At 40.5% G+C, this 72,089-nt stretch overlaps 4 protein-coding genes and 1 pseudogene across 4 annotated transcripts in view; 3 read left to right on the plus strand and 2 right to left on the minus strand.

Annotated features, from left to right (window-relative positions):
• Positions 1-17,031: 17,031 nt before the first annotated feature.
• LOC122044192 lies at positions 17,032-19,437 on the minus strand. The gene is made up of 3 exons (XM_042604725.1): positions 17,464-19,437; positions 17,316-17,381; positions 17,032-17,211 (listed from the first exon to the last, which is right to left on the minus strand). The coding sequence occupies exons 1-3, from the start codon at positions 19,435-19,437 to the stop codon at positions 17,032-17,034; spliced, it is 2,220 nt and encodes a 739-aa protein (XP_042460659.1).
• Positions 19,438-20,051: 614 nt separating this feature from the next.
• Positions 20,052-21,568, plus strand: LOC121988318 (annotated as a pseudogene).
• A 13,267-nt stretch (positions 21,569-34,835) lies between these two features.
• Positions 34,836-36,620, minus strand: LOC122044202 (zinc finger MYM-type protein 1-like). Its single transcript, XM_042604734.1, has one exon. It carries the CDS (start codon positions 36,618-36,620, stop codon positions 34,836-34,838), a length of 1,785 nt encoding a protein of 594 aa, XP_042460668.1.
• Positions 36,621-44,552: 7,932 nt separating this feature from the next.
• Positions 44,553-46,113, plus strand: LOC122016452 (phenylcoumaran benzylic ether reductase Pyrc5-like). The gene is made up of 5 exons (XM_042573787.1): positions 44,553-44,825; positions 44,949-45,086; positions 45,163-45,400; positions 45,488-45,691; positions 45,788-46,113. The coding sequence occupies exons 1-5, from the start codon at positions 44,637-44,639 to the stop codon at positions 45,952-45,954; spliced, it is 936 nt and encodes a 311-aa protein (XP_042429721.1). The 5' UTR covers positions 44,553-44,636; the 3' UTR covers positions 45,955-46,113.
• Positions 46,114-71,900: 25,787 nt separating this feature from the next.
• LOC121988334 (phenylcoumaran benzylic ether reductase Pyrc5-like) overlaps positions 71,901-72,089 on the plus strand; it is a 1,522-nt gene continuing 1,333 nt past the window's right edge. The window contains exon 1 of the mRNA XM_042541717.1: positions 71,901-72,089. This exon is cut by the window's right edge and continues 81 nt beyond it. Within this exon, the coding sequence (XP_042397651.1) occupies positions 71,982-72,089 (108 nt within the window). The 5' untranslated portion in view covers positions 71,901-71,981.

Consider the following 72,089-nt stretch of genomic DNA (forward strand, 5'->3'; position numbering starts at 1 on the left):
CTTCTTAGCTATCAGGATATCCTACTCCATGGAACAGCTAGCACAGTTGTATCTCAAGGAGATCATTAGACTACATGGAGTCCCACGAACCATTATATCAGACAGAGACAGTAGGTTCATATCACACTTCTGGGAGTGTGTACAGTCAGCTTTGGGCACGAAGTTAAAGTTCAGCACAGCTTTCCATCCTCAGACAGATGGACAGACGGAGCGGGTAAATTAGGTACTTGAAGATATGCTCCGAGCATGTGCCCTAGATTTCAAAGGAAGTTGGTGCAAATATCTGAGTTTAGCAGAATTTGCATACAACAACAGCTATCAGGCCACTATCGGTATGGAACCTTACGAGGCTCTCTACGGGCGGAGGTGTAGATCTCCAATCTGCTGGTATGAGAGTGGTGAACAGAAAGAACTAGAGCAGATACCACAGCAGCTATACAGCAGATCCGCCAGAGGATAGAGACAGCTCAGAGTCGCCAGAAAAGCTATGCTGATACACGGCGCAGACCTTTAGAGTTCTCAGTTGGGGATTCAGTGTTCCTCAGAGTAGCTCCCATGAAGGGAGTAATGCGTTTTGGGAAAAAGGACAAACTAAGTCCCAGATATGTGGGACCATACCTTATCAGCAGAAGAGTGGGCAAGGTAGCATATGAGCTAGAGCTACCCCAGGAAATGTCAGCTGTCCACAATATATTTCATGTCTCTATGCTGAAGAAGCATATCCCAAATGCCACCCAGGTGATTGAGCCCCAGTCGGTACAAATCCGCGAAGACCTCAGCTATGACAGTCGGCCTATTCAGATAATAGACCAAGCAGTTAAGAAATTGCGGAACAAGGAAGTACCATTAGTCAAAGTTATTTGGCACAGTCACACAGCAGAAGAGGCAACTTGGGAGACAGAAGCCAGTATGAGACAGAAGTACCCAGAGTTATTCTAAGTTCGAGGATGAACTTTTTATAAGGTATGGGGGATTGTAACGCCCAAAAATTCTCAAAATTATTTTAGAAGTATTCTACGATTTTTCTAGAATTTTAGGATATTTTTATGGAATTTTTAGAGCAGCGGAAGTAGCAAAAACAAATAGAACCGTAAAATAGCCTACGTGGGAATTGAACCCGAGACCTATTGGGTCCTACGACTTATAGCGGACTCTAGTAACCAAGTGAACCCAGAAGGGCCGTGCTGAAAAGAAAGGGGATTAACTAAATTTATATTAGAGTTGGGCGAAATTACCCACTTAATATAAAAAGGGAGGAAATAAGTGAAGAGTTATTTTAACGTAACTTTTCTCATCCTCACCCTAACCTCACGCCGCCCCCTCCCTCCTCTTTCTCTCTCAGCGCACCAAGCCCCAAGGGCTAGGGTTTCATCCCAAAGGCTCTAGGAGCATCTTCCGGCGACGACTCCGACACGAGGACGCTCCCCTCCGCGAGAGGAACGCGTGGACGCGAGAAGATCGTCTCCTCCGGAGATCTAGCGATTAGAATCGTAAGAAAATCCGAACAGGAGGTAAGAAACCCCTCACCTGCAGTATAAGTAGCTTTCGTATGAATTTAAGCTTCGGTTTAGTAGTATGTAGACTTTCGGCACAAAGGATGCGAGCTAGCGCATACCAAGTGTTCGAATAAATTGTTAGAGCAGTTAAAATGTACTTTAGGCATTTTATTAGCTTAGATAAATGCAATAGAAGCATTTTCAAAGTTTATTTAGTCTTGCTATAGCTCTTATAGGACTAGATGTCCAATGGGTGGGCTCCCACAGTCGCCTCTAGGTTCAGACAACCTAGTTCTAGGTTCAGATAACCTAGAAAGAGCAAGACAAGTAATAATTAGCTATGTTCAGTATTTTATTTTCTCAGTGGCACTGTACTGGATTAGATATCCATTGGGTTGGGTTCCCATAGTCGTCCCTAGGTTCAGCTAACCTAGTAACCCTACTAGATTCAGAATTTGCAACCCCGGGTTTAGTTAGGGATGCGCGCACAGCAAGTACAGTTGCCGGACCCAAACATCAACATGATTATGTATTTTAATCTATTATAAATATAGTTTTCAAACATCACAAAATAGTTATGTGAATTCAGTTCAGCTTTAGCAATCAGATTAGTATTAGCTTAGCTCAGTTTTATATCAGTGTAACTTTCTGTTAATACAACATGATAGTTTGTTATTAGCTTTATTGCCATGATCAGTTTTGCTTCTATACGTTGTATGTCATGCCATGCTTAGCATATTCAGTATGTATTTCAAATAACATGTTTTAAAAACATAAATTGCATCGTATGCATGTTTTGTGAGGTAGATGGTTTCTTACTAAGCGTAAAGCTTACAGATACTCTTTCCTTATACTGCAGATAAAGGTAAAGGAAAGATGGACTAGTGGAGGCTGAAGGACAATGCGATGAAGATGTGTGTGGATGGAACTTGGAATAAAGACCTTGGAGAAACTAGAAATACATCTGAAACTTTAACATTTTATTGAGTTGATACTTTCTTTATTTTCAGTTATTTTGATGTTATGAATCATGAAAAACCTGTTCAGATTATTAGTGTTCATGCTTAGAATGTCAGTTAGTGTCATTAGGATGTTTCTCAGTCATTATTGGAGTTGTTGTATGTGATTTGGCATGAGTTAGTGCTGAAATCAGACCTTAGGCACGAAATCAGAAACCCCAATCGATCAGCTGATCGATTGGGGGCTTCCCAATCGATCGGTTGATCGACTGGGCCACTTGTTTCGCGAACAGTAGGCCTCTGGATTGATCAGCCGATCGATCCAGCAAATTCTGTCGCGAACAGAAGGCCATGGGATCGATCACTGGATCGATTGGCTAGTCTGGATCGATCAGCCGATCGATCCAGAATATTGCCCCGAGCACAGTAGCGTGCCGGATCGATCACTGATCGATCCAACCTGAGACCCGCATACAGTAGCCTGCTGAATCGATCCCTGGATCGATTCGACCATTCCAATCGATCTGTGGATCGATTGGGAGGGCTGAAAACAGCCGGGAAACCTCTAGTTCAGCTCCTTGACCATGAGGGATGTAAATTACATTATGAATAGCTTAGATGACACCCCCTAGCATGTATAGAACAAGGAATGACAATAGTTTAGCAAAATTTTGATTCGTACAGCTTCCGCACTTAGACTTAATGATGGTCATGGAGTAGTTAGCACAGCATAATGTGACGGTCCGACCTTACAGATTATTTAGTAGAAGGCGGGTCGTTACAAGGAAAGTGAACGAAGTGGGTGACCGTCCATTCACCCCTCTAGCTGGTGATTAAGACCCTTATAATTGGCATCATAGAGAGGAGCACTCTTGATGGACTAACCGTCGAAAGGAACAAGCACTAGAGGAATAAGGCAACAATTTTTAGAAATAATCCGATACCAACAAGTGGTATCACAATGGAATCGGAAGGAGCACTAGGATGGGACATTCGAATTCCACCTCCATACGAGTGCGAAGACTTCGAGTATTAGAGGAAGAACTTGGAGATATGGTTCCAAATGGGTTGGAACCATTGGATAGCTTTGGAGGAACCTTTTGAAGCTTCAACGGAAAAGAAGGGAAAGCGTCTTCGACCATAGTATTGTACCAAGGAGCAAAGGGAACAATCGGAGGCAAACACGGAGGCAATAAAAGTTTTGATAAATTTATTGCCTCCTAATGTGTTATCTTGTGTAGGTGAGTACAAGAATTAAGTTTAGGAGTCACCTCTTTTTTTTTTGAGTGAAGGACACCTACTCTTATAGAGTCCCAGTTTACCACACTCAAAACGCGGGTTGGCGGGGACGCTGGGGGCGAGCGTATTCACCTTTTGCCATCTTGTGTAGGTGAGTACAAGTGTACTTATGAGCTATGGAGCAAAGTGATTGTTCTTCATGAAAATCCTACACAAATCCAACAAGTAGAGGAGCTCAAGGAGAAGAGCTTATTGTTCCAAGAGGAGGAGAAAGACCAATCGGATGTTGGAACATGCTCAACATTTGAAGAGGAGGAAGAAGTGGAATCATCCACATCTTCAAGGAAAGAAGTGGAATCATCCACATCTTCAAGGGAGGAAGAAGAAGTCTTAGAAGCGCAACTCTCAACTACTTCTATCGAGAAGAACGAGAAGAACCACATCAAATGTTTTAAGTGTGGTAAAATGGGACTCTACAAGAGTAGGTGTCCTTCACTCAAAAAAGAAAAAGAGGTAACTCTTAAACTTAATTCAATTAATTTAGAATTTATATTGAGTTGTAGGAAGAAGAAGGAGAAGATGCACATAGTATGCTTCACGTGTGGTGAGCGGAGACACTACTACACAAAATGTCCAAGGAAGAGAGTGATCAAGCGGATGAAGCAATAGAGAAAGTGGAAGAAGTCATATGGATGCTCTTGTCAAGGGGAGCTCTAATGGTAAGTAGAAAGGTAAACCCTAACTTGAATTTTAATTCGAATGTTAATTCAAGTTCTAGGGATATACATCCTAGAAATAAAAATGTTGTTTATTTGGCCATGAATAATTATAATTTTAGATATAACGATAGGAATATGGTTAACATGATTGATAACCCTAGGAAATCAAATTCAAAAGTTAGACCTAATAAAAAATAACCCACTTTGCCTAATGAGAGGAAGGTGGTAGAAAATCTAGGTATTAATCCCAAGAAGGGGAGACACGTGCCTAGGTAGGTGAGTAGGTTTAGGAATGCCCATGGTGGACAAGTCGATTATAGGGTTAGAAACCTATAATTGGAAAATCAAGCATTGAGGGAAAAGATTGATAAGGTAGAAAAAGTCTTAGATAGATTCATTGTTAGATCTAAATGACTTGATAAAATTTTAGGTAGTCAAAAATCCAAAAATGATAGATCGGGTTTGAGATACTGATCATCATCCCCTAAAGCTAAAGAAAGGACACATGCAATGATTGCATGTGTTAATGACAAGGGAGAAATCTCCAAGGTCAAAGAAAAGATATATGCAAGGGTTGCTTATAATTATGGCAAGGAGAAGAAATCTAAGAATAAGTCAACCAAGGATAAATCATCCAAGGTTAAAGACAAGGAGAAATTAACCAAAGACAATGTGTCTATGGTTAAGAGAGTAAAGTGGTTAGGTTAATTGTCACCCGAGGTGCATCATAATGGTCTAGCCATAATATATAAGTTACCTAGGAAGGTGGTTAGGGTTAAGAGCTCTAAGGGGAGCTCAAAGAGTCAATTTGGGACTCAGAGTCAATGGATCTCAAATGGACCTTGCTTGGGATTCTAGATGAGTTATAAAATGTGTTAAAGGGTTTAAAAATTGACTTGAGTCCCTAACCTAATTGGTTGGCATAATTGAGATGAGCTTCATGCATGAACATATGAAATGAGGTTCATATTGCATGAAAATTGGTTTTAAATGTATAGATGTCATATAAACTAATGCTAGGGATGTATTATGGTTTAGTATGTTCATGCATGAACATATGAAATGAGGTTCATATTGCATGAAAATTGGTTTTTTATGTATAGATGTCATATAAACTAATGCTAGGGATGTATTATGGTTTAGTATGTGCAGATACATCAAGATAAAGCTAAAACTAGAACTTTAGGTCAAAGTTCAATTAACTATTTAGATAATTTTGAATTTTATATTTATCTTGAGATCCATGATGAATTAAGTTTTAATTCTATTTTTTCCCAATAGACAATAGTAAAACAAACTTCTACACCAAATTTGAAAATTTTGAAGGTCTATAGAATTTCTGGTGTATTTTTAAAATTAGGTTCAGAAATACATTTGGGATTGAAATTGTGTACCAGTCGAATGCTATCAGAAATTAGTCGACTGGTAATACTGTTTATGAAAAACATAATATTTCTGTGAGTTTGATTCGATGAAGAGTAGTCGACTGGGGACTAGGGCAGTCTACTGAGACAGTCTGAAACTGTCTTTTAGCAATAAGAAAAAACCAAGATGATGATATACATGTATGCAATCATATGAGGGATTAATACATGATAATTATGGTTATTAGAAGTATAAGAGTCCAATAATTGAGATATTGTTGGAGTTCTTTTTGAAGTATGATAAAGGGGGAGAAGTTTAGTTTTAAGTGAGAAACATAAATACCTTTGTAAGGAATCCTATCTCAAGGGAGAGCTTATCTAAAGGAGGAGCGAAGGATTAGGTTCTATTGTATATGCATGAGTAGATTGCATATTTATTTATATATGTTTTGTTGCTATATTGTTTCCCTAACTTAAACGGTTTCCAAACATCAAAAAGGAGAAGATGTGGGAGCAATCGGTGTACCCTTATGTTTTGATGTTTGGGTAAAGAGTTTAAGTTAGAGTTTGCATCTATATTTGATATGAGCTATTAAGTGTGCAGGTAACAAGTGTAAGGAAAGACAAAGTGAGATCTTGGCAAAGATGAAGTCCAAGCATGAGAGTCTTGGCGGTATAAGTCCAAGCTTGAGGCTTGGCCGTGTAAGTCTAATGTGACTTGACAAGGTGAAGTTTCGGGAGCGAGGAGCTTCTTGGCAAGGATGAAGACTTGGAGGTAAGGAGCCTCTTGTCAAAGGAAGACCCGACAACAAGGACAAGGCCAAAGAAATCTCTTGAAGGTAAGGCGTGAAGGATGGGGAAGCATCCGAGAGATGCAAAGCTGATGGAGGAGACTAGAAGGCAAGGTCAAGATTGTGCGGGCGAGGATGAGTGCATGAGTGATTGTACTTGGGGGGTAAAATCCTGAATTAGGATTTACCAGTCGACTAATATGTCTCAATCGACTCGTGAGTGAGAACTAACAAACTCGGAATGGAATTCCAGGGTTTGCTGGTTACCAGTCGCCTGGTGTGGTTACCAGTGGTTACCAATCAACTAGTAAAGTTATTAGTCAACTAGTCCATTCGAGTGGGTAGTCGACTGGGAGCGAACAGAATGCTTCTGTTCGCTCAGCCTATGAAGACCAGTCGACTAATCCATGGTGAGCAATTGACTGGAATTGAGCTATTAGGTTGTAATGCTTAATTCTACAGAGGTTAGTTGATTGGTAAATATGGCAGTCGACTAGTAGTGGAAATATAGCTTGGATGTTTCCTCCCAAGCTCTATATAATGGAATTCGGATTGGCTAGCTTGGGCGACAAAATTAGAGGTATTTAATGTAGGACCGTTGCGGCCGGCTAGGAGGGAGTTGGATATCCTGCAAACACAAAAAGACAAACCCTCCTCGAACTCTTTAAGCTAACACTTGTATATATAAGGTAAGTCGATAAATTAAAAGCATAAAGAAAAAAAGAGGCACAAACTATTTACTTGGTTACAACCGATGTGGTTGTTAATCCAAGGAAGATCAAGCTCACTAAAAATCTCCTTCGGGCGGAGAAGCCTCGTATAGCAATGAAGCGCAGAAAACAGAAGCTTAACTTTAAACTAAAGCGCACAAGCGTTGGAATTACAAGTAATGAGTTCGTTAAAAAGCTTCTGGATCAAGGCTATATTTATAGCCTTGGTCGGGGCGCCTGGAAGGGTTCCGGGCGCCCTGGGGGGATAAAACTTATCCCCCCAATGTTCAGATCGAGATAAATCTCGATCTGGTCAACTTTACTGGTCTGGGCGCCCGAAAGGGTTCCGGGCGCCCCGGATGGGTCCGGGCACCCCGGTCAGCTCCGGGCGCCTCGGACCCCGAAAGTCAACAGAGTTGACTTTTTCGTCCGGGACCTCTGCTCCGTTTCAGTCCCGCCTCGGTCCGGGTCTTCTGCTCCGGATCCGCTTACTTGGGTGATCTTTGCCATCCGGAATAAGGCTCACCCGAACCCAACTTCCGGTCTTCTCGAGTAGCCTTCCGCTCCGGCTTCTCGTCCCTCGGAATCACCGCGTGTTTCCTTCTCGTCCACCAGCGCACTTATTCGTAGTCTTCATCCCTCGGTCGCACCCCGTGGCGACCTTCTCGCTAGCTGCGTCTCTTGCTCCCTGAGCAATCTTCCGCTCCGGCTTTCGTCCCTCGGATCCACGGTACGCTTCCTTCACGTCCACCAGGGTACTCTTCCGCAGCACCTCGTCCCTCGGACGCACTGATAACCATGATTTTGACTATATTATCTTGATTCATAATGCATGTTTTAATGATATTTTCATAGCTTAATCTCACATTTTACATCATATCTCAATATTGCATTTGATTTTGGACCTAATTGCAAATTAGCTAATTTTCATGGTATTTGGTGCTAATATTTGATTCTTATTTTGTAGGCATCAAAAGGGTCATGGACCCGATCAAATCAGACCACATTTGGGCTCGATTCTAGGGCTAAACGAGGTGATCAAGCTATGGATTGATTTGGACCATCCGTTGAAGATCGGAGAGATCTGGGCCATCCATTGAAGATCTGGTCCATACGACCTAAGGGAGAGTAGATCTGGACCATAGATGAAGATCAATACCCTTGGATAGGATTTTAGGCAATCTTTCACCGTTGATTTATCTCAGAAGCATCTCAGCCGTCCGATCAAAATTGAGGAGGTTTAAAAACCCGTGTAAGAAGCTACAGTAGCTCGGACTCGGCGTTTTCACGACTACAGTGCCTTCGTCTTCCTTCTTCCGCGACGCCGAGCTTCTCGTTCCTCAATTCCAGATCCGAGAGCGAGCTTCTTCATCGGCGGCGATTGTGAGCTGATGGCGTCCATCTCCCGAGATCAGTGAGTGCCAGAGGGAGGTTTCTCTGGTGTTATTTTGGATTTGTTCACTGCCGTGATTCTGAAAGAGGGAGGTTTCTCAATAAGCGATCTTCGCATCCACCAGAGCTTCGAGGGAGGTTTCTTGGAGTTTCTGATCATCTTTCCGATCGTCATTCCATAGCAAGACTGGCTCGATCTGATCAATCGGATTGGTTTGCAAACCACAGATTCATCCTCTGTTCTTCGGCTGTTTGGGGTTGCCAGATGATTACGAGTTTGAGGGGAGGTTTCCAAAGACTATGAGCGATCCTTGGTGATAGCTGTAAGCTTGTACATTGCTCGTTGGGTGTTGAGGGGAGGTTTCCGATTCACCTCTGTTTCACAGCAGATTGTGGAGGTTTGAGCTTGGATTCGGATGAGGAATGTTTAGGTTTTGTTTTTCTTTATCTTGTCTTTGAATTGTGTTCAAACTTTGCTCAGATCTTCAGATCTGATACCTACCTTTGCAATTTCAATTTTTGTTTAAGCTTTTGTATTTCTGATTTCAAATTCTTGCTTTCAAACCCCAAATCTTAGATCTAATTTCTAATTAATTTAGTAATACGGATACTAACTGTTTGTAGGATTTTGTGATTTAGTTAGCAAATTAATCTTTGTGACTATGATCTTGTCTAAGAGTAGGATGCTTAATTTGATGTTTAGATTACTACCTTTGTTCAATGCTTTTGGGACTGAATTCTTGAGCTTGACTGATGAAATGGTTGTAATTGAGAATTGTCTGTAGTTTGGTTTATTAAATGGGGTCAAAGCTTTGAGTTTAATTTTTACTGTAATGGTTAGTTGAAGAAATTGATTCCATGATGCTTGATAGATGAGAATGCTTAATTAACTTTATTGAAGTGAGAAATCAATGTGAATTAATTCTAGAACACTCACACACTTACTAGTTAACCTTGAAAAAATACGACTTGGGACTCCTTACTACACGTGTTGTTTTAATTTCAATGAGTTTCAATCTTTATTAATTTGGAGCACCTTGTGATATGCAAAAAGGCCGACACCACGCACCGCGTGCCGTCCTTCTCGCTAGCTGCGTCTTCCGCTCGAGTACCTGTGCTCCTAAGTTCCTGCACACTTAGACACAAGGTTAGAAACAACGCAGGACCTAACTTAACTTGTTGATCCACTACAACAAAAACCTTCATAGACATCGGTTTTCCACCGGTGTCTATTTCATTTTCGACCAATGTCTATGAAGCCGATGTTAAAAGTCTGCCATTTTAGACATCGGGTTAAAACCGGTGTAGTATCACTTAACGACACCGATTTTACAGCAGTGGAAAATCGATGTAATATTAGTTAATAACACCGGTTTTACAGCGGTGGAAAACCGATGTAATATGTATATTTTTTCACAAATTTGATTTCCGAAACCATGAAAAACCGACAATAACAAAAAAAAATACACAAATATTCACAAATTATACAAATATTCTTCATTCAATAATATCCATAAAATACACAAATATTAACAAATTATATAAATAATCTTCTTAGAACAATATCCATAAAATACCCAAACATTCTTTTTATATCAAAAGCTAGCTAATAGATATACTATCCCTAACCATTAATGGATACCCCACGGAGCAGTAGGCCTCACTTCCTGTCCAGATCCAACATTCAATCCTTTCCCTAGGTCCCATAGCATAGTTCAGTGGTCGGCTCTGAAGTCCTCAGTGGTAGAAGTCCGACCCCATTCTCCTTTTCTCGTTCTCTCCTCCCTTTTCCCAGTCATCCCTCTTCCCTGTCATCTGTGCAATTAGTTTGTAAATTCAAATAACCATAACACGAGAAAAATATACATATTCAATGACATTCAATAAAATATATAATATAGTTAAACAAAGTGAAGACCTTGACAAAATTAAGACTCCAATGGTTTAGTCATGCATATTGCATAGAGTTCAATTGAGGAGTAAGAACTAAGAACCATATAGCTGACCAAATAGTTAGCAAAAATATGGGTTCATTGATGTTGATAATATATTTCTCTGTCCTATTTACTAATAACCACCTGATATGGGTTCATTAAAAAATTTTGTTATATTTTGTCAAAATTAGAATCAACTAGCTATAGACTGAAAGTGAGCCTAAGCAGAATCAGAATCATAAACTTGCTGAACAATCTTGGGCATCCTACAATAGATTATCCAAAAGTTGCAGAACAAAGTTGTAAAAAGTAGTAAAAGATTTGCAACTCTTATTCGATGCATAACAACAATTTTGATTTTGACACACGAGGCATTAACACCTGTTTTAACTTGACGCTATCTACTTGATAAAGTCAAGCAAAGACATTTACCTTCACTTCGATCCTTGAATCCTCGAATAATACATGCAAGACTCCAAGGCCTTCCACCAGAGCATGCTTTTGCTCCACCTTTTAATATGCCATTGTGTTGCTTCAGTCTGAGAATATGTCATCTTTTGTCAAACAATGGGAAGGGTTTCACTTACATATGCACGAATCTATATATTCATCAACAACATCTTCTTGCCAGATGAATCTAATGAAGGTAAAGGCACACAAATAATACAAAAAAAAAATTCTTCTGAGTGTGTGTTTCAGATTTAGAAAATATTTCAGTGGCATGTAAGTCAGAAATCAGTACTTAACAAATTAGAAAAGCAATCATCTTTAGAGATTTGTCAAGGACACATTTAACTAGCACCTTATCTGGACATAATATAGGCATTGGACATGTAATCAAAACCCCATCTATTTCGATAAGAACAAAATAAATTAAGGAAATGTATACAAGCGGGAAGTTCTCAACATTCCACAAGAAAAATCCATGATCATATTTGTTAGACTTCAAATCCGAGGCCAAAAGCTTGCACAAGGTCATTAAAGACTCACGCAAGGTCATTCAGGCTTGACAAATACAACCCGGTATTCAAGAATGGCAGCTATATAAGGAGTAGATGCACCTGTCTCATTTTCATCCTGAAGTAACTTATCCAACTCCGGCCAAAGAAGCTCCCTCCTGAAAGTACAGTTGATATTTCATATTCCACACAGGAGTAATGAGATAATGATGGGCAAAAGAGAAAAAAAATAGAAAACTAAAAAATAGCAGTAGCCGACATTGAAATTTGGATGGCATGCATAAAAGTTTGCTGATACTACATACCATGCAGAGAAGTCATCCTCAATACCCTGATCATCATCTCCCAACCCCACTTGGACAATGTGCTTGGCGCCTATGCAGAGGAAAAAAAATATAGAAGAATATCCAAGTACGAATGATGCTTAAATTCATTAAACACATCTACAAACTTGCACATGACTACTACATTACAGTTGTATGTATGAAACTCACAGATAACATGTCTACTCAACTGTTCATATTGACAATTTCATATTGCTGATTAAAATGTTCATATTGCTGATTGCCCAAACTAAACACACCAAATTGAAGAGTTTCCAACCAGGTTCCTCTTTCTTTCCCCTATAAAAACTAATAATCAGCAATCGATCAAGGCAAAAGGATTATTGGTAGAATAGATTAACTAAATGTGCATGTTTCCAGAACCTCTGTAAACCATTTGTAGAACCAGGCAGCATTATCAGTAGGCTCACCATCTCCATACCTAAAGAAAACAAAGGGATCAGCTCGAACTTTGAGGAAACTGATCGTTTATAAAAAACAAAAAATTCCTGGCTTTCAACTTATGTAGCCAAGAAGAACAAAGCCAAGCTCTCCTTTTTCAGGTTCTCCTCGTACTCATCATCCTCAGTAGCATATTCGTCCTATAATTGAGGAAACTAACTACAGATCAGTCAATTAATCAGTAGTATTTCCAATGATCTGAAACAGAAGGAAGATAATCTTACGATATCCATGACTTTAAATATGGCATTAGGGTACCGTGCTTTTGGCTCCTCAGCCAGCGCCTAGAAGGGGGGAAAATCTAAGATCATGGGAGAAAAATTCAAAAAATGAACTACTCGGATAAAAACCCTAACCTTCGCGAACCCCTCAGCCGTCCTGGTCTGCGTCCCGAAGAAGACGGTGACCTTCTTCTTCCCTTGGTCCTCCTTTGTATCCATCTGGGTCTTCACCACTAGCGGCTTCGGCGGCTCGACGGGCTTCCTTCCGCTCGATCACCAGATGAAGAAGATTGCCACGCAACCGACAAGCACGACGATGACTATGCTCAGGACGACGATCAGCAGTCGGTTCTCCACGAACGCATCCCCGGTGCTGGAATCGAGCCCATATCCGTCGGAGAGGGAGGCGACGACGACCGACAAGAGATCAAGGGACGACGCCTTCTCGGAACCTATCTGCATCTTGGCGGATCGAGCGGTGAATCGGAAGCACAGATCTCCGATCTATGTTTCTGTCTGCTTCGAATTGGGAGAATGAAGGAGGTCGAGATTGGGTCGGCGATGGGAGGGGAGGAGAAGGTAGAGGCAGAGAAGGTGAGTCGCCTGAAGACGGCTCTCTCTCTCTGCCTCCCGTGGACGGCAGCATATAGGGTTAGGTTAGAGGGAAGAGTTGAAAATTTTAGCTAAGTATTGGTGGGAAAATTATCATAGACATCGGATTTTAAAAACCGATGTTAAAATCGGTGTCTATTAACGAAAAAACGGGCGCTCATAGACATCGCCTAAAAAACCGATGTCTATGAGCGAAAATCTGCGCTCATAGACACCGGTTTTTGGAAAAACCGGTGTAAAATACTCAAAGTCATCGGTTTTTGCTTAAAACCGTTGTTGTTCCACTGATGTCTATGAAGGTTTTTGTTGTAGTGATCACACCAAAATAACCTTGGAGTTCCAACAATCTCTCCCTTTTTGGTGTGATCAACCCAAGTTAAGCTAGGGTCAAAACTAGACATAAAATTAAAACAAGTTATTGCAATAATGTACAACAAGATAGAAAAAATTAAATTTTGAAAATTTTCAATTCATTCAATTTTCAATTTCTATCTCCCTTAGACTTATACTTTCCCTTCTCCCCCTTTGATCACAATAAAAATGGGGTTAAAAAAAATAATCTAAGGGTTTGACATTTAGAAAAATTATAGAAATCTATTTCAATGATTTTCCGAGAAAACATATTTCCAAGTTAAGGAAAAAAATTTCTAAGTCAAAGAATAACTTTTGAAAAATTTCTAAGTTTTCACCATAAAAAAATCTTTCTAAGTCCAAAAATTTATGCAAGAAAATTTAAAAAAATTGATAACATTAAAAAAAATTTCTATGCATTTATTTATTTATTCTAATACTTATATCAGAAAGTTTTAAATTTTCATTTTAATTTATCATAATTTCTTAACTTTGAAACAAGAAAATTTGAACATGTAGAAATTTGTAACAATTGTAACATGTCATTTTCTATTGTATTTTGAATTCCTAATTCGCAAAAATATTTTGATAGTATAAATTCTAACTTAATAAAAAATTTCGCCAATACTTCTGATTTGCAAACTTCGTTTGACAAAAAATTTTGTAATTTGCAAAAGTATTTTGACAACATAAATTTGCAAGAATCTGTGGATAATAAATTTTCTAGTCCGAAAAACTCTTTTGATATTATCTCTAATTTGCAAGCTTTGTTCGAAAAAGTATTTCTTAATTTGCAAGATTCTTTCGTCAAAACATTTTGAGGTTCGAAAAACTCTTTCGATAATATTTCTAGTTTGCAAGAATCTTTCTTCAAAACATTTTGTAATTCAAAAAATTCTTTAGATGATTCAAATTCTGGTTCGCAAATATCTTCAAGCAATTTTTTGATTGATTGAACTAATTGATCAGAGGTTCGAGTCCATACCTTACTTACCTCGTCGGCCGTTGGTTCTCCCCCTGTTGAATTACTTTCTTCCGAAGATTCTCCCCTTTCATTGATCTCGGGATGTACTTCGGCTGTTGGGGTTGTCTCGGTAATTTCTTCCATCTCGGATTCTGATGAGGGCTCGATGTATATTGAGGGGACGACTTCAATCGGTTCTTCGTAGAGTTTTAAGAACTTTTTCCAAAGTTCTTTTGAGTTGTTGTATTCGCCAATTCTTTTGAGATCTTCATTTGGTATCACGGTTAGGAGATGAAATTTTGCCCGTCTGTTTGCCATCGATTCGTTACGTTGCTTTTTGTTCCAGAGACGTAGATCGAGTCTTTTTCCGTTCATGTTCTTCGGTTCTTCATAACCAGATTTTAAAATTAAAGAAATACCAAGGTCTGAGTTAAGGTATACCTCTATTTGTTTCTTTCATGAAGAAAACTCCCCCTCAAATGCTGGTGGATATTCGCTAGCTCCGGCCATCGTTTTGTTGCTTCAGACGGCGGTTAGTCCTTCTGAGGCGTCTCGGCTCTAATACCACTTGTAGGACCGTTGCGGCCGGCTAGGAGGGAGTTGGATATCCTGCAAATATAAAAAGACAAACCCTCCTCGAACTCTTTAAGCTAACACTTGTATATATAAGGTAAGCCGATAAATTAAAAGCATAAAGAAAAAACGAGGCACAAACTATTTACTTGGTTACAACCGATGTGGTTGTTAATCCAAGGAAGATCAAGCTCACTAAAAATCTCCTTCGGGCGGAGAAGGCTCGTACAGCAATGAAGCGCAGAAAACAGAAGCTTAACTCTAAACTAAAGCGCACAAGCTTTGGAATTACAAGTAATGAGTTCGTTGAAAAGCTTCTGGACCAAGGCTATATTTATAGCCTTGGTCGGGACGCCTGAAAAAGTTCCGGGTGCCCTGGGGGGATAAAACTTATTCCCCAACGTTCAGATCGAGATAAATCTCGATCTGGTCAACTTTACTGGTCTGGGTGCCCCGGTCAGCTCCGAGCGCCCCGGACCCCGAAAGTCAACAGAGTTGACTTTTTCGTCCGGGACCTCTGCTCCGTTTCAGTCCCGCCTGGGTCCGGGTCTTCTGCTCCGGATCCGTTTACTTGGGTGATCTCTGCCATCCGGAATAGGGCTCACCCGAACCCAACTTCCGGTCTTCTCGAGCAGCCTTCCGCTACGGCTTCTTGTCCCTCGGAATCGCCGCGTGTTTCCTTCTCGTCCACCAGCGTAGATATCGTCCACCAGCGTACTTATCTGCAGTCTTCGTCCCTTGGTCGCACCCCGTGCCGACCTTCTCGCTAGCTGCGTCTCTTGCTCCCCGAGCAATTTTCCGCTCCGACTTTCGTCCCTCGGATCCACGATACGCTTCCTTCTCGTCCACCGGCGTACTCTTCCGCAGCACCTCGTCCCTCGGACGCGCCGCGTGCAGTCCTTTTCGCTAGCTGCGTCTTCCGCTCGAGTACCTGTGCTCCTAAGTTCCTGCACACTTAGACACAAGGTTAGAAACAACGCAGAACCTAACTTAACTTGTTGATTACACTAAAACAACCTTGGGGTTCCAACAGTTAACACCTAATAGAATCTCCAAAGCTTAAAGCAATCGAAAAGTTCTTGATCAAGTTTGTGTGAGGTTTCTTCACCAACAAGGAGGATTAAGCTACTCGAAGTTTTGGGGACTAATCCACCAACGAATTGAGAGATCGTTCACCTTACAGACAGCTATGGAATAAAAGGATCATCTTCGAACCATATAAATAAATCTGTTAGGATTTATTTTCTTTCTTCTTATCTCTAGGATTAACTTTCATATTTAATTGTATATATTTCCACTATGTTAATAACTATAGAAAATGGACGAAGTAGATGATCATCTATTCACTCCCTTTAACCTATGATCAAAACTCTAACAGCAGATTCCACCCTTTTACTATCAAATTGGGCATACATGTAAGAAAAGCATTCTTTTCATTAGTACAATAGGTTTAAACTTATCCATTGAATATGTAATGAAATTTTTTTTAAGGAAATATTCAGATACATAAATTCATGACCAATCATATCACTTTTTGTATCTCTATTACTTTTATGGGGAAAATTCCCGGTTTAGTCCCAAATCATTTGATTGTTTCCCGGTTCAGTCCCTGATCTTATTTGTGACCCGATTTAGTCCCATTTCTTTTTTATTTTTTACCCATTTGATCTTTCCGTCAACTAATAGTTAAAATTAACGGAACAATCGAATCAATCCAAAAAAAAAGCACATCAAACTTAGTTTGCTGATGAAGAAAATAAATATGCTGATGAAGAAAATACATGAAGTATCGAATTTTAATCCTCCCACAAAACACATCAAGCTTAGTTCTCACACTTGTTTTTCCAAGTAGGCACAATTCCACTGAAACCTCCAAAAAATCTAACATAAACTAATATGAAAATTGAAACTGGATACATAACAAAATCACATCTTCTTGATGGAATATCACTTCCAACAAAATCACTTCTTCTTAAAAGATTCCTGAGAAGAATTAGACTTGACCATGGGATTTGCTGGCAAAGACGATGACTGTTCAACTCTACCTCGAACACCAGCAGAAGCTTGCAATCGTGAGACTGTTGTAAAGCTGACACCGTCTTTAAAAAAAGCAGGTGTATGAATATTCAATGATTGGTTAACCTATAACAATATAAACAAAACAATTATATTACATCAACCATATCATTTGAGAATACATTGGACTAGTATAAGTAATATTAAATTAAAATTTTTTAAAAACTTACATTTATCAAAGATATTGAACCTGAATTCCCTTCAATATTAACTCCAACTTGCCGTGCTCTTTTCACCTACATATAAGTACACAGAACCAAAGATTTCTTAAAGAAGGCAAAATAAAAATACAATAAAATAAGTTTTCATTTTTGGTACCTGTAGTTTTTCTTTTCTAGTTGGATCCAAATTATTATTTGGTAAAATAGCACTTTGTTGTGTCATGGGCTCTTGTTGTACAGCTTCTTGGTGTTGGACATTTTCAGTCCGGTTACAAGTCCTTTTGTTGTGTCCTGATCCACCGCATAATTTGCATTTTGTAAATTTTTTTACACCTCTCAACTTATTTTCAGAAGGGGGTGGTTCATCTGGTTCCCTTCTTCGCAATTTTGCAGGTCTTCCAACTTTTTCTTTGTATACTGGGGGTAGTGGGGGCGTCAAATCACATTGAGGCCACAAGTCTGGTCCATTGATAGGCATTATTCGTGCTGCATAACATCTTTTATATGTCTCTACCAAGTAATAAGGATGGACATATGCCTCTGGATCATCTTTTTTGCACCAAATGGCGCATACAACGTGCTTGCAAGGAATGCCTGTCAAATCATATTTCCTACAACTACAAGACCTGCTCAACAGATCAACCGAATGTTGATCACGTCTATCATCTGACCTTGTTATCTGGTAGTGCATTTCATCTGATTTCATGGGGGAATACCTAATAGCCTCCACATAGATCTTTTCTAGCACATCTCTGATCTTTGAACAAATTCGACCTTTCCATTTCTCAGCCCTCTCTCTATTTTTTTGAAATCTGCCCATCAAAAGATTTCGTATTATCTCAAACATCTCAATTATTGGCTTCTCCCTAGCATCTAATATAAAGCTGTTAAAACTTTCGCACATGTTGTTCAACAAGATGTCTGATTTAGAAGTGGTGCTGAAATATGCCTTACACCACTGGCTTTCAGGTTTGTTCACCAACCATCCATATGCTTTTGCATCAATGTCTTTTAACTCAGCCATGTGCACTTGAAACTCTTCAATTCTTGTTGCCTTTGCTGCAGCCCAAAAGGCGATCTTAATCGCTACACTCTTGAATCCATCACGTTTCATATTGCTCTCTAAATGTCTCACACAAAATCTATGTTCAACATCAGGAAACAATGATTCAAGTGCAGGAATCAAACCTTTTTGCTTATCTGACATAAATGCCCAGGTATGTGGATCATTGCTAATACCAATGTCTTCATCTAAGAGGCGAAGAAACCATGTCCAACTATCTTTTGTTTCACGCTCAACCATTGCGTAACATATTGGAAATATATTATTATTTGGATCTAGCCCCACGGCCGATAACAATTGCCCACCATGTTCTACCTTTAAGAAGCATCCATCAACACCAATGATACGCCGACAAGCATTCTTAAATCCTTGCTTACACGCTGAAAAACAAACATATAATCTCTGAAACCTTGGACCTTCATCATCCTCCGTCAACTTCAAAACTATAGTAGCCCCAACGTCAGATCTTTTCAATTCAACACAATACTTCCTTATTTGCTGAAATTGCTCCTCGACAGAACCTTGCACCAATTTCAGCGCCTTTCTCTTAGCCATGTAGGCAGTCTTCCTCGAAAAATCTGATTGCAGGATGGTAGAAATCTCTTCCCTAAACTCCAAGTGTCCCAATTTAGGATTTGTGCTGAATTTTTTAGCAAAAGTTTTTCCCAACCATGTTGAGTTGACACACTTGTTTTTAAAATCCCGAACACAATGACTGTGACATCCATCAAAATTTCTTACTTGCCAACAGTTATCATTAGTCATCTTCGCAACATGGATCATCCAACAGCAATTATCATCATTGCACTTAGCCCAAAGCCGAATATTATCATTTTTTACAAACTTCACAGGTCTTCCTTGTCTAATGCAATGACTTTCAATTGTGAATTTTGCTTCTTTTTTTGAGTTAAAAACTAAACCAAGCTTCAACTCTAGGTTTTCAAAATCCTTCTTTGGATCAAACAATGGATAATTTTTAACTTCATCCTCATCAAAATCATGAAGACTGTTTAAACCATCACTGTCTGCACAAATATCCGCTTCACTTTCATCCTCACGGACAACCATTTTTCCTTTCATAGAGTCTATATCATTGCTAGCATAAAAATAAATAAATAACTCATTTGCTGGATTGAGATATTGAAGAATGAGATATTGAAAAGTCATTCATAAAAAAATAAATAAATAAACAAACAAAAAAACTAACATAAACATAAAAGTCACTCATTTGCTGCTTTCAGTTTTTCCAATTCTCATTCTCGTGAAATTTTCAAGTTTCTCATGAATATAAATCCTAAAGATTGAAAAATCAAATTGAAAACAAACGAGTAGAGAATAAAAGTCTTACCTTGGGCTTGTGGAGGAGTGTGGAGGAGGATTGCTAGATTGAGGTGATGAATTGAAGGGAGGCGTGAGCAGATCTTGGATGGTAAGAGGCAGCGCCGAAGATGACGATTTGAGGAGGAGGATCAATTTCTCTAAAGAGGCATTAGGGTTTTTAGTCTGGGCTTTAACTATTAGTTGACGGAAAGATCAAATGGGTAAAAAATAAAAAAGAAATGGGACTAAATCAGGTCACAAATAAGATCAGGGACTGAACCGGGAAATAACCAAATGATTTGGGATTAAACCGGGAATTTTCCCACTTTTATGTGTCTGCCCCTTAAATTTTTTTCCTTATTCATCTCATTTTTCTTCGATGTATTCCTTTCTTTTAGCTCATTCTTTCCAAACATCCCAAATAATGCGCAAGTCTTCCACGAGGAGAAAGCTCCAGCGGACCACGAGAAGAAGAGATCGATCGAACGAGGGATGGCATCGAAGAGCAAGATTCTAGTGATCGGCGCCACTGGATACATCGGCAAGCACATCGTTCTCGCCAGCGCCCGCGAAGGCCACCCCACCTTCGCCCTCGTCCGTGCCGCCGCTGGCGCCGACCGGCCCCCTGCCAAGGCCAAGCTCCTCCAGGACTTCCAGGCCGCCGGCGTCACTCTTCTCCACGTATCATTTTCATTGCTCTGCAATTTTACACAATTTTAGTTTAAAAAAACTTCAATTTGTTGTTGCCCTAACTTTCAATTTCTCTCCTTTGAATCCTTCTTTTTTTGTGAAATTAAAAGGGGGATCTGTACGACCACGCGAGCCTGGTGAGCGCCATCAAGCAAGTCGACGTCGTTATCTCCACCGTCGGCTTTTTGCAATTGAAGGATCAAACCAAGATCATCGACGCCATCAAAGATTCCGGCGCCAACATCAAAGTATGTGATCTTCCTCCCACAAATTCCAATCTAGCCGCCCAACTAATGCACTATCTCGAAACCAATTGTTGAATTTGCAGAGGTTTTTACCTTCCGAGTTCGGCAACGACGCCGATCGAGTGAACGCCCTAGAGCCGTCCAAGTCAACTTTCGATATCAAGGTACAGATCCGCAGGGCCATAGAGGCTTCAGGGATCCCTTACACTTACGTCTCCAGCAATTGCTTCTCTGGGTACTTCCTCGCAACCCTCGGTCAGGCTGGAGTTACCGGTCTTCCTACCGACAAAGTCGTCATTTTGGGTGATGGGAACGTCAAAGGTAACTCGTCAATCTAATTCAAATGTAAAATCATTATTATTTCAGTATTTAATTGTGATTTTCTATTTTATTTTTTCCCCCAATTCAACAGCTGTGTTTGTCGACGAAGATGACATCGGAGCATACACTGTGAAAGCAGTGGACGATCCCAGAACCTTGAACAAAGTTCTGTATCTGAGATCGCCGGGCAACGTCCTATCTCACAACGAGCTCGTTTCTCTTTGGGAAAAGAAAGTCGGCAAGACCTTCGAGCGGGTCTATGTTCCTGAAGAAGAAGTTCTCAAGAAGATCCAAGGTTCTACTTTGTTTTTTCTTTCTCTCTCTCTTCTTTTTGCCTTGTAATTTAATTGAATATTGTTCAATTGTTATTATTCCTTTTGTCATTCAGAATCTCCTGTCCCACTGAACAAGTTTTATGCAAACTGCTCACTCGATCTACATCAACGGAGATCAAACCAACTTCGAGATCGAGCCATCATTCGGCGTGGAGGCTTCGGAACTCTACCCCGACGTCAAATATACTTGTGTGGATGAATACCTGAATCGTTTTCTGTAAGAGCATGTAGAACATTGTCACTTTTCAGTACTTGTGGCTGCCAATAAATCATATGTTTGTAGTAAAAGATAATTAGTTCGTGCCAGTGTCTCTCATAATCCGTATAATTTGAATTATACGAAGAAAGATAAATGTTAATTTATAATTAACTGTCAACTTTTATGCTTTGTTTACTCAGGAGGAAGGAAATAAAAATTATGAAAAAATTTTCATCATGAAAAACTCTCTGTTTATGTCATAAACAAAAAGGATTATGTTCCTTTCTTTTATTTACTTCGGGAAAAGAAGAGAAATCCTTTTCTTTTATTTTGTTTACCAAATGGATTGACAGACTTATAAATCCTTTCATGGCTAATTTTTTCATAATTTTTGCTTCCACCCAAATCAGGCGGAAAGCAATTCCCTTCTGCCATAATGTGCATATCTATTTCTTACTATCACTACTGATAATACAAGATGGTAATAGGCGGCTACACTCGATGTCCTTATCCTACCGACGACCCTGTAAGGGCGTTGCATGCGGTTAGGGAGGAGATGGGCTAGTGAGCATGAGCCACCTCGGAGGTTGCTCTAGGGGTCAGCGACCCACAGAAGGCGAGCGACCTAGGAGATCACTTCCGGGCTTGGCGGCCCCCAAGGGCGAGTGACCTTGGAGGTTGCTCGCGAGATGGAGGCCCCCCGAGGGCGAGTGACCTCAGAGGTCGCTCACGGGGCTAGTGGTCCTCTTGAGGGCGAGCGGGAGTGAGCGACCGCAAGTCCAGTGGCCTTGCGAAGGCACGGGGATGGCGACCTTGTACGGGCGAGCGCGAGCGTGGGCGAGCGAGGGCGAGGGTGAGCACGAGCAAGGGCAAGGGCAAGGGCGAGCGCGAGCGAGGGTGAGGGCGAGCGGGCAAGCAAGGTCAGCACTCTATGAGGATGAGTGCAAGCGAGGAGCGAGCATGAGCGAGGGCGAACGAGCGAGGCCAGAGGCCCTGTGAGGACGTGCGTGCTAGGTTGGTGGCCCTGTGAGGGTAAGGGCGAGTGTGATCATGCAAGGCTGGCGGCCTTGCGAGGTCGAGCATGGGCGAGGACAAGGGTGAGCGTGAGGAAACTCGTGATTCTCTGTTTTTTTTCCCATATCTTTCCCTTCTTTCCCTTCTTCCAAAGGTAGATCCGCTACCTTAGCGGCTCCCCTAGTGCCGGCCCCACGGATATGGAGGGAGGTTCGTGCAGGTACTTAATGTGGAAGAAGAGGAAGAGAGAAAGAGATCGGGCGGAGCAACGAGATAAAAACACACAAAAGGAGTAAATAGGAGAAAGGAGAAGAATAAGAGTTATCGTGGTTCAACAGCGTGCCTACTCCATAAAAACGACCAAAGTTTTATTCAAATTCTCTCTACATAAGAGAATTCAAATTCTCTCTACATAAGAGAATACATTCAATGATCCTTGTGATTATATAATAGGTTTACAATGATCCCTATAAATAGTGCATAAACCCCAGACTCGGTAAAATCATAACCGAATTTTATTACGAAAAATCTTAATAGATTTTTCTTCCATGACATCCATCGCATTAACCTTCATCCAAATATGAGTCACTCGTCAACAATCTCCACCTTGGCGAATATTCACCCCTTCTAAGAACACGAGTATTTTAGCAAAACTCCACTTAAATCTCTGGGTCTGGGCTTCCTTCCTCTAACATCTAGAGATATGGATCAAGTTCAAGCAATGCTTGAAATTCTCTGAGGTCACTAGCTATGTCAGCATGTCTGCAGTATTGTTTGTAGTGTGAAAATTCTCAAGTTGAATTTCCCCGGAAGCATTCAACTCTCTGATCTTGTGAAACCTCACATCAATATGCTTGGTTTTTGTATGATACAACTGATTTTTTGCCAAATAGATAGCACTCTGGCTGTCACATAATAACTTGACTCCACCTTTCTTAACTCTCAGTTCTCTGACCAACCCTGTAAGCCATAAAGTTTCCTTCACTGTTTTAGCTGCTGCCATGTACTCCGACTCCGTAGTAGACAATGCAACAATAGATTGTATCAAAGATTTCCAATAGATAGGTCCTCCTATCACAGTGAACACGTATCATATAGTAGACCTCCTGTCATCTAAATCTCTTGCATAATCTGCATCTACGTCCCCAACAATTGAAGGATCTTCTGATTGTCTACTGAATATTATGTCATAATCAGCTGTATTTCTCAAATATATGAAAATTCACTTCACTGCATTCCAATGTGGTTGACTAGGATTTGAGAGAAACTTGCTCACCATACTAACTGCTTACACCAAATCTGGTCTCATGCAAACCATAGCATACATCAGACAACCAACTGCATTGGCATAAGGAACCTTTGACATCTCTTGGATCTTGTCATCTGTCTTTGGACATTGTGTATTGGATAACTTAAAGTGATGCGCCAGGGGTGTGCCCACCTACTTTGCATTATTCATGTTGAACCTATCCAACACCTTCTTCACATAGCTACATTGAGACAACCATAATCTCCCTACAACCCTATCCCTATGAATCTCCATCCCAAGAACCTTCTTGCCTCTTCTAAATCTTTCATGTCAAATTCCTTACTCAGTAGCCTCTTTAATTTATCGACCTATTTCATCTTCTTTGCAACAATGAGCATGTCATCTACATATAGTAGTAAGAAAACCAGTGATTCATCTTTAAGACTCTTCACATATATGCAGCAATCATACTCACATCTCTTATATCCATTTTGAATCATGTATGAATCAAAATATTTGTATCATTGCCTAGAAGATTATTTTAATCCAAAGAGTGATTTCTTCAACTTCCAAACCAACCGCTCTTGTCTGGGCTGACTAACTCCCTTGAGTTGTGACATAAAAATCTGCTCCTCTAAATTTCCATAAAGAAATGTCGTCTTTACATCATTTTGCTCCAGCTGCAAATCGTGATGTGCCACTAAAGCCAACACCGCTCTAATTGAAGTATGTCTTACTACTAGAGAGAAAATTTCCTCATAGTCAATCCCCCTTTCTCTGTAAATACCCTTTTGCTACCAACTGAGCCTTGAACTTCACTTCTCCCTCTGACATTGCTTCTTTCTTCTTGAATATCCACTTGCACCCTATAGCTTTCTTTCCTTCAGGAAGTTCCACTAGATCCCACGTTTGGTTCTTATGCAACGACTTCATCTCCTCTACCATAGCACCCGTCCACTTGTCCTTTTCAAAGTTGTGTATCGTCTCCTGAAAAGATGTAGGGTCTCCGCTACTTGTAATAAGTGCATAAGATATCAAGTCTTTGAGTCCGTATCTGATGTTTTACGACTCGTCTTGTTCTACCATCAGCTATAGTGCGATACTCCGTGTGCTATGAGATAGAATTATCGGAGTCATGAGTCTCTAGCTCCATTTGCACAATATCTTTCTCCGTGTTGCTCTATGGTATTTTTTGTCTTCTTCTTGAGTATGCTGTAGCATAGCCTTCTCATCAAACATCATATCTCTACTAATCACCTCCTTGTTTGCCTTAGGATTCCAAAACTTAAAGCCTTAAACTCTTTTTTGATACCCTAGAAAAATGCACCGCTTTAACTTCACATCCAACTTTGATCTTTCCTCACTAGATATGTGCATATATGCTGGAGATCTACAAACTCGAAGATGAGAGTAATCTACTTGATTCCCTGTCCATGCTTCCTCTGATACTTTGCCATCTAGTGAGGAATTCTTTGTTGAGGTGTAATAAGTGCATGAGAGTAAACTCCTTGGTGATCTATTAATGAGATAACATACCATGTTAACTACTTCCACCCAGAAATTCTTTGCTATCCTTGCATTCAGCTTGAGATATCTTGCCTTCTCAATGATTGTTCTGTTCAACCTTTCGACCATCCCATTCTGCTGAGGTGTCTTACAAATCGAGAAATGTCTCATTATCCCATGATGCTCATAAATTTCCTGAAACTTTGAATATGTGTACTCAGTTTCATTGTCTGACTTAAGACATTTGATATTCCTTCTAGTCTTGTTCTCCACTTCAATTTTCTACAATTTAAACTTTGTAAAAGTTTCCGACTTGTGACATATAAAGTATATCTAGACCTTTCGTGAGTAATCATCAGTAAAACTTACAAACTACAAGTGCCCTCCACGTGATGCTACACTGGCTGGTTCCTAGAGATATGTACGTAGTCTAGAATCCCTTCTATCTTGTTTGTTGCCATCTTGAATTACACTTTGCTCTATTTCCCAAGAATACAGAATTTTCAGAATTCAAATTTGTACATCTTGACACCCTTCAACAAATCTCTCTTGTGAAGTTCTAGCATCCCACGTTCACCCATATGCCCTAGCCGCATATGCCACAAGATAGTACTATCTAATTCAGACTCCACTGAGATGACTCCACCTATAATTGTAGTCTCTATCAACTTATAGATGTTCCCTGCTAACTTTTGTCCTTTCATTACCATTATAGCTCTCTTGCTAACTTTTATCACTCCGCTCACTGATTTGTAACTACAACTAATATCATCTAGTGTGCCTAGTGAGATCAAGTTCTTCCTTAGCTCTGATATATATCTGACATACATAGGGTTTTGATCACACTATCAAACATCTTGATTCTGACATTCCTTATGCCGATAATTTTACATGACGTAACGTTTCCCATCAACACTGAACTAGAATTCACTGCCCTACAGGTGTTAAACCAATCCTTGTTAGGAGTCATGTGATATGAACAAGCAGAGTCTAAAATCCATGCATCTGTCAGCTGCTCCGAACTTGACATAACTGATAGCATATCTCAATCACTGCTCTCTGAATTTTCCTCTTCAGCTATATTTGTAAACTTTATCGAACTAACTTTGTTCTCTGCAACATGTTTCTTTATCTCTGGGCAATCTCTCTTAATATGACCTTTGCCTCCACATTTGTAGCACGTGATCACCTTCTTTCTTCTTGACTTAGAACGAGTCTTGTTGTTGTTACCCGATCCATGTCGAGATTTGCTCCTACCATGCTCTTGGTTGCCATTTACCACAAGTCCTTTTCTCTGAGAAACTTCATCGTTTATTTTTTTTTCTTTGGCAAAAACCTAGCAATACACCTATAATCTCCTCCAATTTAAGAATTTCCTTACCCCACATCAAAGTAGTGACTAAATTCTCATACGTAAGAGATGAAGGTAGAGAATTCAACAACATCAGTGTCATGTCTTCATCTTCGATCTTCACATTAACCCACTTCAGATCACTCATAATCTGGTTGAATACATTGATGTGCTAGCTCAGATTGGTTCCTTCTATCATCTTCAGCTTGAATAATTTTTGCTTGAGATACGGTTTATTTATCAATGACTTTGACATGTGCCGACTTTCCAGCTTTCGCCAAACTACCACCGGTGACTTCATCCATGACATGGTATATCACATCATCCGTATGACAAAGCCTAATTGTTGCTACTGCCTTCGCTTGAAGTTCTTCCTAATATGATCTCTCCATGCTTTCTGATTTCCTTTCCCCTAACGCCTTCACCATGCCTTGTTACACCAACATGTCCTTAACCCTTCTTTGCCATAATTCGAAGTTTTTGGTTTCGTCAAACTTCTCAACCTCTAATGCCGAAAAAGAGGAAGAGGGAAAGAGATTGCGCAAAGCAACAAGATAAAGACACACAAAAGGAGCAAGCACAAGGAAGGAGAAGAAGAAGAGAAAGAAGAAGAGTTATCATGGTTTGATAACATGTCTACTCTACAAAAACAGCCAAAGTTTTATTAGAATTCTTTCTACACATGAGAATGACATTTAATGATTCTTGTGATTGTATAATAGGTTTACAATAATCCCTATAAATAGTGCATAAACCCCAGACCCGGTAAAATCGTAACAGAATTTTGTTATGAAAAATTACAACAAAATTCTGTTAAGAAAAATTATAACAGAATTCTATTATATAAAAATCGTAACAGAATTTTATTGTGAAAAATCTTAACAGATGTTTTTTTCCATGACATCCATCACATTGACCTTCAATCTAATATGAGTCACCCGTTAATAGAATGAAAGCAGTCGAGTATCCTATCAATTTGTCGTGACCACCAGTGCTTGGTGGAAATCACGGTTAACCATTGTATCCGGGGAAACAGACGACCTGAGAATACCTCAAAACACAACCGGAAGTGGAGCAAATCTGTTTCAAGGAAATTGCGTCCATCATAGGCATCGATCCGCTCTGCCTGCTCACCTGCTTTGGCAGCTCGACCGCTCGACCCGCTTAGCTACTCTGCCACTTGGCCACTCTACTTCTCTATCCGCTCGACCGCTCTACCACTCGACTACTCAACCTCTCTACCCACTAGGCCGTTCTACAGTATACACTCAATACTTAACAAAAATTGCACTTAATACTTAACAAAAAATCAACCCCGTTAATAATATGAGATTGACATTCAAATTGATTTTAACGTTAATATATACTATCTTTTTTAAAAGCATGTTACATGCTATTATACATTAACATCTACTCATTTATCTTTATTTTTTTATATTAAAATTTTTTTAATATAAAATCTGTTAGTTACACATATTGAACGTTTATTGTAACACTAGTTGAATGTTATAAAATGATTTTACCTCATCCATTAGATCATCAACGACATCAATAAGAGTGGAGACACACACAAAAAACAAACACAAAACTTTGAGGTATTTTATCCGAACATGTAATAACTTTTGAATAATTAAAAAATATAAATAATAACAAAAGCCCCCTTTGAACAATTTTGTCAAAAAAAAAAAAAAAAAAAAAGCAAATTTGGAAAGTGCATTCTAGGCCTTTGTTTTTGCATAAGTGCACCATTTGGTCAACAAACGGCTCGATGCTTTGCCGGCGCCGTAATTAACCGGCTACGAATGGGGACACGTTCAGTCACCGGCTTTGATTTCGTCCAGGTCCATTCAACAACTCCGTTCCATCTTCAATCACCGGCCCCACACAATGATTATTAAAGATAAATTTCCGTTTACTAGGGAATTTTATTTATTTTCACAATTACCCCTTATAATTCATTATTATCATTTCACCTGATAATTTTTGTTAATTTCCATCTTCCTTATCAGAAAATGTTAACAGTGATATTTGATTCTGTCCGAGAATTGAGATAATAGATGTTAGGAGACGTGTCACTCTTGTTGACCGTTGGTGGACTCCGAGCTAAAGGATCCTGCAATCACAACAGCGTCAGTGCCGAGCCAGGGAGGGGTTCCCGGCGATGGTCCTCCGACGTTCAAGTCAGTCTCCGGTGATGTGTAGGCAAGGAAGTGGAGAAGCAGAGTAACAGTGTAGCTATAGTGAAGATTATGCATACTTCCGTTGAAGCTTGCGGCCTTTTATATAGGGGTCTGAAGATACGCGTGCATACCCCTCGAGGCGTGTGTGCACGCCCCTCGAGGCGCGCGTGCTTCCCAAAGCTTACCTTAAAAAGACATGTCAGGAAAGCGTCTTTGACACCATACCTCAATGACCTGAGCATATCTTTGATATGACAGTGGAAGCTTCTGTCGTACGATCTTCTGTCTGACCATGCCGCCAACCATGTCGTCTATCAGTGGCACGGGTTCCCACAAGGATATTGGCTGATCCTCCTTTTGTCTGTTAGTGGGCCGAGCAGGCTGACCGCTCGGCCAACCCTCAACCGTCCTGGTGGTCTGGCCCTTGGGCCGAGCGGAGTGGTCGCTCGGCCGACATTCCACTGTCCGAGCTCCGTTATTGTGCCGAGCTATATCTGAGTGTGCCTGCTTAGCTGTGATCCCGTTTCGTCGGTTCTAAGGTTCGATTTAAGTCCGAGCGAGTTGGCCGTCCGACGTATGTCTCGTTGGCACACGATTTTTTGAGCGTCGGAAGCTCGGTATGCGACCGAGCTGTGATAATCTCGGGTTGATATCGGCTTGGCTATCCTTCACCTCGGTCGGGCAAGCGGGTTGTCCGACCGGCCAGCGATACGGGGGCGTTGACCACCTAGACTTTGACTTCCACCGTGGCAACGTCTCTCTGAGTAAGCCCTTATCACCGGATCACATGCCTCCCCCTCAAGTCTAGTCGAAGAAGGGTGCAAGTCCGACTGATTGGACAAAAAGAAGCATAGAGATCGGCTGACCGATCAACCATCATACTGGTAGGACTCCGATCAGTTCGCCAAAGAGTGTCGGCCGACCCTGAGGCCAATCCTTGTAGCCGATCGATGCTCCGAGTATTTGCACTTGGGATTTCTTCGTCAGTGTCTTCGGACGTGTGCGGTCAATGTCGACATCACCTGAATCTTCTCGGAATTCATGCAAATTGCTCCCGTTAAGGCGGAACACGCGCCCATTAAATGCGAACCAGTGGGGGAATGCCACGGGTCACTGCCGCAGTCGCCGCACGCCCGAAGCGACAAGTTCTGACGCGACGTCTGGCGGTTTGAATTCGACAGCTATGGCTGTAAACAAGCCGAGCCGAGCCGAGCTTTGGGGTGTTCAAGCTTGTTTGATAAGATAACCGAGCCGAGCCGAGCCGAGCCGAGCTTAAAATGAACCAAGCTTTTGAAATGAGTGTTCAAGCTTGGCTTGGTTTATTTTTTATGAGCTTGAGCTTTTTTGAAGCTTGGCTTGAGCTTGGTTCGTTTAGATGTTATCAAGCTCTCAATTCAAGCTTGGCTTAAGCTTGGTTCGAGCTTGGCTTGAGCTTGGTTTGAGCTTGGTTCGTTTAGATGTTATCAAGTTCTCAATTCAAGCTTGTTTGATTGTTTGAAACTTTTAATTGTTTGATTGGTTATTAAGATTGATAATTTAAATTTATTTATTTATTTTATTGTTTATTTAACATATTGAAAAATAATTTATTAATAAATATTGTTCGTCAACATTGTTCACGAACGTTGTTCACGAACGTTAACGAGCAGAACACATATGTGTTCAAGCTTGTTTGTTTAGCTTAACGAGCTGTTCAAGCTTGTTTGTTTAATTAATTTAATGTATATTGAACGAACATAAACAAGCTCTTACCAAGCCAAACACCAAACTTGTTCACGAACGTTTGGTTCATTTACAACCCTATCGACGGCTGGATCTGCGTCTTGGGTATTACGTCGTAGATCCAACGGTTCTGTTTGGCCGAGCCGCAGGCTTATAACCCCGCAGAACCCCTTCTCCCTTACCTTTACATTCTGCTCTTTCTGCTCCAGCGATTCCCCGTCTTCTTCTGCAGCAGCCTTCTCTATTCTTTCTGTAAGCTCTCTTCGATCTTTTACGATTCTTTTGGATCTTTGCCTTTCCTGTGCTCGTTGTGCTTTCTGTCCATCTTTGTTCCTGTCGAAGCCCTATCTTCTTGTTTATCCGGTCATGGCTAGCTCTTCTTAGCCATCTGACCCCGCTCTTGGTCTCTGGTACATTACCATGGAGACCAGATTTGATGCAGGTGACGCTAAGAGCCTTAGGAATGTCTTCGGCATCCCCTTTGATCATGATATAATCTTGGTCTCCTCGTCCGATCGGCCAAATAACCTGCCGACCGGCACTATCTGTCTTTTCCGAGACCAATTTGTGGTCGGTCTTCGATTCCTGATCCACCCCTTCATCATCGAAGTTTGTAACTATTTTCGTGTTCTCCTTCCGCAACTCGTACAAAACTCTTTCCGTTTGCTGTGCGGCATCGTAGTTTTGTTTCGGCTGCAAGACATTCCCTTGACCCCGCGCACCTTCTATTATTTTTACTACCCCAAGCAGTCCGAGCTGAGGACTTTCCTCTTCCAGTCGCGGGTTGGGCTGACCTTTTTTGACAAGATGCCTACTTCCAACAAGCATTGGAAAGAGTATTTTTTTTTCTTTTTGCCTCTTCCCGAGCGGCCCTGTTTTCGAACTCGCTGGCAGGTCGGCTTGCCCCCTCAGCCCGATCTGAAGAAGTACAAGAGACAGCCGGACTATCTTCATGTAGTGACCAAGCTGGCCGGCCAGAAATATAACATCCATAAGCTTCTGCTGGAAGGTGTCATGTACATCTTCGGCCTGAGTCCGATCCGATCCCAACTCTCGCGCGGCTTAGGTAAGAAACTTCTTGGGCTCTTTCCTTTAAGTCTAACTGATTTTCTTTTTTCCATTTGCAGCTCGAACCATGATGCGAGCGCGGGTGGTCGGCTACAGCAAGCTGAAAGATGCTGAGATCGAGGTGGTCGCTGCAAAGGAGTTGGCGAGTCATGGCTTAGCGTCGGTCGGCTCCCAAGAGGACACACCCGCTGGGAGCGGGAAGATGCCCACTGTGGGCGAAGGTACCGTCGGCCAGTCGGCCAGCGTTGAAGTGGCTGATGACCTACTCCCAACATCTGAGGCACAGCCCGTCGCTTGGACCGGAGGCTCCGATTCTTCTGGTGAGGCCGTGCCACTTACTAGGCACAAGAGGCGTCGCACGGACAATCCACCCCGCTCCGCCACCTCGGCTGTGGGGGTCGTCGAGCGGGTCGGTACCTCTTCTCTCGTGACCCTCCCTACAACAGCGGAGGTTACTTCATTCAACCGGACCCCGTCTATGGTCGAGCTATCACCAAAGGCCCTTGTTGCCCAGCCGATCGCATCTCTACCGCTGACCCAACGGAGACCATTGCAATCCAGGATCGATCCTGCGTCCACTGCCGCACCTTTCGGTTCGGCGGCCTCCTCCCAGTCGAACCGGAGCGGCCGACGATTTGTAACGGCGGTCCTCAACCTTCCAACAGAGGACTACCTCGAGCAAAGCGCCCGTCCGCGTATCCCCGAGAACAGGATTTTGATCCACGGGCCCCTCGCTAGCATTTGGGAGGACGAGAGGGCTCGAGCAGCGACGATGTCACCAGGAGCACTCGGCAACAGCCACCTGCAGATGTCCACCAGGGTACGTATTTTATTAACAATTTCTAATTTACCTTCGATCGACGCTCGACATTTTCTTATATCTGTAGTACTGGGTGGAGAGTGTGGTCATGTGCCAGCGGCTTGCTCTTGTGAAGGACGAGCTAAAGAAACTCAAGATCTCAAGCGGTGCCTCTTCCTCCCAGGGGCCATCGATAGCCAAATTAAAGGCCGATCTGGAGAAGGCCCAGAAGCTCCTTGAGGCTGAGCAGATGAAGTCCACCGATCAGGAAGTCTGGCTGGGTTAGCTCGAGGCGCAGGCAAAAATTTATGATAAAAAGATCGAGCTAGCCACGACGAGGAAGAAACGAGCCATCGCAGATCTAGAGCTAAAGAACCAAGAGGCTCGACAGCTTTCTCAGAAGCTCAAAGAAGTCGAGGACTTCCTAGTTACTGAGTGGGCATGCCGCTCGATTGAAGAAGCCTCTCTGAACGGGAAGCTCAAGGAGGCTGAGGACGCCGTGGAGGCCTCCCACCCGGCTCTAGAGACCTACCGTGAAGTTGAGCCTGCTAGACTCGAAGCGCTGAAGCAAGCGTACCTCCGCTCAGACCATTACACCGACAAAGTTGTCCAATGGCCTTAGAGCTGGCCATCGACGGGACGCTTTAGCTGCTCAAGATGGACGACCACCTCCCTTCCGAAACGATAGACAACATCATCAATCGTAGCAAATTGAACGACTCAATATCTGATGATGTTTTCGATTATATAGAGTGAGGCCGAGCGTCTATCTTGTAAAAGTTTTTTTGAAGTCTCACTGATCAATGAATTATCTGCCTGCTTGGTGGGCTTTCTCTTTAAAATGTTCCTTTGTTTTCATGTCTAGCCCTGATCCTTCCATTCGACTATAATCATCGTCTATCTTTACGATTTATGCTCTTGGGTTTAAGGTCGCCGCTCGACCGTCGATGAAGACAGGGGTTTAACATCGCCGCTCGACGATTTGACGAAGACTTGGGTTTAAGGTCGACGCTCGACCATCGATGGAGACAGGGGTTTAACGATGCTGCTCGACGATTTGACGAAAACTTGGGTTTAAGGTCGCCGCTCGACCATCGATGGAGACAGGGGTTTAACGTCGCCGCTCGACGATTTGACGAAGACTTGGGTTTAAGGTTGTCACTCGACCGTTGATGGAGACAGGGGTTTAACGTCGCCCCTGGATGATTTGTTATGTCGTTCGATACAGAAATTGGGATTTGAATCCTTTATTTCTGCCCAGTATACAAGGATCACAAGGATATAAAGATACATTGATTATTACATCGGTGCACCTATCATCCGACTCGATAAGGCTGGAGATGGTTCGCGCTCCACGGCCACACTAGTTGGCATCCGTCCTCATCCTCCAAGTAATAGGCGTCCGAACGGAGCTTCTCCACGACCTTGAAGAGTTCCCGCCCACGGGGCTTCTAGCTTGGTGACGTCGCCGACCGACTTTACTTTTTTCCACACCTGATCGCCGACTTGGAACGACCTCGAGATCACCCTCCGATTGTAGTTCTGCTTCATCGTCTAGCGGTAGGCCATTAACCGGATGGTGGCTTTAGCACGCGATTCATCTACAAAATCCAGCTCCAGCAACCTCCACTCAGCGTTATCTTCATCATACTGTTGTAGCTGATTGGACTCAACTCTGACTTCGACGGGCACTACAGCTTCACCACCATACACCAGGTGGAAAGGAGCCGCTCAGGTTCCCTCCTTGGGCATCGTGCGGATAGCCCATAGCATGCTGGGGAGTTCATCTACCCAATTTACTCCAACGTGGTCGAGCCGAGCGCATAGGATTCTAAGAATTTTACAGTTGGCGAGCTCCGCTTGCCAGTTGCTCTGAAGGTAGGCCACTGAGGTGAAGGCTTGATGAATGTCATATCCTCCGCACCATTCTTTGAGTCTTTGGCCAGCGAACTGCCTTCCATTATCTAAGACGAGTCAGTGCGGGATGCCGAACCGACAGATGATGTGCTGCCAGACGAACTTTATGACCATCTGCTCGGTAATTCTGGCCAGCGGCTCGGCTTCTATCCATTTGGAGAAATAATCCACTACGACGAGCAGGAACTTCCGCTGACCTGTTGCCATGGGGAATGACCTCATAATGTCCATGCCCCACTGGTCGAACGAGCAAGAGACCACGGATGCCTTCATCTCCTCAATCGGCCGGTGTGAGAGACTATGATACTTCTGGCAGGAAAGACAGGTGGCCACTGTCTGGCAGGGACGGATCCAGGAATTCGAGTTAAGGGGGGCTTAAAATTAATGTAATAAATTATATATTATTATAAAAAATAGATGTATAACAAAAAAAAGTCATTACATCATTTTATTCAACAAAGTTGTGCTCTACGAGATTTTGAAACATAAAATTCATCTATAATAGAATCTACATCTATATCCTTAGCTAAATCTCGTTCAATATAAATTGTCAAACAATCTTTAAGAAATTCATATCCTCCATTTTATTGCGAAGTATTGTCTTCACATTCTTCATTGCTGAAAAGGCTCGCTCAGTAGTGGCAGTAGAAACAGGTAACGTCAAAACTAGATGAATCAATCTAGTCAACATAACATAAACCTTTGACCGTCTACTCTCAGTTAATTGCTGACATAAATCAACAAGTGTAGAAGCCTTCAAGTTTTGTATCACATCAAGTTTATAATGTACCAATTCATACTTCAAAGCAATGATATCTTGATTTGTGAAATCTTCAGGATAAAACTTCATTGCAAGCTTGCAAATATCATCAATGTTAATTGATTCAAATGAATTTTTAGGATCTAAAGCGGTACTAAGAGAAAGAAGTTCCACTGATGACTCATTAAATCGAGTATTTAACTCCATCAAGATGAAATCTATTGCTGCATTAAAAACATCAAAGTGGTAATGATGCTCAACTGTAGTTTGCTGATGGGAACGACCAATCTTATATAGACAATCAAGGTCAGGCACATCAATTTCATTTCTCGTACAAAAAATTTTCACTTCATGAAGAAAATCTTCCCACCCGCATTCTCTAAGTTCTTGGAGGATAGTTTTGGTATTAGAGATAAATGTAATAGCAGATAAAATATCTTGAGATTTTCTTTGAAGAATTTGACAAAGAGAATATGTTGTTCTCGTAATTTTATGCATTAAATGCAAAATGAACACAAATTCAAAGCTTGCCATGTTTCTATAAATCCCCCGAACTTCAGCCTTAGCTCTTCCATTTGGAGAATGATCACTAAGAACTTCAAAAACTTTGCAAGTTGCAGCATACATACCTATCAAGCTTTTTGCTGAGTCATAGTGAGAACTCCAACGAGTAGCTCCCGCTCGCTGTAAATTACCAATCTGATTGGCCCCACTTCCAGAATCACGTTCTCCAATTGCCAACATATGCTCGATTTCAATTCTTTGTGCAGTATGTAACTCAACAATGCGTTTAGTAGAAGAAGTAACAATATTTACTATATTATCCAAATGAGAAAAGAACTCCCAAATAGCACTAACATCCTTGGCTGCAGAAACCAATGTGAGTTGTAATCGATGGGCAAAACAATGGACATAGTATGCATAGGGACAATCTCTGAGAAATAATGCCTGAAGTTCATTCCATGCGCCACGCATATTGCTAGCACCATCATATCCTTGGCCTCTGATTTTCTTAACTTGTAGGTCATGATGAACAAGAACATTTGATATTTCTTTTTTCAGGTTCAATGAGGTAGTATCGCTAATACTTTTGATGGCAAAAAATCTTTCTGTCAAAACCCTATAATTATTCACAAATCTCAAGATAATGGCTATTTGCTCTCGTTTAGATATATCTCGTGCTTCATCAACAAGAATACAAAAATATTTATCACCAACTTCTTCACGAACCATCTTTCGTACTCTATTAGCCATAATATGTAAAATCTCTTTCTGAATTTCTGGAGCGATATATTGAGCATTTTTTGGAGCATTCTCAAGTACAACTTTATCAATTTCTGTACTCATTTTTGCAAAAGCCTTTACTAATTCAAGAAAATTCCCACGATTAGATGAAGATAGAGATTCATCATTACCTCTAAAGGCACACCCTTGAAGTGCTAGCCAGCGAACAGTGACAATTGAGGTCCTCAAACGCAAACGATTTTTTTCTTTTTCCTCTTTAGATTGGGCATGTATGACATTATCAATATGTTGTGAGGGTCTCATCAAATTTTCAGCCTTTCTCTCGCACATAGTATGAGGTGAAGAAGCTGCAGAACCAATATGGGCAAGAAATGCACATGTTTTTCCTTGATTTACCCTTTTCCAATTGTCAAATCTTTCATTGACCAATGCCGAGATATTAGACGAATTAACATCATTCAGGAAAAGAAAACAATAAAAGCAATATGCCTTATTTGTTGAAGGTGAATATTCCAACCAATGAAATTTCTAGAACCATTTTTTTTTGAAATCGACGATTTTGACTTCCAAATTTTGTAGCCGGATACTCCAACATATCTAGTTGATAAGGCCCCATCTTTAGATATGAGCGTCTTATCTCATCTCGTACATTAATATGATATTCACATATCTGTTTTCTTTTTCCTGGATCTCGTTCAATACAACTAGAGGATAACTGATGATCATCGCTAGAAGAGGAAATTGAAGGAATTTGGACACTAAGAATTGGAAGACTTTCACAAGATTGATGTTGCATTATAGGGACAGTGGGAATTGAAGTGCTTTCACTAGTTTGACGATCTCTTTTCTTAAACTACGAGGCTATCATCTTTCCTTTCTTTGCAGCAGATTGATGTTCCATTTTAAAATAGTTCAAGTTATATCCTTAAATAAAAAATGAAATAACAATACAATAAATAAACAAGTAAAAGTAATAATGAATAAACAGTGTTTCATATGGACATTCTAAGAGTGTTATTTATTGAAGAAGAAAATATTCAAGGAATTATAACACTTATAGAAGAAGCCAAATCCTAAGTAATCTGTAGTTCCATTCAGAAAAACTTCCCAAATGAACTCGACCAGTCATATAAGATAATATGCATACGATATGTGTTAGTTAACCAAAGCAAATACAATAAAAGAACATTCTCATAACCTAAGCAAATAAGCAATTATGTTAATTGTTAGTTTATTTGGATGAAACCAATTTGACCAAATCACTATTAGATTGAACTTCAACTTGGACATTAACTATAAATGATATGCTTGTCTTGCATAATCCGTGTGCAGCTCGCATAAGGTGTGTGCAAACTTGTTCTAGTCATATATGGAAACACTGTTTGTTCATTGTTACAGATTTGTGGTTTTATAGGATCTCAAGTAAGTGCAGATTCCAGATTGTGTATCTAGATTTGTGGTTTTATAGGATCTCAAAAAGCCTCTACGTACATAGATCACCTATTGATTGTATATTCAGATTCCAGAAACTACTTTAGTAGATTAGACATTTGTGTCTAAATCAAGATACAACTTATTGCTTATAAAGTGATTCGGTTACAAAGTTGTGACTAAAGTTATACTACGATACAAGATAATGGTAATAAAATACTAGTTGTATTGGAACAAAAATTAAACAGTGTCAGAAGGAAAGATGCTAGATTAACAGGAGCAGAGCAATTGATGCTTCATTCTCCTTAAAGTAGATTTCTTATATATAACTATATAAGCAACAATACTAAGAAAACCAATTGCTCTTCTACAATACAAGAAAAAGCATTTAAATATTTTTTCAACAAATATCTTCTAAATGCTTTAACTTTCAATCTTACTTCAATATGAAATCTCAAAGTTCATAATAACCTTAATCTATAATGAGATAAGAATCATTGATCCGACATGATAAAGCTACTTTGTCAAAGATGCAAATTGCAAGAATCAAGTTCTACACAAAGCCCATTGCTCAATAGACAAAGCAACTTAGACCAAATAAATATGAGTTAAACCCATACCCATTGAGATGTGGTGCTGCAAGATATTAACAAGCACATTTACAAAAGAAATAAAGGGCATCCATTTTAGAATTGTCTCGCAGTAACAATCATAAGCTACTGAACATGAGAATTGGGGCATCAATTTCATTCTCAGAGCTGCATCCATACAAACATTGAGTTATTTCACAAAATCACACAATGTCTAAGCTCAAAAATTTTAAGTTCATCAATAATCAAACAACTAGAAGTGGGAAATCAAAAATCTAAAAGTACAGCAAGTCAGCAACCATTCTGAAATCCAGATAAGCAATTCATTATTCATATGGTAGAAACTAGAAACATCACAAGTTCACAACTTGACATATAATCTAATAGAAGAAATCAAGAATCCAGAAATAATCAAGAAGAAAACCAAATAATAAAAGAAATCAAGAAATCCAGAAATAATCAAGAAGAAAACTAGGGCAAGAATCGATTTAAAAACTAATTACTATAAGAACGAAAACAGAGAAAATACTAACCTTTCTTCTGTCGATGATGGTGGACGCCGATTCTTCCTTCTGAGTTTTGACTTCGCTGTTGCGATGATGCCTTGCCGATTCGCCGATTCCCCGATTCCTTGATTCGCCGATCGCCAACTCGTACGCAGGAAGCCAGAAAGCCAAATGTTATGTACCTATAAAAATAAATTTTGGGCTGGGCAACAAGGCTGGGCTATAGCCCAGTATAGCCCTAAGGAAGATCCGTCCCTGCTGTCTGGGCGACATCCTCCTGGAGGGTTGGCCAGAAGTATCCAGCCAACAGGATCTTCCTTGCTAGTGAGTGTCTGCCCGGGTGCCCTTTGCAGGATCCTTGATGTACCTCATGTAGTATGTAGTCGGCGTCTTCTGACCCGACGCATTTAAGTAGAGGCCTAGAGAAGGCCTTCTTGTAGAGCTGATCCCCGATCAAGGTGAACTGACCAGCCCTTTTCTTTAACAAGCGAGCCTCTTCCCAATCGGACGATGTAGCTCCCGTCTGCAAGAATTCCGTCAATGCCGACCTCCAATCGTTTGGGAAGGTAAGTCCCTCCATCCGATCAATATGAGCCATTAGGGATACTTGTTTGATCGACTGCGCTATGACGATTGACGATAATGAGCTAGCTAATTTGGCTAGCTCGTCGGCTGCCTGGTTCTCCGTCCAGGGGATCTTTTGTATGACGACTTCTTGAAAGTTAGTCTTTAATTTTTTGAAGGCTTCGGCGTAGAGCTTGAGTCGCGTGTTACTTATCTTGAATGTCCCGGTCAGCTGCTGAGCGGCCAATTGAGAGTCCGAGTGGATGAGCACCTTGATGGCTCCAACGTGCCAGGCAGCTTACAGGTCGACTATGAGTGCCTCGTATTCGGCTTCATTATTTGTAGTCCTGTAGTCTAGTCGAATGGACAGCTACATTCGTTCCTCTTGGGGGGAGATGAGCAATACGCCGATCCCGCTGCCCTGTCGAGTAGACGAGCCATCCACATATATCTTCCAAACGGCTTTCGGCTCAGGCTTTTGTACCTCAGTGACGAAATTTGCCAAGGCTTGCGCTTTGATGGTCGTTCGAGGATGGTACTGAATGTCGAACTCGTTGAGCTCTGTTGTCCATTTGATTAGTCGTTCGGACGCTTCTGGATTGAGGAGGACTCTCCCTAAGGACTATTGGTCATCACGATAATGGAATGCGCAAGGAAGTATGGGCAGAACCTCCGAGTGACGAGAACCAACACATAAGCTAATTTCTCGAGACCGGTATAGCGAGATTCAGCGTCTTGCAATATATGACTTAAGAAATACACTGGTTATTCCTCGCCATTCTGCCTAACCAGAGCTGAGCCGATCACGTGCTCAGTCAAGGATAGATAAATTCGGAGGGGCTCGTCGACAACTAGCTTAGCTAGTACAGGTAATGAGTTGAGGTACTCCTTAAGTTCTCCGAACGCCCGGTCGCACTCCTGGTCCCATTGAAACTTGGTAACTCGGCGCAATATCTTGAAGAATGGTAAGCTCCGGTCGGATGATTTGGAGATGAATCGAGATAATGTTATTATCCGACCGGTGAGACGTTGGCCTTCCTTCAAATTCCTTGGCGGTAGCATGTCTTGCAGTGCTTTTACTTTGTTGGGATTTACCTCGATGCCCCATTCGGTAACGATGTAACCCAAGAATCGTCCACTCTTTGTGCCGAACAAACACTTACTTGGATTCAGTTTGATTCCGTAGGTCCTAAGTGTTTGGCAGGTTTCCTCGATATCTGTACACAGGTCCACTGCTCGAAGGGATTTGATTAATATGTCGTCGACATATACCTCCATATTGCGGTCGATCTACCGTCAGAATACTTTATTCATTAGTCTTTGATAGGTGGCTCCGGCGTTCTTCAGTCCGAATGGCATGGCATTATAGCAATACGTGTCATCGGTTGTAATAAAGCTAACCTTTTCTTGATCTTCCTTGGCGAGCGACACTTGGTGGTACCCTTGATATGCGTCCAACATGCATATCAGCTCGTACCCGGTAGTGGAGTCTACCATCTGATCAATCCGAGGTAGCGGGTAGAAGTCCTTTGGGCATGCCTTGTTGAGGTCCCAGAAGTCGATGCAGACTCGCCACCTGTTGTCCGGCTTCGAGACCAGCACAACATTTGCGAGCCAGCACGGGAATTAAACTTCCCGTATGTGGTCGGCCTCCAGCAGCTTCTTTATTTATGCCTGGATGATCAGATTTTGTTCGGCGCTGAAGTATCTCTTTTTCTGCTTTACAGGTCGAGCGTCCGGCCGAACGTGCAACTCATGCTGCACGACACTCGGGGAGATCCCGGGCAGCTCGTGCGTCGACCACATGAACACATCATGATTTTGCTGGAGGCAAGCTATCAGCTCCGCCTTCTATTCAACTTCCAGATCGGATGCTATGAAAGTTATTGCTTCCGCTCGGTGAGGATGGATTTGGACTTCCTCTTTTTCTTCATAGACTAAGGTGGGAGGCTTTTCAATAATAGCACTAACCTCGAGCCATAGATTCTTCCAAGCGGACCTGGCCTCAATCTTGATCATCTCGACATAGCATCGCCGAGCGGCCAGCTGGTCACCCTTGACTTCCCCGACTCGGTCATCTATCGAGAATTTGATCTTCTGGTAGTAGGTTAAAACTCCTGCCCGTAATTCATTGAGGGTTGACCAGCCCCGGATGACGTTGTAGGTCGAGGGGGCCTCCATCACGATGAAGTTTGTGGTTCTGGTTCTCCTGAGCAGCTCCTCCCGGAGCGATATGGCCAACTTGGTTTGGTCGATCGACAAAACCTCATTGCCCGTGAATCCATACAATAGGGTTGTCATTGGTAGCAGCTCACCTCGGTCGATCTGGAGCTGATTGAAAGCCTTCTTGAAGATTATATTCACCGAGCTCCCTGTGCCAACAAAAATTCGATGGATAGTATAGTTAGCGATTACCATTCGGATGATGAGGGCATCATCGTGAGGGACTTCTATGCCTTCTAGGTCCCGGGGTCCGAAGCTGGGCCCGCTCGCCTTCTCTTGGCTACAACCTACGGAGTGAATCTCCAACCGCCGAGCGTATAACTTCCTGGCTTGGTTAGTCACCGCTGGTCGGTCCACCGACATGATGCTTATTTCTCCCTGAGCGGTATTGCTTTTGTTCTCCTCCTCCCGAGCGGATGGCATGTTCTGCTCGTGAGAGGCTAAGGGGTGGTCGACACTTTCCCTTTGATGATGGTGTCGTCGCCCAGGTGATCTTCTTGCATCCTTCCGTCGTCCGGCAGATTGATGCTCATGTCATCGGTTGGGGGAGGGAGATCGGCGACGATAACCCCTTGGGGTTGGTCTAGTGATTGGCGTCAGACCGCGGCAATCGCGTGTGTTGTGCGACGCCAACTGATGGAAGAAACAAAACACAGGTGTTCATACCTTGCCCTTTGATGCCTTTGGCCGGTCGGAAGCCACATGTTGTACGGCATGCACCCTCATTTCCTGGTGGAGCCGACCTTCGACTCTTGGCCCCTTCAATGGCTGGTGGTTGCTCGGCGATCGTCGTTCGGTCGGCACCGAGGGCTCGACTGACACCTCCTTCCTTCTCGCCGCTTGGGTCTCTTTCACATTTATATACTCATTAGCCTTCTTGAGCATGTGGTCGTAGTCGCGGGGCGGCTTTCTGATAAGTGATCGGAAGAAATCCCTATTGACGAGCCCTTGGGTAAAGGCATTCATCATGGTCTTGGATGAGACTGAGGGGATATCCATTGGTACCTGGTTAAAGCGCTGGATATACGCTCGGAGGGTTTCTCTCGGTCCTTGCTTCAAGGAAAACAAACTAACGCTCATTTTCTAGTAGCGCCTACTGCTCGCGAAGTGGGGCAGGAAGGCCGTTCGGAAGTCCTTGAAGCTTTGTATCGATCCGTCTGGCAGTCTTATGAATCATCGTTGTGTCGATCCAGAGAGTATGGTGAGGAAGACTTGGCATTTCACCTCATCCGTGTACTTGTGAAGTGTAGTCGCGTTGTTGAATATGCCCAAATGATCATCCGGGTCTGTCGATCCATTGTATTCTCCGATTGCCAGAGGAGCGTAGTGCCTTGGTAGTGGGTCGCGCAATATCGCTTCGGAGAATTGGTGATTGATCTGCTCAGGGGATGCGTCACCTCGCGACGCTTTGCCGTTCCGGGCATTCCGAACGGGCGCTTCATCTGAAGAAGATCCTCACTCTTGATTCGCCTACGCGATTTCCGAGGGCATCTGGAACAGAGCCCGGTGGAATGGCATCGGTGTGGGAGGTGTTTCTCCTTGCATGCCGGTTGACCCTCTATTTTGTCCCCAGATGGAGAGTTGCTCTGGTCGGTCCTCCTGCGCTGCTTGGCCTCCTGACACTGACATGACTTGTTGCGCTAGCCGATCAGCTAGTGCCTTCTGCTACTACTACTAGACTATTTTGGCCGCTCGAGCTTGCACAAGCATATCAAGTTCTTCTTGAGTGAGCGTCACGGTGTGAAGTCATCTAGCTTCTTTCATCTTCTCGGCTCGAATGCAAGTACGTTCCCACAGACATCGCCAAATTTGATCATGTCCGAGAATTGAAGCAATGGATGCTGGGGGACGTGTCACTCCTGTTGACCGTTAGTGGACTCCGATCTGGAGGATCCTGCAATCACAGCAGCGTCATTGCCGAGCCAGGGAGGGGTTGTCCAGCGATGACCCTCTGACACTCAAGTCAGTCTCCAGTGATGTGTAAGCAAGGAAGTGGAGAAGCAGAGTAACAATATAGCTACAGTGAAGATTATGCATACCTCCATTGAAACTTGAGGTCCTTTATATAGGGCTCCGAAGACGCGCGTGCATGCTCCTCAAGGCGTGCATGCTTCCCAAATCTTATCCTGAAAAGACATGTCAGGAAAGCGTCTCTGACACCATACCTCAATGACGACCCGAGCATATCTCTGACATGACAGTGGAAGCTTCCGTTGTACGATCTTCTGTCTGACCATGTCGCCAACCATGCCGTCTATCGGTGGCACGGATTCCCACAAGGATATCGGTTGATCCTCCTTTTGTTTGTTAGTGGGCCGAGCGTGTTGATTGCTCGGCCAACCCTCAGCCGTCCGGGTGGTCTGGCCCTTGGGCCGAGCGGAGTGGCCGGTCAGGCGACATTCCACTGTCCGAGCTCCGTTATTGTGTCGAGCTATATCTGAGTGTGCATGCTCTGCGATCTCGTTTCGCCAGTTCCAAGGTTCGATGTAAGTCCGAGCGAGCTGGCCGCCCGACATATGCCTCGCTGGCACACGATTTTCTGAGCGTCGAAAGCTCGGTATGCGGCCGAGCTGTGATAACCTCGGGTTGATATCGACTTGGCTATCCTTCACCTCGGTCGGGCAAGCGGATTGTCTGACCGGCCAACGATACGGGGGCGTTGACCGCCTAGACTTTGACTTCCACCGTGACAACGACTCTCTGAGTAAGTTCTTATCACCGGATCAATATTATTTCAGGATGAACCAACAACAATAAACTAATGACAGAATAATAAGGATATTTTTTAAAATAATTAGACTCTGAGGGGTTAAATTAATATTTCTCAATAATTCATTTCCATTCCGCAGGCTTTGAGTCATTGCTGGCGTCGGCACGGTGGCACGATGCGATTTGGTGAGCATCCAGGACGAGGCCACATTACTACTATAAATAAAGTCATCCCCCACACACTTTTTAAAATCACCGATTCCTTTTCCACTAGGAGAAAGCTCTAGCGGACGGCGAGGAAGAAGAGATCGAACGAACGAGGGATGGCGTCGAAGAGCAAGATTCTAGTGATCGGCGCCACCGGATACATCGGCAAGCACATCGCTCTCGCCAGCGCCAGGGAAGGCCACTCCACCTTCGCCCTCGTCCGTGCCGCCGCTGCTGCCGACCAGCCCCTTGCCAAGGCCAAGCTCCTCCAAGACTTCCAGGCCGCCGGCGTCACTCTCCTCGACGTACAATTTTCATTGCTCTGCAACTTTACACAATTTTAGTTAAAAAAAACTTCAATTTGTTTTTGCCCTAACTTTCAATATCTCACCTTTGAATCCTTCTTTTTTTCTGTAAAATTCAAACAGGGGGATCTGTACGACCGCGCGAGCCTGGTGAGCGCCATCAAGCAAGTCGACGTCGTTATCTCCGCCGTTGGCCAGTCGCAGTTGAAGGATCAAACCAAGATCATCGACGCCATCAAAGATTCTGGCGCCCACATCAAGGTCTGTGATCTTCCTCCCCCAAATTCCAATCTAGCCACCCAACTTATGCACTCGAAACCAATTGTTGAATTAGCAGAGGTTTTTACCTTCCGAGTTCACCCTCGATGTCGACCGATCGAACGCTGTAGAGCCGGCCAAGTCAGCCTTCGCTCTCAAGGTACAGATCCGCAGGGCCGTAGAGGCTTCAGGGATCCCTTACACTTACGTGTCCAGCAATGGCTTCGCTGGGCAATGGCTCCCCACCCTTGGGCAGGCTGGAGTTACCGGTCTTCCAACCGACAAAGTCGTCATTTTGGGTGATGGGAACGTCAAAGGTAACCCATTAATCTAATCTAAATGTAAAATCATTATTATTTCAGTATTTAATTGTGATTTTCTATCTTTTTTCCCCAATTCAATAGTTGTGTTTGTCGACGAAGATGACATCGGAACATACACTGTGAAAGCAGTGGATGATCCCAGAACATTGAACAAGGTCCTGTATCTGAGACCACCAAACAACATCCTATCGCACAACGAGCTCGTTTCTGTTTGGGAAAAGAAAGTCGGCAAGACCTTCGAGCGGGTCTATGTTTCTGAAGAAGAAGCTCTCAAGAAGATCCAAGGTTCTGCTTGACCAAAAAAAAAACAAAAGAATATCTTCTTTTTGCCTTCTTATTTAATTGATCGTTCGATCGTTGTTTATCCCTTTTCTATTTCAGAATCATCTGACCCATTGAACCTGATTTATGCAATTCTTCACTCGGTCTCTATCAAGGGCGACGAAACGAACTTCGAGATCGAGCCATCATTCGGCGTGGAGGCTTCGGAACTCTACCCCGATGTCAAATATACTTCTGTGGATGAATACCTGAATCGTTTTCTGTAAGAGCAAGTAGAACATCGTCACTTTTAAATCATATGTTTGTAGTAAACTTTAAAAGGTGATTACGTTGATGTTTGTTATCTGTGTGAATTCCATTGAATCTATATGATGCGAATGATATTAGAAGCCTCAAGTTTGAATACTATATCAATAGTTGCTTCATTTTAAATTGAGCTTGATTTAGGTTAGCTTACTTATTAATCAAGTGACAGTTTAAAACAATAAGCAGTAACAACAAATAAGTCTTATCTCATTAGTGAGGTTGACTATATAGATCTTTTTACACTATTGAACTCTATTTCTTACTATATTATCATTTATATTTAAATAAATTTTATCATATTTTATTATTGATAATCAAATCTTTTTTTCATCTTTCTCATTTAATATGTGTATTTATCATAATTTCACATCGTCTAACTGGAGCATTTATTGGTCGTCTAAGTACATACTCGTACAATCTTAAATGTCTCTCAGAGTTTTTCTTTAATAGATGCAACTCCGACTTTCTCTCTAATACTCTCATTTCTTATTCTGTCTATTCTCATATATTCACTCATTCACCTTAACATCCTCATTTCTGTAACTCTCATCTTTTACTCATGTGCTCGAGTCATAATCTAACATTCAACTTCTATATAACATAACAGATCTAATTGCGATTTTGTAGAATTTTCTTTTAATTTTTAGAGGTACTTTACAGTCACATAAAACATCCGACACTCTCCTCCATTTCAAGAATCCTGCTTGTATTCTGTGTAATACATTTCTCTCAATCCCTTTATCGTTTGTAAAATCTTAAATATTTAAAGCTCTTGGTTCCGGGTAATTCTTCATCTCCTATCTTAATAATTATATCATTACGTCTAATATTGCTAAATTTAAATTCAATATATTCTATATTTATTCTACTAAGCCTAAAACTTTTCCTTCTAGTGTTTCCCGTCAAGATTTTAGTTTAATATTTACTCCTTCACGTGTTTTATCTATCAAAACAATATCAGCTGAAAACAACATGCATCGTGATACAGTATCTTGAATGTGTAGTGAGTTCGTTCATAATTAATGTAAAAAGATAGAGACTTAGAGTTGATCCTTGATATAACTCTATCTCTATTAGAAATGCTTCAGGTACTCCGCCTGAATTCTTTATTTTGGTCGTTATATTCTCATATTTATCCTTAATTAATTCAATACATGTTACACTAACACTTTTCTTTTCTAGAATTCTCTATATAATTTCTCTTGAAACTCTATCATAAATTTTTTCTAAGTCAATGAATACCGTGTAGATCTTATTTTTGCTTCCGATATTTTTCAATTAATTGTCTAAAAAGATGTATAACTTCTATTATCGACCTTCTATATATGAACCCAAATCGATTTTTGGTCACCGTGGTCTCTTTCCTTAATTTTTTTATTATTTTTTTCAAAGTTTCATAATATGACTCATTAGTTTAATACCCCTAAAGTTTACACAATTTTGTATGTCTCTCTTATTCTTATATAAGAGAACTAGTAGGGATGACAATGGGTCGAGTTTTAACTTGACCCCATATTAAATCCGTCATTCGGGACGGATATAAACTCGATCAAACAGATTATGGGGTGAGTCTAAACCCGTTAACCAAGTTTAGAAGCGAGTTCGGGGAGAGTTACGAGTTTCAATGAATCCGGGTGAGTCTAAACCCGTTGACAGGGTTTAGAAACGAGTTCGGGGTGGGTTACGAGTTTCAATGAACCCGCCCCGAATATGGCTCATAAGCTTAGCGGGTTGGTGGGTCCAACCCACTATGGACCCATCGAGTTTTGAGCGGGTTCAGGGCGGGATGGGTCCGAGTTCGGGTCCATTTTTTTTCTTGCAGGACGAGTTCTAGGATTGGCCAAACTCGGCTTGAACCCGCCCCACTGCTATCCCTAGGAACTTGATAACCATCAATTGGTCATGATATTTTGATTCATATAAACATATCATTTGATCTTCTCATGTATTAATTCCATGTTTATATCACATCTCATGATTTGTATTTATTTGTGGACTTAATATAAATTATCTTATATTTACGGTATTTGATGTTAATATTTGGTTATATTCTTTGAAAGCATCAAGGGATCATGGATCCGAGGTTGATCAAACTAGATTGAACTCAAATCTGAACTTAAATGAGAAGATCAAGCTTTGGAGCCACCTGAATCATTCATTCAAGATTAAGAGGCATCTGAGCCATCCGTCAAGGATCTGGTCCATCCAAGCCAAGGGGAAGTAGATCATAGACATCGATCAAGATCCAGAGCTTTTGATCCAGATCTGAATTGATCCAACCGTCGATCAAGATCTGAAGCATTCTAGACTGTCCGTTAAGATCTGAGATGAGTTTAAAAGGGAGAAGCTACAATGCCTCTTCGTTCATCAAATTCTACAGTATTCGCGTCAAAATAGAGAGGCGGGAGCGATCTTGCTCCGGTGATCCCATCTCTTTCCACCGTCGGCGATCAAGAGAGGTCAAGGGCGTCCCTTCCTCCGGTCATCATCCACCTGCCACCAGCTAGCGACACCACCTCAACCATTTGAACACCAATTCTGTTGTGACTTCGTGCAAGGAAGAAGGAGCAGAGAAGGTGGAGGAATTTGGTGGTTTCAGCCGATTTCCTCTCCTTCCGGCCAACGATCATCCTTCGTTGAAGCTCCGATCATGTCCAGGACCTGAGAGTGTTTCCTGCTGTGTACTTCTTGTTTTGATGCTGCTGATTAATTTCGCCAGATTCAGAGGTTATCTGATTAGATCAGTCCTTCCTTGGTTGCAAGATCTTGACATCTTTGTCAAGATCAGTGAGTGCTTGGGGATTCCTAGCTCACCTTGGTTCATCACTTTTCCTCTTTGATTTCTGCATTCCTGTTTTCTAATTTTTAGCTTCATTTATTATTTCTTGGTCATTTAGTTTCATAGATCTGAATTGGTAGGGTTAGACGAAGTTTAGATATGTTTCTTATTATCTTCAATGCGTCTGAATGTTTGTTAATTCCTTGACTGGAGATCTGATATGTTCTTGAGTTCATTGTTTAGTTCATAAGTGCAAGAATCTGAATTGTTTGATTTGTTCTTGTTTTGTCGTTTAGTTTCTAATCTGTTAGATCTATTAATGGTGTAATCCATATCATAGGGTGACAATATGTTGTGGATTCATGATTAATAGATAGATATGATTTCTTTTATAGCATTAGATTTAGTTTTATCTTTGTCTTGCTATTTCGTTCCTTAGTTTAATTCCATTGATAATGATTTTCATTACGTAGGGTGACAATACGTTATGGATTCATTGTTGATGATTAGTTAGGATTTCTTTCTATTGCATTAGGTTTAGTTTCATTATTTGCTTTACTTTTCATTCATTAGTTCAAGAACTCAACGAAATCTAAAACCCCATTTCCAAATAAACCGATTCTGAGATTTATCAAGCATTGGCTACATTCGTTGGGAGACGACCCGAGTCATCTCTATGCTACATTAGTGTAGAATGAATTCGGTTACTTAATTCTTTGATACCCATTTCATGACAAAAAATCGGGTTTATCAAAATTAGCGTCGTTGCAAGGGATTGTAACGGTGTTTGATAATCTTAGGATTATTTCTTATTTTTACATAAAATCTGGAAAAAAAACTATTTCAATTGCTTTCATGTTCATATATCCATGTGTTTGATTTTATATATCTCCTGTGTCTTTTGATATTATTTGTTAGTATTTCAGTGTAAGGACAGGAAATTTCTTTTACCATAGATCCATATTATCAGTACTATCAACCTCAGACTTGGTTCTATCAACCTGAACATCAGTACTACCCGCCTATGGAACAACAGAATAGGTATGAGTCATTTCTAAATACCTAGAATTTTAATGGAATGGATCATTAACATTTCAAGTATGAGGTTGCACATAGTCAGTTTACTGAGTCATATCCAGCATATCAGAGTTCACAGAGAGTTCAGAATGATTATATAGCTATGCGGAAGTGGATTCACGGTATTCAACAATTCAAGGAGGAGACATTTCATGAATATTGGAAAAGATTTAAGGAACTTTGCTCTAGTTGTCCTCAACATCAAATCAATGATCAATTGCTTGTCCTACATTTTTATGATGGGTTGTCACTATTTGATTTGTACATGGTGGATAAAACTAATAGAGGGCCCTTAATTGACAAGACTCCTGATGAAGCTATGAAATTTTGGAAAACATGACAGCCAACCCTCAACAATTTAGAAATGGATGACCGGTTACCTTAAGAGTTGATGAGACCGTTTCTACGAATATTGAGGTGCTTGAGCAAAGGGATTGTAGTGTTTTTGATAGACCTGATTTCATTTCCATTACTCCACAAGATTCTTCTAATATTTTTTGTTGTGATACTGTAGTTATAAGGATTTCTAACTCTACTAATATTGTTGTGGCAGATGTTGTTGATGATACAAGTGTTGGTGCGGGAAGCATCCGAACGATCGAACTCGTGTTTTGATAATGGCAAAGAATTCAAAGTTAAGATGTTTTGTAGTCTAACAAGTCTACTTAAGAATTTTAGGAAAGTCCTAGCTGCGGTTAGGCAAAAGGTAAAACCCTAGGGAGTGGTAACCCTAGGTCATAGGGGGTGGTAACCCTATGCGGAAAGTCTTGGTAGGTCGATGTCTTCAGGCAAAAATCCTAGAGGGCGGTAACCCTAGGTGGAAAGTCCTGGTGTCGTGAACCAGGTGAAAGACTGGACTAGCCGGGGAAGCGGATGTCCAGCAGAAAGTCCGGAAGCATCGAGTGCTGAGCAAAAGTCCAGTCGATCTGGAGGATCGACTGGCAACAGGTAAATCTCCTGAGTGGAGTAGGTGAGGACGCGTTCCCCGTAGAGGGAACAGTAGGCGTCGGGTCGACCTAGGGTTTTCGGTCGGAAACCCGAAGTCAGACTCGGACAGTCCGAAGACTGTCTATACTTCATTTATCATGTTTATTGTGCTAACTTTGTGTTGCAGGATATTGTTTGGGACTAACGTATCTTGCAGGTACAAAGGAGCAACCTAAAGCCTCGGATAAACAGTGTCCGAGGCGCCTCCATGGAGCTTGGAGGCGCCTCGGGTGCAAAAGCTGAGCTGGCTGCGAAAGTTCATCGAAGGCGCCTTAAAGGGAGTATAAGGCGCCTTGGAAGGCGCCTTGAGCAGGGTATAAGGCGCCTCCAAGGGATGAAGTTCGACCAGTTCAGACCTGATCCACGCGGAAGACTAGGCAGCATGGAGGCGCCTTGAACAGCCTTCAAGGCGCCTTGAACACCCTTTATAAGGGGGTTTCGACCAGCATCTCAAGAAATCAAGTTCTGAGCTTTCCTTCTTCAACGTGCTGCTAACAAAGTCATTCCGAAGTGCTGCTGCGACATTCCGACGACCCGGAGCTTCAATCTTCTTCTTTCTTAAGTTGTCGGTACTAGTTTACTTCAATACTTTCAGTGTAATTTGTAATTTCTATCGTGATTATAGTTGTTGCCCACCGGAAGCGATCAAGGATCGCGGGCCTTCGAGTAGGAGTCGCCTTAGGCTCCGAACGAAGTAAAAAGCTTGTCTCTTTGTGTGTTTGTTTACTTTCCGCTGCGTGTTTTAACTCCGATATTTTCACGATTCCGATAAACGTAAAATTTAGCCACGAGCGCTATTCACCCCCCCCCCCCTCTAGCGCGTCTCGATCCAACAATTGGTATCAGAGCGGGGTCGTCTTGAATCAGTGCAACCACTATTCGAGACAATTTTTTGTGGTTTTGTTCGGAGTCGATTAGAATTTAGCCTCATAGCTATATTCTAATTTCTTTTTACGAATCAATTTTCTGCTCAAAGCTGATCAATACCACTTGAGCCTATTTTTTCTTCCTCCTGCACTACTAATCCAAGACTTAGTCTTGGAATAGATCTTGTTGTTTCTGTTCTTTTTTGATCTAAATGGCCCAACAAGAAGGATTTAGCACCGTTCGTCCCCCATTATTTTCCGGAGAAGACTTCGAATATTGGAAGGGGCGAATGGAGATTTATCTAAAGATCCAGTTCGACACCTGGATGATCGTCAAAACAGGACTGCAACTACCAACTGGTACAGACGGTAAGCCTACATCTTGTGAGAACTGGGAGCCCGCATTTATCAAAAAAGTGGAAGCCGACGCCAAAGCTACCTGCACCATCCAGTGCGGTCTGACCAAAGAAGAGCTCAACAGAGTCGGTCCATTCTCCTCCACAAAGGAACTATGGGAGAAACTGATCGAACTTCACGAAGGCACCTCGGAAGCCAAGGTAAGTAAGCGTGATTTGTTACTAAATAAACTATACAATTTGAAAATGCAGGAAGGCGAGACGGCAAGCTCTTTGCACGCCCGAATTCAAGATATCCTGAATTCTCTACATGGAATCGGGCAGAAGGTAGAAAACGGAGATATAATAAGGTATGCCCTTAACTCATTCCCTAGGAGTACATTATGGGCATCAATGGTAGATGCCTATAAAGTCTCTAAGGATTTGTCCTCCTTAAAATTAGATGAATTATTTAGTGAATTTGAACTCCATGAACAAACTAATGCACAGCCATCCGAGAAAGGGATTGCTTTGGTTGCAGGAACGAGTCGAACACGGGAATCAAGAGGACGGTGAAAAGTTGAATCGGAATCAGAAGACGAACCCGATTCAGAAGATTCGGAAGATGAACTGGCCAGCGAATTTGTGAATCTTGTAAAGAAACTCTACAAGAAGAAGAAGGGCTTCAACAAGAAAGATCTAAAGAAGGCAGTTCAATCCAAGGAGGCTCAACAGAACTCAAAGACAAAGTTCGAAGTCACTTGCTACGGGTGCAACCAAAAGGGGCATATAAAAGCCAACTGCCCCAATCAAAAGGAAGCCAAGAAGCAAAGAAGAAGGAAAGTCCTAAAGGCAACCTGGGACGAATCCTCTTCGGAGGACGAAGACGACGAACTCAACCAAACGAGTTTACTCGCATTGATGGCCCGGGACCAGATCAGCGAATCCGAGAGCGAGTCAGAAGCCAACTCCGAGCAAAGCCACGGATCCGCATCCGTTTCCGATGGGCCAGACTCCGCTGTAAGTATTCCTAGGCTTAATAATTTAGTCAATTATTCACTTCGCAAATTAGCCAAGTCAAATTTGAAAATTAAGTCACTTTTAAAAGAAGTAATCATTCTTAAAGGAGTAACTAACTCAAAATCTTTAACTGAAGATTCAACTCAAGTACAACAACTTGAGAAAGAAAATTCAAATCTGAAAAATCAGTTAAAAGATTTAAAAATTACTTTAGAAAAGTTCTCTCTCGGCTCCAAGAATTTGAATCTAATTCTTGGGACACAAAGAGCCGTCTACAATAGAACTGGGCTAGGATATAAAAGTAAAAAGAAATATAAATCTTATTTATCCTTAATAAACAAACAAAGTAGTAAATCAGTCCAAGCATGGGTCCCCAAGTCCAAATTGATAAATCAAATTGGACTTGGCCAATACTGGGTTCCGAAGGATCAAATATACTATCTCGACAGACCATATCGAGGCCGTGATCCAGGGAAAGCTAAAATGAAAACGATCTTAATTCAAAATTCGAAACTAAATTAAAAATTAAAAATTAAAAATCAAATTCAAAATTTAAAATTCGAAATTAAATTAAAAATTCAAAATTAAATTACAAATTCAAAATTAAAAATTAAAAATCAAATTCAAAATTTAAAATTCAAAATTCAAAATTCAAAATTAAATTACAAATTCAAAATCTAAAATTAAAAATCAAATTCAAAATTTAAAATTCGAAATTAAATTAAATTCAAAATTAAATTACAAATTCAAAATTCAACAAGTCGAAATTATGAAAATGAAAAGTAGATGGAGGATCCAAACTAGCTTGCACCTCCAACTGAACTACCCGACAGGGTAACTGAACCTAATTTACCCGGAATGGGTAAAACAAGAATAGATTACCCGGCAGGGTAATTAAGGTTAGATTAAAACGGGATAAGCTTAACTTGAACCACAGTACTGGTGAAGTTTTTGGATGATAGTACGTTAGGGAAGCTTGGGCATCGCATGTCTAGGAAGATATGGCTTCGACCTGGTGCATTTGGCCAAGTGGAACTGACCGAAGCTACCCTTAAATGGATCCTAACTAGTTAGACCAAGTTTTAGTATTAAGTTCAATGGGTAGGACTATTTGGAAAACCTCGAAGACATGGTTACTTTAATGAGCTCCTTGTGACTCACTATAGCCCAGAAGTTTATCCAAAGAATGCTTACTTGTTGAACCCAAAGCTAAACCTGAATCTAACACAAGACTAAACCAAACCCTTAAATTGAACCTCAATTCATCTCACAATAATTATAGGATTCCCTGATTGAGAATTTAGATCGGGTGAGATGACTAAGTAATTAAAACCAAACTGATAATTAATTTAAATAATTTTAAACTTAAATTTCAAAATTATTTTAAAAACGTAAATTTCAAAATTATTTTAAACTTAATTATTTTAACTTAAATTTCAAAATTATTTTAAACTTAATTATTTTAAAAACTTAAATTTCAAAATTATTTTAAAACTTAAATTTCAAAATTATTTTAAACTTAATTATTTTAAAAACTTAAATTTCAAAATTATTTTAAAACTTATATTTCAAAATTATTTTAAACTTAAATTTCAAAATTATTTTAAAAACTTAAATTTCAAAATTATTTTAAAAACTTAAATTTCAAAATTATTTTAAACTTAAATTTCAAAATTATTTTAATTTTCAAAATTATTTTAAACTTAAATTTCAAAATTATTTTAAAAACTTAAATTTCAAAATTATTTCAAAAACTTAAATTTCAAAATTATTTTAAAACTTAAATTTCAAAATTATTTTTAAATTTAAATTTTAAAATTATTTTAAAAACTTAAATTTCAAAATTATTTCAAAAACTTAACTTTCAAATTTATTTCAAAAAAAAAAATTAAATTACAAAATTATTTTTCAAAACTATTTCAAAAACTAAAATTTCAAAATTATTTTAAATTTCAAAATTATTTCAAAAACTAATCTATAAGAAATTTGTTAATTAAAAAAAAAAAAATTGGACACGTAGAATCCGAAGGTGCCTCCATCTAAGAGGAGGCGCCCTCAATCAGCGGCGGGAAATTTCCCGCCGCCCACTTAAGGCTCCGCCGCCCACTTAAGGCGCCTTAAGAAGCCCTTAAGGCGCCTCCGAAGGCGCCCTAAAGGGATCAGGAGGCGCCTTAAATCCTTCTTTTTGTCACGAACAGAAGCATTGTTGCTTCCGTTCGTGTTTCACCGCAAGCCGACGATTACTTCGGATTCTTCCCAACCAAGGCGCCTTCTACCTCTTTTCTTCCCTTTCATTCCTAGCTATGCCTCCTAGGTACAATCTAAATCCTTCTTCAATTGCTTAAATCCTATATTCTTGCTAGTTTTACAATTTTTCTTGCATTTTGTCAAAAATAGGAAGCGTCGTATTGTGGATACCACACCAGCAAGGGCCCCTTCCACGGACCCGAGATTCCCCTCGGAACAGCATAGGATAGATTTCTCTAGGTTTACCTTTGAGTCAATCAAACCTAGATATATTGGTAGGGAGTTTTTGTCACAAAATTGTCAACCCACTATCCAAATGATAACCCATTATCATTTAGATAAACTGGTTGATTGCACCACAACTGTCAATCAAGACCTATGTGCCCAGTTCTATCACAACCTTGAAAAGGTTGATGATAGAACTTATACCACCAGGGTAGGAGGTACTGACATTCAGTTCACTCCATCACTACTTCGCACCAGCCTAGAGATTAGGGAGTCTGAGTGTACATTTTTATGTTATCCGAGTAGGCCCCTACCTTTTGGTGCCCCCTATTCCCACGTGACATTAGACGACATTTACATGCATTTCTATGGGGAGGAGAGACCCTTAGGACTGACTGAGTTCAGATCCACTCTTCTTCAGGTTCAGGATTATGCTATGTACAGAGTCCTGACAGCCTGTATTCTACCCTTATCAACTCGAGATGTCTCGACGATGCGACCGTCCCACTCGTTTTTCTTGTACGCCCTCACCCATCACCTGGATATAGACATAGCCCTCCATATGTTTCATAATATTATCCTTGCATCTAACACGGTTACATCTAGAGTAATTCATATGCCTTATTGTCATATCCTGACCCAGATATTCTCCAGTTCTAGGATAGACATTACTAGAGGGGTTCTCATCCCACTTACCCTCTATGATGAGGTCGGTCAGCGTAGCCTTAGATTAGCAGGGGCAGAGATCACTGCCGAGGGGATTCTGGCCTGGAAGGGCCGACCACCACCAGCTGCTGCCCCTGGTGCTCCAGAGGCCGAGGGCGCACCTGATGCAGATGAGGAGTGGCCAGATTTTCTGGCAGAGGACTTCTTCGCAGATCCTTCCACCTCTGTCGGACCCTCCTCCTCAGCCGGGCCGTCATCTTCAGCACCACTCTCTGTCGAGGATAGACTCACTCAACTTGAGATCCAGTCCACACAGACGCGACGAGCTGTGTTAGACAGTCATCGTTTTCTTCGGACTATGCGATCTGAGATAGTTGCTGGATTCGCATCTCTTCGAGGGGAGCTTCGCCGACAGGGACAGCCTCAGCCGCCACCTGAGCAGCACCTAGCCGATCCTCCAGCCGACGATCCACCTGCTTGATTCTATCTTTTCACTTGCCTTGACATATTATTGACATATGGGATCTTTCTGTTACTCAGCTTTTGATGTATATCTTGGATGTTTTAAATTGATTAGACTTATTATTACTCAGTTTTAGGTGTTATGTTCTATTTTTTTTCAAATTCTAGAAAAAACAGTTTTCAAAACTCCAATTTTTTCCTAGATTTTAAAATTCTGGAATTAACCTAGGCTTTCCCCCTAGATATCATGTTCCCCTAGATTTAAGCCAGAGCATCTCACAAACACCTAGGTTTACCTTGATTGTGATTGACAAACATAGAACGGCGTGAGATGCATAGGGTATAGCATGGACTCAAGAATGCTTATATCTGTGCATCAATATGAGTCTGGGCGTTAAATATGCAATAAACATTAATCAAGTTAAATTCTCCAGCTCTAGTCAAGTCTATCTGGACCAAAATAATTTAACTTGACTAACCTAGTGAAAGCTACTGTCCTGTAGACAATCAGCAAGTAACTAAAGGTTAGACAGTTGGTAAAGAACACTCATTTTTTTTAAGCATATTTTGTTCTTTATGGCTCTGATACCTAGTAAATCAATCTAGTAAACATGACTTATGCTTGGACCTAAGGACCAACTAAACTTAAATAAATAAAATAACCTTATCCTCAAACTTAAGCTTCACACCCTATTGAACATAGCTAAACTGTTGACCTTAATTGTATACAACTCAATCAAATATCTATAATTGCCTATTTTTGAGTTATGGCAAAGGGGGAGAGTAGCAAAAGTAAATATGTGAACATAAATTCAAGTTAAAATTAAAAATTAGGGAGGCAAAAGTTAAGGGGGAGCAAAAGTTAAGGGGGAGCATATAGGGCAAACTTGCTTTAGTTACCTTGTTCATCTATACTTAGCAGATTTGCCTGTGCTAAAAATGTCTATTATTCGTTTATTTACTTAACTTTGAATTTGAGTTGCCATAATCAAAAAGGGGGAGATTGTTGGTGTGGGAAGCATTCGAACGATCGAACTCGTGTTTTGATAATGGCAAAGAATTCAAAGTTAAGATGTTTTGTAGTCTAACAAGTCTAATTAAGAATTTCAGGAAAGTCCTAGCTGCGGTTAGGCAAAAGGTAAAACCCTAGGGAGTGGTAACCCTAGGTCATAGGGGGTGGTAACTGTAGGTCCCTTTGGAGGTCGGCAAGAGGGGAGGGGTGAATTGCCCTACAAAATAAAACCAAAAACCCTTCTCGGATATTCAACTAACTTAAAAGAACTTTGTAATTAAAAAGACAGAGACTAATTAAAACAGAAAATAGACACAGAGGAATTGCTTGGTTTGCAATCAAAGGATTGCTAATCCAAGGCAAAGACGGCGCACTAATTGATTCTCCTCTGGGCGGAGTAGCCTCTTACAGCGTTGAAAGCACAGAAATAAATAACACAAATGAATGCACTGGATTACAAGTAGTTTTTCTTGATTGATGATTGCTTCTGGACCAAGGCTATATTTATAGTCTTGGTCCGGGCGCCTGGAAGGGTTCCGGGCGCCCCCGGGGGGATAAACTTTATCCCCCAACGATCAGATTGCGAAAATCGCGATCCTGGTCAAAATCATGCTCCGGGCGCCCCGGAGCAAATTGTTGACTTTTTGTGGTCCGATTCTACTACTCCGGTTTAGCTCGTTTCGGTCCGGGTCTGTTCGCTCCGGCTCCGTTAGCTTGGGTGATCTCGGCCTTCCGGAATAGGGCTCACCCGAACCCATGTTCCGGCCTTCTCCTCGAGCAGCCTTCCTTCCCGGTTTCTCGTCCCTCGAGCGCCGCGCACGCTCTTCTCGTCCACCGGTGTACTCTTCCGCGGACACCTCGTCCCTCAGACGCACCGAGCCCGTCGGCTCTCTCCCGTGCCGTCCTTCTCGCTAGTCGCGTCTTCCGCTCGACTTCCTGTGTTCCTAAGCTCCTGCACACTTAGACACAAGGGTTAAACAAACGCAGGACCTAACTTAGCTTGTTTGATCACATCAAAACACCTTGGGGTTCCAACAATCTCCCCCTTTTTGATGTGAGCAACCCAAGTTAAGTTAGGGTAACCATATGCAATAAAAACGATTTATTTTCCAATAAGTCCAAATATTTTTCAATTGAAAAATTATAGTATCTCCCCCTAGACTTAACATACTTCTCCCCCTTTGATCACATAAAAATTGGGGTGATAAACAAGTCTAAGGTAAATTCAAACACTTTTCAGATAAAAACAGTCACAAGTGTTTATAAAAAAATTTTAAGTTTGAAACTTATCTCAACCATTTAAACACTTTTCTAATTAAACAATTTAAGTCAATTTTAAGAAAAAATGATAAGGCAAAATTATCATAAAAAAAAATTCTAAGTTAACTTTTAAAAAAAATTTCTAAGTCAATTTTAAGAAAAATTATAAGGCAATATAAAAAAAATTCTAAGATAACTCAAAAAGTTTCTAAGTCAATTTTCATAAAAATTTCTAAGATAATTAAAATTAATTTCTAAGGCAATGTTTCAAAAGAGAAATGTCTAAGACAATATTCATAGAAAAATTCCTAAGTTAAAAAAAAAAAATCTAAGTCAATAATTTTCAGAAATTTTCTAAGTCAATTAAAAAAAATTATTTTCCAAATAATTTTTTTTTTTAAATTAATTTTAAATATTTTCTAACACAAATTGAATAACTCTTTTAAAGCATTAGGTAAATTAAATTAATGCTTTTTCAGTTAGTCAATTAAACTTTTCATTTCGATACTTGGCTTCCAGGTCGTGGCGAGGCACTAGGCCTTCTTGGTTATTGGAGCAACAACCACTTCCTTAGACAAAGCCTCATAATGAAATTAGTCGTTTAATTTCCTTGCTGAAAATGCTAAGTCTAATTTTAGATTAAACAGGTTTTTGGAACCCAGTAGAGATTCCTACCTACAGGGTTAACCAAGTATTTCCTAGGTACATAGATTTTTGATATATTTCTAATTTGACTTTGATGAAATCTATAATACCAATTTAAACCTCTATAATTTCTAAAAGTAGAAATATTTGAACTTTTATATTTTTTCAATCTTTCTATTTCTTCTTTTAGTTTTTCATTTTCAATTTTCAATTTATCAAAATCCTCTATAAGACATGATTTTGCTAAAATTCTTTTTGTTTCCAAAATTTCATTTTTTAATTTGATATTTTCATTTTCTAATTTATACATGGATTTCGTCATTGCCTTAATGCCAGAATAAAGTTGATCAGGGGGTAAGAGGCATACCTCACTTACCATATCGGACTTGAAGCCTGAATCTCCCCCTGCTTCGCTACTTCCATCTGACGTCGCTCCCCCTTCATCGATATTGGGTTCTGATGTGCTTTGTCCTTCGTGGCTTGCCATCAGTGCAATCCCCGCATATTCTTGAGCTTCTGATTCAGATGAAGAAGTGTCATCCCAAGTTGCTTTTAGGTTGTGTTTCTTGGGTGTCTTCATTTTGACCTTCTTGAGTTCTGGGCAGTCTTCCCTTAGGTGTCCCTCCTTCTGACACTGGTAGCACCGTACCTTTCTTCTACCTTGATTCTTTTTATTTTTCATTTTAAATTTATTAGATCTAAAAAACTTTTTAAAATTTCTTACCATGTATGCTTCTTGATCGTCTTCGGAGTCTGACTCGAGTTCATCCTTCTGGGTTGCGTTCAGCGCCATAGTCTGGGTTGTATCCTTTGTCGTTCCTGCACACCTGGTTTCATGCAATTCAAGAGTAGAAAACAACTCTTCTAAAGTACTTACCTCCAGGTCTTTTGAGATGTAGTAGGCGTCGACGATTGATATCCACTCCGGAGTTCTTGGAAACGCGTTGAGCGCGTAGCGTATAGTGTCCCGGTTTGTTACCGTTTCACCAAGGTTTTCGAGACAAGTAACTAGTTCTTTTACCTTCGCATGTAGACCAGCTACTTTCTCACCTTTCTCCAGACGGATGTTCATCAGTTTGTTGCGGAGGATGTCCCTTCTAGCGAGCTTCGCTTCGGACGTGCCTTCATGGAGTTCCAAGAACTTCTCCCAAAGTTCTTTAGCAGATAAATAGTTTACGATGCGGTTGACCTCTTGAGGCGGTAACACGCTCAGCAGGTGATGTTCCGCACGGCTGTTTGCTACTGACTCATTCTGCTCCTTCTTTGTCCAATCGCTCTCTTCTTTTTCTTTTCCATCCTTATCTATTGGAGCTACAAAACCATATTTCATGATAAATCGAATTTCAAAATCTGTTTTTAGGAATACCTCCATACGACGCTTCCAGTCTGCGAAGTTCCCCTCGAATTTTGGTGGGACGATGCTTGGTCCGGCCATCTTGTTGCTTCGATCGGCGGTTAGTCCTCCTGAAGCGTGTCTTGCTCTGATACCACTTGTAGGTCCCTTTGGAGGCCGGCAAGAGGGGAGGGGTGAATTGCCCTACAAAATAAAACCAAAAACCCTTCTCGGATATTCAACTAACTTAAAAGAACTTTGTAATTAAAAAGACAGAGACTAATTAAAACAGAAAATAGACACAGAGGAATTACTTGGTTTGCAATCAGAGGATTGCTAATCCAAGGCAAAGACGGCGCACTAATTGATTCTCCTCTGGGCGGAGTAGCCTCTTACAGCGTTGAAAGCATAGAAATAAATAACACAAATGAAAGCACTGGATTACAAGTAGTTTTTCTTGATTGATGATTGCTTCTGGACCAAGGCTATATTTATAGTCTTGGTCCGGGCGCCTGGAAGGGTTCCGGGCGCCCCCGGGGGATAAACTTTATCCCCCAACGATCAGATTGCGAAAATCGCGATCCTGGTCAAAATCATGCTCCGGGCGCCCCGGAGCAAAAAGTCAACTACGGTTGACTTTTTGTCCGGGATCACTTCTCCGTCAAGTCCCAATCTTGGTCCGGGTCTGTTCGCTCCGGCTCCGCTAGCTTGGGTGATCTCGGCCTTCCGGAATAGGGCTCACCCGAACCCATGTTCCGGCCTTCTCCTCGAGCAGCCTTCCTTCCCGGTTTCTCGTCCCTCGAGCGCCGCGCACGCTCTTCTCGTCCACCGGTGTACTCTTCCGCGGACACCTCGTCCCTCAGACGCACTGAGCCCGTCGGCTCTCTCCCGTGCCGTCCTTCTCGCTAGCCGCGTCTTCCGCTCGACTTCCTGTGTTCCTAAGCTCCTGCACACTTAGACACAAGGGTTAAACAAACGCAGGACCTAACTTAGCTTGTTTGATCACATCAAAACACCTTGGGGTTCTAACAGTAACCCTATGCGGAAAGTCTTGGTAGGTCGATGTCTTCAGGCAAAAGTCCTAGGGGGCGGTAACCCTAGGTGGAAAGTCCTGGTGTCGCGAACCAGGTGAAAGACTGGACTAGCCGGGGAAGCGGATGTCCAGCAGAAAGTCCGGAAGCATCGAGTGCTGAGCAAAAGTCCAGTCGGGCAACAGGTAAATCTCCTGAGTGGAGTAGGTGAGGACGCGTTCCCCGTAGAGGGAACAGTAGGCGTCGAGTCGACCTAGGGTTTCCGGTCGGAAACCCGAAGTCAGACTCGGACAGTCCGAAGACTGTCTATACTTCATTTATCATGTTTATTGTGCTAACTTTGTGTTGCAGGATATTGTTTGGGACTAACGTATCTTGCAGGTACAAAGGAGCAACCTAAAGCCTCGGATAAACAGTGTCCGAGGCGCCTCCATGGAGCTTGGAGGCGCCTCGGGTGCAAAAGCTGAGCTGGCTGCGAAGCACCACTGGAGGCGCCTTGAAGCAGGCAGAAGGCGCCTTGGAAGGCGCCTTGAGAGGGCTATAAGGCGCCTTGAGAGGATGAAGTTCGACCAGTTCAGATCTGATCCACGCGGAAGACTAGGCAGCATGGAGGCGCCTTGAACAGCCTTCAAGGCACCTTGAACACCCTTTATAAGGGGGTTTCGACCAGCATCTCAAGAAATCAAGTTATGAGCTTTCCTTCTTCAACGTGCTGCTAACAAAGTCATTCCGAAGTGCTGCTGCGACATTCCGACGACCCGGAGCTTCAATCTTCTTCTTTCTTAAGTTGTCGGTACTAGTTTACTTCAATACTTTCAGTGTAATTTGTAATTTCTATCGTGATTATAGTTTTTGCCCACCGGAAGCGATCAAGGATCGAGGGCCTTCGAGTAGGAGTCGCCTTAGGCTCCGAACGAAGTAAAAAGCTTGTCTCTTTGTGTGTTTGTTTACTTTCCGCTGCGTGTTTTAACTCCGATATTTTCACGATTCCGATAAACGTAAAATTTAGCCACGAGCGTTATTCACCCCCCCTCTAGCGCGTCTCGATCCAACAACAAGTACTGATGTTGATGATGAGGAGAGTATAGGGGAATTGCATAATGGAGGCAATACCTCAAGAATCACCTCTTCCAATTGCACAACCACCTGAACTAGATATTGATGATGTAAGTGTAGGGGATTGCACATTAGAACCAATACCCCAAGAATCACCTGAACCAGAGCCTGAGCTATTACTTGATGAGGAGGAGGTCACAGCCACCATTCTAGAACCTCTAGGTACCTTTCAACATGACAATGTTAGTATTTCTTGTAATTCATCAAAAGATTTTATAGAGGTACCATTAATTGATTTTGTTGGATGTGATGCATTTCTTGAACCATGTAATATAGAAACTATTATTTTCTCATACTTGCAAGAGGTGTTGTCTTTCATTAATTTTGTAGGAGACTATAAACTTCCAGAGTGGATGCTTAAATTGAACTGTCTTCAACCTCCAGGGAGTATTTTCAAGAGGAATAGGGTGAAGGGAGCGGTCTTTACTTCAAATGTAATCATTCCACTCCCAACTTGGATTTTGTTTCTTAACCGACTCCAACCACCGGGAAGAATCATTCCACTACCGACATGGATCTTACTTCTAAATCTCCTTCAACCACCGGGAATAAAGGGGAGTTCGTTCCTTACTTTTCTTTTTTGCTTTACACTTTCTTTTACTTTCATACTTTACATTTTCCTATTTTGTTTTCATACTTTGCATTTTGTTTACTCTACATAGCATTTCATTTTGAATAAAATTCTCCATGAAATTATTCTAGTAATACTTTTAAGATGGTAAAAGTTCTTTAAGTTTGACCATCAAATTTAGGTCATTTTACATGATTGAATGATTTACTTGCATGATATTGGTTAGTGTGGTGATGGATTCTATTTTGATTAATTGAGTTTGATTGTGGAAAATTACCTAGAGAGGACCACTTAAGGCCTATATTCTATTATCTTTTTGTGTGATATGCACTCATGACAATTGAACACTAGAACTTGCTTTGCCTCTTTTCGAAATCATAATAATATGATGAAGGATATTTTCTTTCCTATTCTTTGATTTCTTTTCCTTCTCAAATTCTAGTTGAAATAACTCACTCAACATTCGAGATATAAATATATTTACTTGATGCGCTGTAAGTCTGAGTGCTTTGATAAGTTCAAAGAGTACAAGGCTGATGTGGAGAAATATCATGGTAAAAGCGGCAAAGTGTACATTCTATCAGCCTGAACATTCTGAATTACCAAATTCATTTTGAGGATATGCTCTAGAAATGGCAGCGTACATTCTGAACTTGGTGCCTTCTAAGTCAGTACCCTCTAGTCCCATAGAATTGTGGAATGGGTGTAAGCCTAGTTTAAAACATATTTGGATTTGGGGTAGTCTAGTACATGTGCTGAAGGGAGACGTTGATAAGTTGGAATCACGTACAGAAGTTCGCTTGTTTGTGGGATATCCTAGAGGAATGAAAGGTGGTTTGTTTTATAGTCCTAAATATCATAAGGTCATTGTTAGCACTAATGTCTGATTTTTAGAAGAGGACTATATAATGAACCACAAGCTTATGAGTAAAACTGTTCTTGAAGAAATAAGAGAGGACACTTCTACTTTAGTACTAACAGTACAAGATGAGATACCACAAGTAACTGCAACACGTGTCACAAATGATGCACAATTACAGGTAGTGCCTCGTCGTAGTGGGAGGGCTGTTAAACAACCTCAAAGATTCATGTTTTTGGGAGAGTCTTTGGAATTGATCCCTGGTAAACATGAAGTTGATCCCTGGACATATGATGAAGCACTCCAAGATAAAGATGCAGCATCTTGGCAAAGTGCAATGAACTTTGAAATAGAATCTATGCATTCTAATCAGGTCTGGGAGCTTGTAGAACCACCAAATGGTGTAAAAGCCATTGGATGTAAATGGATCTACAAAAGGAAAAGAGGAACAGACGGGAAGATAGAAACCTTTAAAGTGAGGCTTGTTATGAAAAGGTATACTCAAAAAGAGGGGATAAATTATGAGAAGACGTTTTCACCGGTAGTCATGCTTAAATCTATCCGGATTCTTTTATCTATTGCTGCTCATATAGATTATGAGTTTTGGCAAATGGATGTCAAGACAACTTTCCTTAACAGAAGTTTTGAAGAAAATATATATATGAAGCAACCAGAGAGATTCATTGCGAAAGGCAAAGAACATCTTGTATCTTCTGAGGCAGCCAAAGAAATTGTATGGCTCAGAAACTTCTTGATGGACTTAGATGTGATTCCTGGTTTGCCCAAAGTTATCATAATTTATTGTGATAACAGTGGTGCAGTAGCAAAACACATTGAGCACAAGTACCACCTGATACGAGACATCGTAAAACGAGAAGAGGTTGTTGTCGCCAAGATTACATCAATAGATAACTTGGCAGATCCTTTCACTAAGGCCCTTTCGGTGAGAGCTTTTGATAGGCATGTTGAGGGGATGAGAATCAGATGTATGACATCATTTACGGCAACATAGTCTTTTAGTATAAGTGGGAGATTGTTGGGATGTATATTATAAGTCTAGCTTTTGTATGAATATCTGTTTTGAAATATTTTGAAATGAGGATCACTTTGATCAAATGTTTGCATTTTATATTTATATATATGTTAATGCAGTTGTCCATTTAATTTATATTGTAGATAATATGGTGTGTGGTGCCACACAGAAGATCATGTTATCGGTTCCTTATAAATTATAAATAGTAGCTCACAACCAAGATGGATTAGGACAAACCATTGGAACGATTGTAGTGTAATTTGGTATTAGTCTGTCTTAACTATAAAATTACACTAGTACACTATACGTGTATTGAGCAGGACCGTTTGAGGTTGTTTAATTTGTACTAACTACATAAAAGAACAGAACCTCTGTTATTATGGATGTGCGCCCTCTTAATCCCTATATAATAATAAGCATGTATACTTAGTATTTATTTTTTTAACTTATCAATGAGTGAGATTTATTCGTTAAATAAATAGGTCAGATGAATTGAGAAATATTACTATTTATATGGTGTGTTGTTGATTATAGAAGGAATCTGTGTCCTAATTATTTAGGCTGATGATGTCTCATTGAGAAGCTCATAAGGATTATCATGTAAACCCTACAGGTGAACTTAGTCTGGCATGATAGCAAAGTTGAGTGGTACTACTCTTGGAATCATATGTTAATTAATTGAGTTGTCAGTAACTCATTTAATTAACGGACATACGATTTCTTAAACACAGGGAGATTAACGCACTCATGATAAGAAGGAACCCATATTGTAATATGGGATTGGTGCGGTAATTCAATAATAACCCTTTAGTGGTATGAGTTATTATTGATGGACTTGAGTTGAGTGTTCAGGCCGAACACAGGAAGTCCAAGCCCATCAGGAGGCATAAATCAATTCCTCCTCTAGGTCCCTGTTGTAGCCAATATATAAAGCCTCGAATCCACCCATCCATAAAAAAAGGTTTTGGTTAATCTTGCTTTCCTAGGGCCAGCTCCACCTCCTCCTCCTAGGGTCGGCGCCACCTCCTCCTCCTTGCTAGGGCCGGCGCCACCTCCACCTCCTTGCTAGTGGTCGATGCCTCCTCCTTGCTAGAGTCGACGCCTCCTCTTGCTTTCCTTTGTGGGCAGCGGCTTGGAAAAGAAGAAGAGGAGGAGAAGGCGCCCCATCCTAGCTATTCTCTTGGTGGTCGGCGGTTTGAAAACAAAGAAGGGAAGGGTGTTTGTTATCTTGGTAGATCATCATCCACACGACGTCTAAGAAGAGGAGAGTAATACAACAGAATATCAAGAGGTTTTTAGCTACAAAAGAAAGGTACAACTAGTTCTTTGATTCCGCTATGTAATTAGTTTAGTTTTCTTTGTATCGATTCTGAATACCAACACAAGATGTCAGCGATCTTGTATTTCGATCAAGGTGTATTTTGATCCGTCAAGAACTTGCTTGATTGATCAAACACATATCTGATCGAATATGCGGATTGCTAGGAAAAGTTCTGTACTTGTACAATTTTTGTATAGGGGAAATTGAAACAGAACGAAATTCCAGCGCCTTCAGACTATACAAGAGATTTAGATGACAGGAGGTCTACTACAGAATATGTGTTCACTGTGGTAGGAGAACCTATCTGCTAGAAGTCTATAATACAATCTATTGTTACATTATGAAGTCGGAGTACATAGAAGCAGCTGAAATAGCTTTGGAAGCTTTATGGCTTACAGGGTTAGTTAGAGAACTAGGTGTTTAGTAAGATTGAGTCAAATTATTATGTGATAGTCAGAGTGGTATCTATTTGGTGAAGAATTAGATGTATCATGCGAGAATCAAGCATATTGATGTGAGATTTCACAAGATCAGAGAACTGATTGTTTTCGAGGAAATTCAACTTGAGAAGGTTCACACTGTAGACAATGCTTCAGACATGTTGACAAAGCCAGTGACCACAGAGAAGTTCAATCATTGCTTCAACTTAATTCATATCTCTAGATGCTAGAGGAATGAAACCCAGACCCAGAGATTCAGGTGGAGTTTTGCTCATATACTCGTGTTCTTCGAAGGGGTGAATATTTGCTAAGATGGAGATTATTGACGGGTAGCTCATATTTGAATGAAGGTCAATGCGAGGGGCATCATGGAAGAAAAATCTATTAAGATTTTTTTATAACAGAATTCTATTACAGTTTTTTATAACAGAATTTTATTATGATTTTATCAGGTCTGATCAGGTTTAGACACTATTTATAGGGATCATTATAAACCTATTGTATTATGAGAATTATTGAATGTGATTCTCTTGTGTAGAGAGAATTTTAATAAAGTTTCGATCATTTTTGTAAAGTAGGCATGCCACCGAACCACGGTAATTCTTCCTCTTCCTCTTCCTTTTCCTCTTCCTCTTTCTCATGTTTGTTCTTTCTTATACGTATTTATCTCGTTTCTCTGCATAATCTCTTTCTCTCTTTCTTTTTTTTATGTTAGAGGTTAAGAAGTATTGCCTTCTCTGTATATAATTCCTCTACTTTCTAGACAATGAAAACAATGGTCTTCTTTGGTTTGCACTCTTATGGAGATTTCATAGCTGCAAAGATTACTTTTAATTTGTACCGTAGTTAAATAAGATACTTGATGTTAAACTTTACCACGTGCGAACTATTTGCAATTGAGGAAGAGTGCTTCTGACCATGCACTCTCCACGACAACGTAACCAATTCCTTGTGCTAGTGTTCATATGGTTTTATGATAGTGTCATTATGACCCACATGTTATAGTGAACTCGTGGTGCGACAAATACTCAACTAATAATATCATCGGCAACTCTAACACAATGTTAGATGTAGGGACGGATCCAAGAATAAAAGAAGAGTTGGATTGATCTCGCATTAGTCAAGTCTGTTAAGATGTCCGAGTTCACTTTGTATGAGCACGTTATCATTTCACTTTTTCCTATATTTCACCTTATTTTAAATTTTTATTGAATAATTTTTTCATTATTTATGAAATTATTAAATTAATTTATGGATAATGACATCTAATTCGTAGACATTGAAAATTTAAATGTCATGGTGAAAGGTATGACCCCTGATGCAATGTTAGAGACTGTGTCGTCGACGGTTTGGTAGAGATAGTTAGTTAGCGAGAGCGGCGCGAGACTCTGCTCGAGCATCTCGCATAGGACCTCCATCCATAGTTGTTCGGCTTCGGCATAGACATAATTCACAGTAGACGGCCTAGAAGTCCAACATCCTTTAGTTACGCATCCTATTTGAAAGAAAAATCTCTATAAATACATCGTAGTTAGAAATCAAATCACGAATATCTAAGTGATAATTGGACGACCTAGGTAAATTCAATTTTAAATCATTATCTTGATTTCGTGTTTAATCATTCTATTTATTTATTTATTTATTTATTTATAAAGTACAATTAATAGTTAAGAATAATATAATTAAGATAAATTTTAAAAATTAATTTTAATGAAAGATATATCATATAATTTAATCATTATTATTACATTAAATTCCTAATAATTTCTAATAAAGATATAGCCATGTGAGGGATGGGCTATATCCCAGGACACGTGGCTCTGGTTAGATGGGATGAGCGAAGATTCATTAACGGAAGGAGAAAGGAGGAAAAGAAAAATAAAGTATTTATATTCTCTTTGTTTAAAAGAGAATGAAGATTAATTAACGTAACATATGTTATCATATTTGAGAGGAAACTGAGAGCTAGTAATGTAGGTTAAATATATAAAGTTATAATATTATCCTCATTTTTATTAAAAGTTTATGCATTCAAAAACCTAGTACATCTTGCATATATTTATTAGTTAGAACTTACATGTTCAAGCAATTGTAACATATTTGTTAGTCTTCCAATCATGAAACTTTCAAAATGAAGTTTTGACAATCTTGTAGATTAACAAAACAGTACCAGCAAGGTCGGTAAACTCCTCTAAACATAAGATATATTGATTATGATTAAGAGATAAGTAGAAATTGTTTGTCAAAATAGACTTGCATTTAATAACATTTTACATTTGTCAGACTTAAAAGAGATACTGCGAGGGTCGGTGTCGGCGTCAGTGTAGTGTGAGCGTTGGACGGTACGAGTCGAGCGGTGCAAGTGTTTTTCGTCGCGACACAAGGAATACTTAAAATAATGATTTTTGGAATTAATATAATAAAACTGGGATAAAAATTGAATACAATTTTTTTTAGTTCCCTTTACCCTTCCTTACAAGTTACACCCGAAAAGAGTATAAGAAATTCTTTCGTTTCATGGGCACAGAAGGTTAAAACTTACCATTCCTTATCTTTCCATAACTCACTTCCTCTCAAACAGGGTTTCAAATTTCTCTTCTCCCTATTTATCCTTCCCTTCCCTTCCCTTCCCTCACCTCTCAAACAGTACGGAAGGATATCCTTATTAATTTGAACATTAATATATACTATATTTTATATTTTTAAAAAGTAAGTATATCTAATATTCATTATATTAATTTTTCCTTTTTATTAATATTTATTTTTAATATTAACACCAATTATTTGTTATTTGTACCCTCATATTTATTTATACATCTTTATTCGATATATATTCAAAATTTGTTTTCTTATTTTATTTTTTCCATTTAAAATATACATATTAACAACCCTGCGATCCTTATCCATTAGATAATTAACCACATCAATAATAGTGAAGAACTCAAAAAAAAAAAAACTTTGAGGTATTTAATCCGAACATAATGACTTTTGAATAATTTAAAAAATATAAATAATAACAAAAAAGCTCTCTTACAAATTTTTGTCAAGTACGAAATGGTTAGAATATGATCGTTAAAATATTTTTTTTATAATTTTTAGGATCATTAATAAGGATGTCTAAATAATATTATATTTTATGAGTCAATTATATTTTTTTCCCATCTTTGTTCATATTTAAATTTTAAAATTTATCTTTCTATATTAATGATTAATTATATTTTTGAAATGGCATGTATTGATTAAATATTTGTATGAAATGAGATTTTTTTTAAATAAAAATATAGTAGGTAGATAGCCATAAATGAGATTCATTCCAGTTTTTTTTAAAAAAAATCTTAAAAATCTGGGTCTTTAATAATGATGATGATAAATATGGATACCATTGTGATTTTTGCCCTGATATAATATCGTAAATTAGGATTTTTTTTTTTTTTTTAAATTGCCTACAACAGCTCTGCAGTCTTTTCTGAAAATTTCATCGCAAAAATCTGGGTCTTTGAAATTAATATTAAGAGATTTTATTAGTTTAAATCTAACTAAATTAAAATGGATCTGAAACTTTTTATTTTATTGAAGCTCAAAATAAACATGTTTGAATTTTTCAAAAAAAAAAACACTTTAGTTTTTAAATTTTACTATTAAATGGATAAATTGATCTATGTTAATCAGTAGGTAAAATAAATTTTTTAAAATTATTTAGGTCTAAAGAAAGAAGGGTTGAATTAAGGAGGGTATAAACTATATATATTTTAAACAAGTTTGGGGTTAAAGTTAAAAAGAAGGGGAGGGCCTGGATCTGTCCTGGTCCCCTGTCTATTTATTGATTGGATGATCTGGACCTTACCTGTTTAACATATGAGGTTTAACCTATCCAACCAATTAATAGATAGGGTCTTTTTTTATTTATAAAATTTTGTATCAGAGGATCTGGTCTCATAATTAAGGAGGGTAAATTAAATATAGAGAGATAATTTTTAAAATTCAAAGCCATTATGATTCCTATATTTCCATGCCTGGGAATAATCAGTAGTTTAATTAAAGGTTAATAATTTGTTAGGTGTAAATTTTACTAATAATACTTAATTAATTTTCTAAAGGATCAAATTCTAGCCATTTAAATTTATCTAAAAAAAATGCATAATTTTACAAAATTGGAAAGTCAATTCTAGGCCTTCGATCTTGCATAAACGCACCATTTTGTCAAAAGACAGCTCGGTGTTTTTCCCGCCACATAATTAACCGGCTGCGAATGGGGACACGTTCAGTCACCGGCCGTGATTTCGTCCAAATGCATTACCGGCCCCAGGCAATAATTATTAAAGATAAATTTCCGTTTAATAGGGATTTTTACTTATTTTCACAATTACCCCCTAAAATTCATTATTATCATTTCACCAGATAATTTTTGTTAATTTCCATATTCAGTGATCGTACTTCGGGATGAACCAACAATAAACTACTTACAAAATTATAAGGATAATATTTAAAATAATTAGACTCTGAGAGGTTAAATTAACATTTCGCAATAATTCATTTCTGCTCGGAGCGTCCGCACGGTTTCTCGGATGCGGTTGGTGAGCATCAAAGACGAAGCCACCACTATAAATAAAGTCATCCCACAGTTTTTAGAGTCACCGATTCCTTTTCCACTAGGAGAAAGCTCTAGCGGACGACGAGGAAGAAGAGATCGAACGAACGAGGGATGGCGTCGAAGAGCAAGATTCTAGTGATCGGCGCCACCGGATACATCGGCAAGCACATCGCTCTCGCCAGCGCTAGGGAAGGCCACTCCACCTTCGCCTTCGTCCGT

Source organism: Zingiber officinale, chromosome 1B (genome assembly GCF_018446385.1).
Source record: "Zingiber officinale cultivar Zhangliang chromosome 1B, Zo_v1.1, whole genome shotgun sequence".
NCBI classification, from domain to species: domain Eukaryota; kingdom Viridiplantae; phylum Streptophyta; class Magnoliopsida; order Zingiberales; family Zingiberaceae; genus Zingiber; species Zingiber officinale.

Bases quoted from the DNA above. Each gene is read 5' to 3' on its own strand.
- LOC122044192 (XM_042604725.1), bottom strand. From the start codon at position 19,437: ATGGTTGTCCGTGAGGATGAAAGTGAAGCGGATATTTGTGCAGACAGT. The intron at 17,382-17,463 runs GTACCAAAAATG...ACTTATATGTAG, and splicing joins CTAGAAAAGAAAAACTACAG to GTGAAAAGAGCACGGCAAGT. The intron at 17,212-17,315 runs GTAAGTTTTTAA...ATATTGTTATAG, and splicing joins GTTCAATATCTTTGATAAAT to GTTAACCAATCATTGAATAT.
- LOC122044202 (XM_042604734.1), bottom strand. From the start codon at position 36,620: ATGTGCGAGAGAAAGGCTGAAAATTTGATGAGACCCTCACAACATATT.
- LOC122016452 (XM_042573787.1), top strand. From the start codon at position 44,637: ATGGCGTCGAAGAGCAAGATTCTAGTGATCGGCGCCACCGGATACATC. The intron at 44,826-44,948 runs GTACAATTTTCA...AAATTCAAACAG, and splicing joins CCGGCGTCACTCTCCTCGAC to GGGGATCTGTACGACCGCGC. The intron at 45,087-45,162 runs GTCTGTGATCTT...TTGAATTAGCAG, and splicing joins ATTCTGGCGCCCACATCAAG to AGGTTTTTACCTTCCGAGTT.